Source organism: Cornus florida, unplaced genomic scaffold, assembly GCF_030987335.1.
Source record: "Cornus florida cultivar Cherokee Brave unplaced genomic scaffold, ASM3098733v1 CherokeeBrave_3.0.0_Hap2_Chr07, whole genome shotgun sequence".
Taxonomy (NCBI): domain Eukaryota; kingdom Viridiplantae; phylum Streptophyta; class Magnoliopsida; order Cornales; family Cornaceae; genus Cornus; species Cornus florida.
The window spans coordinates 20,652,042-20,724,130 of record NW_026775577.1 but is presented as its reverse complement, the minus strand read 5'-3'; the positions used below and the strand labels follow the sequence as shown (position 1 = coordinate 20,724,130).

The window sequence follows — 72,089 nt, the reverse complement described above, 5'->3', positions numbered from 1 at the left end:
TGTTAAACTTATGGAGTTTGGATTATCAAATTTTAATAATTATGATTTGAGGATTTTTATTTTACTGTCTTTCAGCTTATAATGTTTATTTCTTAAATCATTTTTGTATTCCGTGTTCGTTTTAACATATTGATTGTTTGATATTCCCTCGGGTTTGGGCCTTGGCCTGATCAACTCGCGTCTCGGATCCGAGGGGTATCACAGTTGGTATCAGAGCACTCCAGGTTCAAGTGTCTCTAGGGTGTTTCATTTTAATTCTTTCGCGTAGCGTTATCTCTTGATTAGAGCTTAAGTTTAGGATTCGTTGAATTCCTTTACTGTTCGTTTAGAAAGTACTGATGTTAATCTTATTCTGGAATTTCAGAATGTTTGGCACTAGGAGAAGGATGTGGTCCACGATGAAAGCAAAGAGGGACCAGAAGAAGAGGAAGGTTACTTCGACGATTCCCCTGTGAAGGCCGACCAAGAAGGCAAAGCTGGAGGCCAAGGACTTGTATCCAGTCAGTGTTGTCTCAGAGTATAAGGTAATGAAGTTTCTTGTGTGCGGGATTGGCCACCCTACTGTGGACCAAGCACAACTTCGGTGGTGCTTGAAGCTGAACCAAGCGGAGAGGAAGACCCCGAAGAAGATCAGGATGGAGATAATAGCGAAACGTCCAAGATGGAAGTTACCGGGGTTCAAGAATGAATGCTCTTCTAGGAGTGATATGATTTTCATTACTAGTAGGAGTGAGAGTGTTATTTAAATAGTAGTATTGTTTTGATGGCATACACAAGTATTTTAAAGAGTATTTGACAATTATTCTTTTGGAGGTTTATGATTTAAAGAAGTTTTTAATAAAGTAAACTAGTGGTTTTGGCTATCTCTGTTGTGGATTATGATGGTATTGTTGGATTTATACATCTATGGTTTATTTAAACTATAGTGAATTGTGTATGATGTGATAATAACGAAAAGTCACAGTAGAGTGATTTGTTTTTAGCAAGCACACAAAGCTTTGCTTATAGGTTCATTGTGTTAAAACAGAATGATTTCCAAGGAGTTTATAAAAGAACTTGTGTAATTAAAATGATAGGTTTGGTTTCGAAGGCAGAATTCCCAAGATGGAACAATAATCTAAAAGTGGGTCGTTTTCTGATTATTTTGTTTACTTTACATGTTTTACTTTACGGGGTATTTTGCGTACCTTCTGTGTTTTGCTCTACGGAGTTTTTAGATTTTTGGTTTGGATAGTGTGGTTGGGACACTAGATTTTTGCAGGCTCAGATTTCAAGCCAGTCTTTTGGTCCTGGACATGCACCCATATGATGTGATGCATGAGATGGATTGGTTATCGCATTACCATGCCCAATTTAATTGTTATGATAGGTCTATTGTGTTTACCATACCTGGTCAGGAGTTGTACGTTGTAGCTATGCCACGTTCTCATGGAGGCACTAGCATGTATTTGTTCCATATGGAGAAGGAAACGGAGGAGGAGGTTACTGTATCATTGGATTATATACCAATTGTACATGATTTTTTAGATGTTTTTCAGGAGATTCCAGGGTTGTCAACTAGTCGTAAAATTAATTTTGTTATTGACTTAGCTCCAGGCACTACGCCTATTGCTAGGGCACCCTATAGGATAGCACCAGTGGAGATGAGAGAGTTTTGGGATCAGATTTAGCAATTACTCAGCCAGGGTTTCATTCGTAGGAATCCTTCACCCTAGGGAGCACCGTTCTATTTATAAAGAAGAAGGATGGTTCACTTCGCTTGTGTATTGATTACAGGGAGTTGAATAAAGTTACCATTCGTAACTAGTATCCCTTACCCAGGATTGATGATTTGTTTGATCAGTTAAGGGGAGCCACATATTTCTCCAAGATTGATCTGCATTTTGGGTATCATCAGCAGAAGGTTAGGGAGTAGGATATTTCCTAAGTCAGCGTTTCCACGCGATATGGTTCTTATGAGTTTTAGGTCATGCCGTTTGGGACGACTAACGCACCAATAGTGTTCATGGATTTAATGAACAGAGTTTTCCGGGTTTATTTGGATCTGTTTGTCATTATTTTCATTGATGATATCTTGATTTATTCTCGGTCGGAGGATAATTATGCGCGACATCTTTGAATAGTGTTGCAGACGCTTCGTGCACACCAGTTATATGCTAAGTTCAAGAAGTGTGTATTTTGGCTGCGGGAAGTGAGATTTCTGGGTCACGTGGTGTCAGAAAGGGGTATAGCGGTGGATCCAGCTAAGGTTTCAGCGGTGGTTGAGTGGGGACAACCTACTTCACCTACCGAGATTCAGAGTTTTCTTGGATTGGCAGGGTATTATTGTGGGTTTATCCTGGGGTTCTCCAAGATAGCAGGACCATGCACTCATCTGACTAAAAAGAGTGTATGGTTTGTGTAGGATGAACACTGTCAGAAGGCTTTTGATGAGCTAAGTGTAAGTTGACTTCTACACTGGTTTTGTCTACCCCACAGAGTGCGATAGAGTATCGTGTCTACACAGATGCTTCTTTGTAGGATCTGGGGTGTGTTTTGATGTGATACCCCCGGATTTACGAATGCGGGTTGGCCAGGCCCACACCCGAATACCCGGGGATATCAAAAACAAATCGGCAATAAACGAACACAGAGTACAAAAGAATAAAGAAGAATAAATAAAATGCTGACAAGAAATTAAAATGATAATCTAATAATAAACCTCATAATATATTTCCATTAATTAATAAACTCTTCTGATACAACTGATCCTCCAAAATACAACTCAGGAATCCATACTGTGTGGACCTCTAGAAAATCCAAACTAAACAAATAGCAGTAATAACTGTCTAAATCAGGAAACTAAATCATAAAGGAACTCCTATGTGGCATCGGAAAAATGAAGTAGACTGATCCCCGCTCAGCACGAACAACCTCTACTCCTGACGAATCCCTGAAAAATAATGGTGGGTTAGGCCCACAAACAAGTTCTACTCTACTACAGTCCAAGCAGAAATCCGATACACGTATACATCCTAATCAATCCAACAGTAACTAGTAGTCCGTATATATATATATATATATATATATATATATATATATATATACACACACACACACACTAAAGGAACCTCACTAGACTATAGGGTTGTCTCACCTGAATAGTAGGTAACATGCAAAACGCACATATAGTGGGCATGAGTACCTAGACCTACCAGGGTACACAACTACACTATATCTAGCTATACATCCCTGGCGATATACGCACCCTAACCACTGATCCTAAGACTCAAGCTCATATCATGGCACCATACTTATATATATATAATCTAGTAACCATCCTATTCAGTATAAATTAATCCTCCATAAGTCATTCAACTTGTTCAGCTGACCTGACTTGAATATAAGTAGGATTTAACATTTTAGTTAATCCATTCCCTTATATAATAAATTAATCCTCCATAAGTCATTCAACTTGTTCAGCTGACCTGACTTGAATATAAGTAGGACTTAACATTTTAATTAATCCATTCCCTTATATAAAATAGGTAGGACTTAACTGATAAGTTAATTCGTCCCTAGAATGCCACCGTCCCATACCGGTGCATTAAACCACACAATCCAACAATTAATGTAACGATTAAGGAAGTACATCAAACGATCCAGAAATAACTATGATATTATGATATCAAGTTATCACAAAATAGGAATGACTTATTATTTATTTAAGCTTCCTATATCATATATCCTACATAAACTGAATCTTATACATATGATGATATTTTATTATACCGTCAAATAAGCATTCTCTATATCCAATTCATCCTACACATTTAATCTCAATTTCTAAAACATATTAAAAGATTAAATTCATTCATTTGTTTAAAACATTTAAATAGCAAGCATCATTATGATTGAGTCTATTTAAATTTATTTAAACCTAAACCTAGTTCCTATTTAATGTTCAGGAATCTTATGCATGTTTCTATGTTCCATCATTCCACAGATATGAAAAATACATAATTTAAACATGTAAAAATTCACACCAGAAATCAAATCAAAATCATGTATTTATCAATTCATAACACAAGAATAGATATGAACTAAATTCATAAAATCTATGTTCTAATCCAATTAAACATGCATAATTATTTAATTTTATGTGTTTAATAAATCCTGAAATATCCTAGGCATGTATAGAAACACGAATCAAAGGGAAAGAAATAGAAGAAAAACTTGCCTTAAACTTTCAGATCGAAAGTTACACTTCTTCTTCCTTAATCTTCTCTCTATATGGTTTTTCTCCTCCTTCGTTCCATAATTTTCCTCCTTCCCTCTCTAACTCTCTCTCTAGAATATATCACGCGAATATTTCTAACCCCCTTTTATAACCTATAGCTATATATTTATAGGCTAAATAAAATAACCCTAACCCTTTTCCCAATCCAAGTCAACTTAAAAAAATATATATATTAAAATATTAAAAAGGTAAGTAAAATATGTTACGTATATAATTTATATATATCTTTATTAAATAAATAAATTATACGCATTCCATTATTTATTAATGGATCATCCAATAATACTTAAGTTACCATAATATCATAAAGTAACTTAAAACATAACACGTATCAAATTTATGTATATTTTTATTATTTAAATATAAAACATATACATCACATTAAATATTACTACCTAAGTTAACATAAAAGTAATTAATAAATTACCCATTATTTATTAATGGATTATCCAATAATGCTTAAATTTACCATAATATTATAAAGTAACTTAAAACATAACACGTATCAAATCTATGTATATTTTTATTATTTAAATATAAAACATATACATCAGATTAAATATTACTACCCAAGTTACCATAAAAGTAATTAATAAATTACTTTCCCTTTTATATATGTATATATATATATATATATATATATATATATATATATATATATACATACATAACTATCCATGGGTAATAATTCATACCAATCCAACCTCCTATCCAAGTAGTCCATGAGACCTAATTGGTTGGCCCATTGCTACTAACTATAACCATAAAATAAAAATAAAATAAAATAATAAAATAAAAGAAAACATTCAATTTACAATTAATCAAAATATCATTTAAGCACACAATCTAATTAAATAATTAACACATAGACAAATACAAATAAATTAATCAAAACATCATTTAAGCACATAATCTAATTAAACAATTAACACATAGACACATAATCACATACTCAAGTAACACTTAATTCAATTAAACCCATAAATAATTAGTCAAATAATCAATTAAATAATTAAAAATACAATTAAAACAAATAAATAAATACTGAGACTATCCTTTTAAAATTAGGGGTATTACATTCTTCCCCCCTAACAAAAGGAATTCCGTCCTCGGAATTCGCCCTTACTTTCCTCCATTATGCTTGGAAATTGTGAACAAAAAACATCCTCCTATTCCTAAGTAGACGCAACCTTACTATAAGGGCTCCACTTAACTCCAATATACCAAGTGGTATACAGGGTTCTTATATTGTAAGAAACATAATAATCATACAATGCATAGGTTGTATCAAACAACAACGTAATCCTCTCATTTCGATAAGGGAATGATCTACACACTTCCAAGTACCATAGAATATATGCACAAACTCCTATGCACCCAGCGCTAATAATTTGGTAATGCTAATCCAGAGGCGACTGCCTCAATTGCGAAACACAATCCTTTAAAAGTCAATGTAATAAGTAAAATTGACCTTTCTCCAAAAATCGCATTTCTTCCTACATGGAAGATATAACGAGCAAACTACTCCCTGATAGAAAATCTAGTACGAGGTCGACTATTTACAACATCCCACTGCTGCCTCCAAATTATGCGCAGTCCATTACAAAGGGGAGTATTTCTCTCCGACGTATTTGTAAATGAAGTCAAGGTCTGATTGTACAATCCTTTCTTCCATTTCAAACCAACAAATGAGAGGTATGCACAAGGTAATATACAAAACCTCAAACGTTGTCACCCCAACCTCCTTGTGCCAACAATACCATAGACAAAAACTGAAAAGCGAAGTAAATGCTTCTAATTGTCCATGAAAACATAGGATATGTGCCTCAAACATATCCTTTATGGTCTAATTTAATCTCTTGATTAATTCATCTTCTATAGATATGAAGCAAAACTGCAGCTCCAAAATCGTTATAAAGCTTCTTCGAAATAGCACTTTACATCCACTATAATGGACATCTACATGCTATAACACCACTATCACTGAACTATAGAACTACTATGAATTTCTAAAGTAAGCATCACTAAAATTTATGTCCTCAAGCGATCTTTCTCAATCCACCACTCGGATTCCATATGAAAAATTGAAATTCCAAATCAATGCCGATCCTTTCCACTGACCGTCACTCCTGTTTAGTTCAACTTCCATATTTGTTATAGGAAGTGGCTAAAGATTCCTATGATATCCGATGATCAACTTTCCACCTTTGTAGCAGGTTTTACACTTAGGGCAATTATATACACATCCCTATCCATACATGTTCACCAAAATTGACATTTAATGTCGTGATGTACCTTCAACCATTTGGGTGTACCAAGAAAAATTATAAATTTCCATCTCAGTCGCCCGACCGTCATATCACTATTTACAGAAACTACTAACTCTCGTCCAGTACCTTAAACTCCTTCTCTAGGGTCAGCTCCAATATTTAAAATTGACCTCCTGAACTACCTTGGCAATAACAAGTGTTATTGTTACACCTGCTATACATTCAACTGATAACTTATCAACGAACCGAAAGATTTAAATATCTTATCGGTTGTTAAGAGCATCCACTTCCATAATTGCTTCCACCAGACGGAACTTGATATGAAGTGTAAATCACCACTTTTATCCATCTAAACCATCTTGTGATCTATTATATTCGTATGAACTGAAGTCCTACTAGTTCGAAATAAATAAGAACTAAGCTGACCGAACTTATCAAACAACCAATATCCCATCCAGAATCATGACCCTTGTGCGAAGTCAGCAATCCCTCAACTAAATCCGTGGAAAATGCTCTCTCATTTCCACTTCAATATAGGGAATGGCTGTAAATGATCTAATGATCTCTGATGGTCCATCTTGACTATCTAATAAATATTACACTGGGAGACAAAATCACTATATCCTCCCTCCTGCCTGTCCTCCAAGCGTCTACTTCATACCGTGAAGTATCATGTTTCCACTAGGATAAATAAAGAACTAAAAGTTGTGAAATTCAGTCCTTGCATCCTCTATCCAATTTGTCTACAGAAAGTACCGTTAATCCGGTACCACCAGCTTTCGTCTGTACCCTTTGTTTAAATTGGAGCATCTTCAAAAGTAAATTCTGCAACTAAATCTATCCATCACTGATTTATGATAAACTTACCGATATTGAAAATCAATTGGTAATTCCATTTATCAATAGTCAACTATGACTTTAACTCAACAAAAGTCAACAAACTACGACCTTTCCATACATACCATGCACCTCATCTTTATATAGGTATTTGGTCTCACCATCTTATCTTTGACACACCCTACTTCTGTAAGACAAGTTAATGACAATTCGACTTCTTTGTCTAATTTCAAAAGAATATGAAATCTTTCCATCCTCTACATAAGTCATCAATTTCCTAGCAACAACTAATTGTTGCAAATTGTGACTAAAAAATAATTCTATATTATTTATGGAAATGAAAAGACTTAGTTTCCTCCTCCATGTGCAACACCGACAAATTCCTCCTAATGACACACCCTCTTGAATAAATTCTTGATTAAGAATTTACTGATGAATATTTATTCAGTCTCCTATCCTCACTCGGTATCATTCCAATAAGTACTTAATCCAGTACTAAATCCTCCTTCCGATTTGGTAACAACTTCTGAAATTTTCAAGAAGATGTTCAGCAAATCCAGCACCTCTGATAAATCATCATGGTGTTACAGTGATCTTTATTTACCATCACCTCACGTATACTGAAACATTAACAACCACCAATATCATGGCGTTGTAATATGATACGAATCCATACTTAACGTAAAGTCTATCAAACTAATCGTTCTAGATTGTTTGACTCATAGTGATGGTTTAACTATCCCATCCCAAAACACACCATAATGACATATGTCCAGGTCCAATAGACTAACAAGATTTATGTGTATTTACCAAATCCTATGACCGTATGCTCACAAATCTAGCGTAAATAACGCTATTACTCCATGTTATTAAAACAATAGTTGGCTGATCACACACTTGTGTCCCCAACTGTACCACATACCAAATCCCGAGTAATTAACAAAAAAATAAATAAATAAAACACGTATGATAAACACAATGAAACAAAATATACTCTTACTTAGGATATTATTTTTTCTAAAAAAGAAAGTCTCCTTTGAAATCCACCTTACCAGATTGTTTCAAAATTTCCTTTTATAATTTCGTAAATAATCATCCAACCTCGAAACATATCCTTTAAAACATAGCTTAAAAACACAAATGTTTGCCTAAGCAAATACCAAGGGCTTAACCCTCATCCTTCTTATATGCGGAATGTAAACTGTCTAACTTGGCTTTATAAAGCGAATTAGAATATCACAACATAATATCAATGCCCTCTTGTATGTGATTTAAAAAATTATGTATTTCATTCTGATAAGAACACATCCGATCCCCAAACTCCTGAACAATACTTCTTATATACCTCTTTTAGAGATGATAAAAAAAACTTAATTATTTGTAGATTGATCAACCCCAATTCTACTAATAACATTCGCTATACTACTAGTAATTTAGATCACCTCGCGCGATCATCCATCTTCAAGATTTAGTACCCTCTCTATTGGATACACATAAGTCTCCTCTATTAGGATCCTATTTGCCTCCTACTCCTCGCATGTCTCCTTTTTGAGATCAACTGAAGTCGTGTTGGCCCTAATATGCGGTGACCTACCATGTACTCCTAAATCCTTCCTTGGCTTATACTTTTAAAGTAACGCCAAATGAACTAAAACCATTGATCCCTAACTCTGCCTTTGGCAATGAAATCGATAACGTACTCCTTTACTCTTTTGGGTCTTTATCGCTTTCGCCTTGAACCCATCCTTTTCCTAGTGCCAACTATTTTATGACTACAGAATATAATTAACATCAGCTCCTCCTAGCAAACCGTAAATAGAGTTCAACGAAACCTAATACGGGCTCTAAGTTTTAAGAGACGCAACGCGGAACTCACATAACGAAAGACACTCCTAAGGACACTTGAACCTGGAGTGCTCTGATACCAACTGTGATACCCCGGATTTACGAATGCGGGTTGGCCAGGCCCACGCCCGAGTACTCGGGAATATCAAAAACAAATCAGTAATAAACGAACACAGAGTACAAAAGAATAAAGAAGAATAAATAAAATGCTGACAAGAAACTAAAATGATAATTTGATAATAAACCTTATAATATATTTCCATTAATTAATAAACTCTTCTGATACAACTGATCCTCCAAAATACAACTCGGGAATCCATACTGTGTGGACCTCTAGAAAATCCAAACTAAACAAATAGCAGTAATAACTGTCTAAATCAGGAAACTGAATCATAAAGGAACTCCTATGTGGCATCGGAAAAATGAAGTAAACTGATCCCCGCTCAGCACGAACAACCTCTACTCCTGACGAACACCTGAAAAATAATGGTGGGTTAGGCCCACAAATAAGTTCTACTCTACTACAGTCCAAGTAGAGATCCGATACACGTATACATCCTAGTCAATCCAACAGTAACTAGTAGTCCGTATATATATATATATATATATACACACACACACTAAAGGAACCTCACTAGACTATAGGGTTGTCTCACCTGAATAGTAGGCAACATGCAAAACGCACATATAGTGGGCATGAGTACTTAGACCTACCAGGGTACACAACTACACTATATCTAGCTATACATCCCTGGCGATATACGCACCCTAACCACTGATCCTGAGACTTAAGCTCATATCATGGCACCATACTTATATATATATAATCTAGTAACCATCCTATTCAGTATAAATTAATCCTCCATAAGTCATTCAACTTGTTCAGCTGACCTGACTTGAATATAAGTAGGACTTAACATTTTAGTTAATCCATTCCCTTATATAATAAATTAATCCTCCATAAGTCATTCAACTTGTTCAGCTGACCTGACTTGAATATAAGTAGGACTTAACATTTTAATTAATCCATTCCCTTATATAAAATAGGTAGGACTTAACTGATAAGTTAATTCGTCCCTAGAATGCCACCGTCCCATACCGGTGCATTAAACCACACAATCCAACAATTAATGTAACGATTAAGGAAATACATCAAACAATCCAGAAATAACTATGATAATATGATATCAAGTTATCACAAAATAGGAATAACTTATTATTTATTTAAGCTTCCTATATCATATGTCCTACATAAACTGAATCTTATACATATGATGATATTTTATTATACCGTCAAATAAGTATTCTCTATATTCAATTCATCTTACACATTTAATCTCAATTTCTAAAACATATTAAAAGATTAAATTCATTCGTTTGTTTAAAACATTCAAATAGCAAGCATCATTATGATTGAGTCTATTTAAATTTATTTAAACCCAAACCTAATTCCTATTTAATATTCAGGAATCCTAGGCATGTTTCTACGTTCCATCATTCCACACATATAAAAAATACATAATTTAAACATGTAAAAATTCACCCACACCCAATGCACAGAAACGCCGAGTGCAATCTCTTTCCTTTTTAAAATTATGGGTTAATTTCACTAACACCCCCTCAGGTTTGGCCAAATATCACACTCAAACATTTTTTGAAAATAACTATCATTCACATTACACACTTTTGCTCCGTTTTTCACTCACACCCCAATCGTTACTTACAGAGTTCTGACACAATGTAAAAAGACTTAAATATCCTTTAATCTAAAGAATTATTTAAAAGACAAAACTATCCCTAAATATCTTGTAACTTTACAAATTATATATATATATATATATATATATATATATATATATATAGAAAAACTCTGTGGGTGGTGGGCTTTTCTGAAGAAAGATGACGGGGTTCTCTCATCAATTCAGTCAAAGAAATTCTTCAAAGATAGAGAAAAGTATAGTAGATGACGGGGGTTCTCTCATCAATTCAGTCAAAGAAGCTCTTCAAAGATGGAGAAAAGTATAGTATTTGTGATAGGTATTTCATTGATAGTTCCCCATCATAATTTCCAAATACTCTTGACTGGGCAGCGACCCCCGGCCCCGGTACTCCTCCTCGTCATCCACCAAGCCCGATCTCTTCAACCCCTCCAACGACCGGTGTCGAATTCACCCCCGGCTACCCCGTTCGCTGATCGCAAAAAAACAAAGATTAAAAACAGTGAAGAAGAGCGCTTCATCGTTGAGTAGATCGCGTGGTACTATGCCAGAACTAGGCGGTGATCAATGTATGGAGAGCAGAGTGAAGAAGAAGTGGGAAATTCGCAGTGCACCATTGATGGTCCCTGTGATTTTCCATGAAATTTTTTTTTTGGAAAATAGTTTTAATAAAATTTCCGATATGTTTCTGAGTATTAGCACTGCCCTTTGCATCATTGACAGTCCCTAGGATTCAGGACCCGCGAAAAGGGTGGCTGAATTGATTGGAAGTAGATCATACTTTTGCACCGAAGAAGAGATTGAGCCAACAGTTTGTCAAGCTTTGAGTTTTGCGGAAGGAGAGGTTGAAGATTGATAAGAGGAAAATGAGGTTCCTATTTTTTTATTCCCCATATCTCTCACTTTTAAAATTATAATTCTGAAATTTAGGTTCATTGACGTGCAAGCTTCTCTTTGTTATGTATAATGGGAAAGCTGTCGTCTTTATTCTCTGGATTGTTTCGATACTAATGACAATTGGGTAAGCAACCAAGCTTACTTTTGCTTTTGGCTTAATGGGATGATATTTTCTTCTGTTGTGTAGCTATAGTTGTAAAATAGATATGATATGTATAACAATGGAGATAACTTGTTTCTTTAATTGGGTTGTGAAATTTTAGTTTTATGTTGTCTTGGTCGGCAATGCAGAGCACGGATGAGGCAGAAAGCTCTGGATTGGGTGTTGGCTGGTGTGCTGGGTTGGTGGTGGTAAGCTGTGTAGTAATAAGGGTATAATGGTAATTTAAATAGCTTGATATTTTAGAATAAATAGAATTAAAAAAATTAGGGATAGAGTTGTCTTTTTTTATATATTTAATAGAGGTTATGACGGAAAAGTAAAAATGGACAATACTTATTTTCGAAAGATATTTGAGAGTGATAGGCAAAATCTCAGTCAGCGAAATTATTATACATTTATATCACAATATTGAAAAAAATATTGTGGGATATGAACCTACTAAGCAATCTCTTTCCTTTTTAAAATTTGACATTATCCGTATCAACATTATTATACATTTATACCATGTTAAGACTTTCCAATGCAAAATGCCATTTTTGAATTTAATATTTGACATTATCCGTATCAACATTATTATACATTTATACCATGTTAAGACCATTTTCAATACAAAATGTCATTTTTACATTGTCAGAATGTTACTATATTTTAGCAATTCTGCTCTAATGGTGCATTTCATCCAAAATGTTATTTTTTTACACAACTACCATTATTTTTCAACTACCAATTTTTAACAATTATTTTTTTATTTTTTATTTTTTTTTGTAAGTGTTTGTATTTTATTCCATGATCTCTCACATCCTAAATTGAGGAGGTCCAAAAAAAAATTGGAAATAATTGAAAAGAAAAGAAAGAAAGAAAATATAAGGAACAAAGTAATTTGTAATCTAATTACAAGAGCGATCAATAATTGGTAATAAAATGAAGCACTTCAACAAAAGAATATGAGAGCCATAAAAATGAGCCATTTGGAGGCAATTTTGAAAAATCGATTATGTAAATGGAATCGGAATCCGGTTGTGGGGCAAAAATCTCTCCTTCCAATTAAGACAAGATACATCAGCACATAAGGGAACCACCACAAACACTTAGATTATTCAACCTTCAAATTGGACCTCTACAAGAAGCTTAGGGCGAATTAACTAAGTATAATGAACTCATTAAGAAGGCCCAAGATGATGAGACCCCAAGCCTAATTACAATGTATAATTAAACCCATTTTTAGTAACAGTTTTATTAGAAGAAGGATTATAATCTATGGAAACCAAATAATCTTTATTATAAGGAAAGTATAATGTGATTAAGATTCTGAAGGGACAAGCAATGCGAGTCCTAAAAGGACTTGATTAGGTTTTTCCTATAAGGGCTTAGGACCCTTAATAAGGGACACACAGAAAAAAGGGCAAAGCTCTCAAAAAAGAAATCTAATTTCATGGCCAGAACTACGTTTCGACCTGATTCTTACACTCTATGAGGTGGTATACGTAGACAATCTAGCTAATCCTAACTTCAGTCATATCATCAAAATACTCTCTCATCTCTGTACAATTTCTCTAGTTGGTTGTTTTTCTCCATTATTATTTTTGGTGTAGTAATTGCAGAGATTTTGTTGACTATTCTTAGTCAGACGAATTTTTGCACCTACACCGGTAGGTTTTGAGACAATTTTGGAAGATAATTGTCCCGTCCCGAATATTATAAATTTATTAAATTACCTTTACATAGTATGATATTTTCAAAAAAAAAAAAAAAAAAAAAAAAAACAAAACAAAACAAAAACTGAGTTTTAAGAAATAATTTTCTAAGAACTATAACTAGACAAGTTTTTATAAAGCCCTTTCTAATTTTTAATTATCTAAAAATAGAAAACCGAACAAACTGACCTTATGATACCAAATCCATTCAACATTATCAGTTCATGTGAATAAGAAGAAGATTAGGGTCTCATCAAGTTTCACTTGAGTTCTTGAGGTGGAGTCCTTTTATAAATGAATAGTGATTATTCACACCGAACATTTGTAATGAAGTGTTTAATGGAATGATTTTTTATTAGTTAGTTATGTTAAATACAAGTAAGTGGAGGCTCATTTCCTTATTTGTTACATAACTGACCAATTAAAAATAATAAATTTAGCAATTCATTGTAATTATTTCATGCAAGGATCATTTTCCTTTATAAATAAATCCAATTCTAATTTTACCTAATTTTTAAAATTTAGTCTTACAAGTGCAAAGTGGTCAATACTTCCAATCTTTAATCCATATAGTATATGATTGGTTAAGTAGGTCCATTAAGATTCTGGACATACTTACCCAAAACCCAATTCAGGAGATTAGTATTGCACCATAGTTAAAAACTTATGAAAATTAGTAATAGGCTTGGTTGCATTGGGCTTAGTTGGCAAATATTTATGGCCAGGCCTTGGCCTGGTTGATTGGTAAAAATTATGGGCTAGGAGACTCAATCCACCATCTTTGTGCTAGTCCAGAAGTCCGATCAACAACCATGGGATAATTGAGTGTTCGAGTCTGGATTAAGGCATAATATACAGTTTAGGTATATATTTGTTTAGACTTAAAAAATAAAAATAAAAATAAATAAAATGTATTTTGATTTAGAGAAAAAAACAATCATGGGTTATAACTACTAATTATTGTTATGGGCAAACATAATGATCACGACCATGTTTAAACTTTCACTAGAAGAATCCTAAGATCTCGTAGAAAAGCAAATTTTGCCATTTTATAATTGGCTCACTATTTAATTTTTCTTTCTTCCAAGATCTAAATAGAAATATTTGTCAAAATTGATGTTATTTTGCCATGCACACTTTCAGTGGCAGAAAGAACTAAAATACCTCTAAAGTATCATATTCTCAAATTTTTCCAGTCGTTAGATATGGTATCCGGGTTACTGTACCCAGAGTATTATAAAAAAATTTTGTTGACAAGAACAATTGTTTACGCTTTACATTTTTGCTTTCAAATTAACATTTGTAGTATTGTGCAAAGTGGAAAAAGAAAAAGAGTATGTGAACCGATTTATTTATTTATTTATTTTTTTTTTTTTTGGGTTTTGATGGCCTAGTACTTTGTGGATATATTTGTTAAAATTAAGAATATTCATATGATTCAAGTCCTTTTTAAGTTGACAATTGTCGAAAGGCATTTGATATGGATACATTTTTTAAACTCGAGATAAAAAATATGTATAGTTGTCTACATTCATCTATATAAATTTGATTTTAGATAGAGAAATTATGGTTAGTTTCTTATACTGTTTGGATTAGACATAAAAGCAAAACTAATTCTATCCCAAAGAATTTATAAAATTTGAAATCAAATCCGATCCAATAATAAAACATCGGATTTATTTTATGATTAGATTTTTATAAACAACCTAATAGTTTTTGAGATTGTTTAGCCTAATGTGAGATTGAGATGAATTAATCTACTATAATTACATGATAAGGAGTCGTTATAATTGTCCATTCTTTAGTTTTGATAGCTGCAAATTATTTGAAATTGAAGAGCATAGTAAGATCACGATAATACATCAACACTTCTTAGGTCATTCTCAACCGCCTTTCTAAAATTTTGCTCTCTAAATTAGTCATATCAACTTGTTTTAAGAATCACGTAGGCACACTGAAGCAGCCTCTCCGAATTTTCGTTTTCTAAAAATAATACTCCCTCCGTCCTATAAAAAGTGTTACTTTTAAGAAATCGTGATTCTTATAAATTGAACTGACACGGTTCCTAAAACATGACACTATTTTTGAGACGGAGATAATAATTTTTTAATAATATATATATATATATATATATATATATATACATACATATTTTACCAATGGCTATCTTTTGACAGCTATCATGCAAGGGCTTATATTTTAACGGCTATATTTTATGTCAATGAAATAATACTCTAACAATGAACCACACAAATGTGTTGCACACGACTTATAAACAAACAATTGTACATTGTACATGACTTCAAATAAAGAAAAATAGAAAAAGGCTTCATTGCTCGCCATGCCCGGCCGAATACCACGAGGCCTCTAATGATCACGGAAGAATGGGTCCCACCGTACCACGATGCCACACAACCAAACTCTCCCTGGGGTTGGAGTCAGAAGTTAAATCAAGGAGGCCATAGCGTAAAGAAAATAATAATAATAATAATAATAATAATAATAATAATGACAATACACATAGATTTTTCAAATCAAGAGGGAGATAATAAAAATTACTCAAAAGTGGTTTAAAAAAGATAAATAGTCAACAAAAATTTTAAAAAGAAAAGTAAAATGAGAGAACTTGGAAAGGAAAAAAATTAGACTTTGATTCAAAAAGGAAAAATTGACTTTTTTTTTTTTTTTAAAAAAAAAAGAAAATTAAACGAATTTAAAAAGTAACAAAGAGAATAAATACAAAATATAAGATAAAAATTTTAGAGGTGTATTATATAAATTTTTTTTAACATATATACATATATATACATAAATTTAATATATGTATTATAATATGTGAGCCAAGTCAGAGGTATGTGTCCCCTGGGTGTACACAGCTCCACATGCTTCCCGGCAAAATAAAAAAATAAAAAATAAATAAATAAATATATATATATATATATATATATATATATATATATATGCTGCACATGATCTTAATGGTATAACAAATAAGATGAAGTTACAAAGTATGTGTAAAGGATTTTTATCTAATTAATGAAATTAAAAATTATTATATACACAACATGTTTCTATATAATATAGGTATCCAATTGGATCAGACGTAAATATGTGAACTAATATAAATTTCGTAGATTACTTATTTATGAATTTGTCATTATATCTGTGGACTAAAAAATCAATCCAATCCACACAAATTAAATTAGAGTAAATTGGATTAGATCGATTCACATTCACGACCAAATGAATACTCCCTAATTACAGTGATGCCAAACTTAATTAAAAGCAAAATGAAAATGACATGTATTGTCGCTGCACGACTAAAACGACACCGTACTTTATCATAAACATTGCCTTTTATAGACAAAAATGTACTGAGAAAAACCAGTCAATACTCGGAGAAGCTTCCATATCCTGTTTCCTCTGATGAAAAATATTCCAAACTCCAAAGGCCGGCCTCAACTGTGTTAGGTAAAATACAAGTATAAAATACTCTATATCTATAGCCTATACATATATTATATATCTATATATTTACACACATTTATATAATAATATCTGTGATAAGAAACAAGAATGACTTCTTTTTGGCCCACAAATTACCATCAAATTAGGTTTTGCTAAATTCCACTCTACGCTTCAATTTCGCAAATAATCATCACCACCATCACCATCACCACCACACCCACTCTTGTGGTGTGGTCACAATTGAATTGAATTGAATCATTGTTTGCTGTAGAATTGTTTGATTCTGATGGGGAAAGGAGGAGGCTGTGTGCCGAGCAAGAAGAAACTGCCGTCAGTCGCCGTCGACGCCGCTCCGGTTCCCGCTCCGTCGTCTGCCGTCGACAACACCAACACCAGCGCCAGTGCTGCCACAGCCGCAGACGACAATGTTGCATTGCGATCGACAATTTCAACCGAGCCGATCGCGAAGTTGAAGATATTCATAGTGTTCTACTCGATGTACGGTCACGTTGAGGGACTGGCCCGGAGGATGAAGAAAGGCGTGGATGGGGTGGACGGAGTTGAGGCGGTTCTGTTCCGAGTTCCCGAGACGCTGACGGAGGATGTTTTGCAGCAGATGAGGGCGCCGCCGAAGGATGATGAGATTCCCGAGATACTGTCTGCGGCGGAGCTGGCGGGGGCGGATGGGCTTCTGTTTGGGTTTCCGACGAGGTACGGGTGTATGGCGGCACAGATGAAGGCGTTCTTTGATTCGACGGGGCAGTTGTGGAAGGAGCAGAAGCTTGCAGGGAAGCCGGCGGGGTTTTTCGTCAGTACCGGAACGCAGGGAGGAGGGCAAGAGACCACTGCGTAAGTAGTCTGATCCCAAATTGTCCTTTTTGTATGTTCTGAATGTTGTTACCTTAACATTATTTGGTTGAGAAGTGAGTTATTGTTCTACTAGTTTTGGTATTACTACATCATTTTGACTGTTTGAAGTACTTTACTCTTTGGTGAATTTGACTGCGAAGTGAGATAAAAACAAAGAAATAAATTACACCCTTGAAGAAAATTTATTTTAATCATTGATGGTATGATTTATCAGTGATTTACTCCGAGCTCTCTTGAATTCCTATACATCAAATATAAAAGACTGTTAAGGTTGATCAATATGAATTGGAACTTCTGAAATTTACTTAGAAATTTCATTCTGCTAGCGGTGAGATGGGAACAATCCTTTTGTCCCTTTTCCTTGAATCATCAATCACAAACAAATAGGGGGAACAAAAGGAATAGCCTAAATGGCTAAAACTTAGCTGTTTGAATGCTTTAAAATGAGTGAAATACTCAAGTCAGACAAATGTTCTCAAACTTGACTTCTCTGTGATTATCTCTATTTTAGTAATTATTCACAGAGTTGTAGAACTCATCTATTTTTGTAATGATAAATTTAGTGACACGTCATTTTTGAGCATATTACCCTCTGCTTAGCATCTGTAATGTTATTTATAAATTTTTATACTATTCAACTTGATAATTTCAAATGCACGTAATTTTGTCGTACAATTTTCTTTCTCAACTCAACAATGCCTTTTCCCAACTATTTGGGGTCGGCTTGTCATAGAATTTTCTTAAAAACCGTATGATATATTCTGGACTGTGGCTTCTTCTGAGTTGCAGAGTTCAATACTCTCACCATACCAATTAAATATAGCCCGTCACCAGCATGTTATGTATGGGAAACAGGAAATATGACAGATCTGATCAATTCCATTTAACATATCTTCGTGTATATTTAATATTTTATACTTGCTGGATGCCTAGGTTTTCAAACCAGCTCATCATTAAAATCTGAAACACACATATTCTCTAAGGAAATGAGTAAATTGCTGCTGGTATTTGGTAGAAAAGGAAAATATAAATAAGTATATTGATATCACATAAGACATTTTTGGGAATACCATTGGATAATGTGATATTGTGAAGAATGTAATGTAAATAGTATGTTCTGGTTGTAGCACATAGCACGTGCTATTTACATCTGATAATGAAGCATAGAGGTCAAGTCTTGATGAAAATAAGGTTAAAATCCACTCAAGAACTCTAAGTTGAGCACCAAAAAGGCCAACAGTAGATCAGTAAGTATATATGCAATTTCGGTGAGTGCCCTTTTTTTTAGATATTCTAAAGGATGCAATGATTTTATATTTTTTGCCTCCACACACTGCGCATGTTGATTACTCAAAAGAAAGGATATGATATAGCAAGGCAGCATGACAAATAGAACCACAATTACATTAAGAATATGGAATATGTAGATTGTGCAACTAATGCTGGACACATTTGTGAATTGTGATTCCCTGAATAGATGCTCATTCAGAACATAGCAGGCAATGGTTTGTTTAATATATGCAAACCAATGCTTGCTTAATCAATGTTTATAAATTTAATGACTGCTGTGTTACGTATGGATGGAACAGAGTGCCTTTCTTAGAGGAAATATCATCGTGCATGTTGATTTCCACAGAAGCACTGGCAATTGATGGAAATTAAATACATCATGAAAAAAAACTAAGATTTCATGAATCTGGGCAAGGTTTTAATTAAGTTTGGTGGTTTCAATGTTCAAAAGCTTAATTGGCTACAAACTTTTGCCTTGCTATATAAGAGAGAGTAAAATTTTGAAAGTAGAAGTCTGGTAATGTAGAATGAGGGTCAATTTACTTGTTTTGTAGTTTGAAAATTTGAGTATCTCTTAGCTTTAATCATACTGGTTTTTGAAGATGTCACCTTGGGAATATAGATTTGTGATGTCAGTGGTCGTATGCTTCTGGCAAGTAATTTCGTGCATCCATAATAGCATATGAAATGGAATAAGTTTGAACCAGATCCATGTAAATTTGAGTCCACAAACATACTTTAATGTCATGGTCCTTCTAGGAATCTGAATACGAGACGGCCGTTATGGACATAATCCACATTTGATCCATATAGCCATGGATAAACAAAATAAGTCTCAACTTGGGAAATCAATAGTTGGATTGGATAGGATTTTGAATTAACCCGATATTGTTACTCAAGAATTGACTCTAGAGGGGGGGTGAATAGAGTCAATGGCCAATTTTGGCAAATTATAGAAATACAATTTCTAATTAATAATATAACCTATTGTGCAATAATCAACATATGAAATCAAGATATGAAAGTAAACAATTTATAGCACAATTATAAAAGAGATAAGGGAAGAGAAATTGCAAACTATAACACGGCGATTTTTGCGAGGTTCGGAAAACTCCTACTCCTCGGCTCAAGATCCCTCTTGAGACTTCCCAATCCAATATAGCTTCTCGTTACGGGTGGAGAGCAAACCTTGATTAGAAGTAACTCCTTGCTAAGAGAAAACCTCTCTTAGTCTTCCTTTGGGTCACACCAACCCTTACAATATCCTTGCTAAGAGACCACCTCTCTTAGTTTTACATAGGCCACACCAGCCCTTACAATTTCTTTGCTAAGGGAAACTCTTCCTCTTAGTCTTACAGCAGATTTGTAGATAGAATTTGTAGTACAAGAAATCCTCTCAAGAACTGATACAAATCAAACCTCACAATAAAGTATATATGAAGTCAAGTGAAGCTCAAACTCTAAGTATGAAATGTATGAGAGATGATGAGAAAAAAAAAATGCAGAACAAAAGCTCTGTATAATGGTAGAGCAAAAAGCTCTCTTGGGATGCACTTGAATGAATGTTCTTGAATGCTCTTTTAAGAAGTATAATAGAACAGAAACTCTATGAAGATTAAGACAAGAGCAAAAGCCCTTTTGATCTTTATGCTTGATTGAATCTCTCAAAAATAGAATAAGCGTGAAATGAGAGAGAAGAAGAGAAGATATGAGAACAACAGCTCTCTTTGATGCAATATAATGTCTCTCAACAATGGTAGTTTATTTAGCATGCTAGCCCTCTGTATTTATAGAATTTTGAGACTCAATATAGTTGTTACAGGTTGTTGGGAAACATTTAATGAAAATAATTCCGTTGCAGTTCAAAACCCAGAAAGAGCCTGCTCTTAAAACAAGTGAGCCGTCTCTTTGTTCATTTATTCCTTAGAAAGAGCCTGCTCTGTAAAACAAGAGAGGCGGCTCCCTAGCTTTGAGAGCCTGCTCTATATTTCTTTGGAGCCTGCTCTTTGGTTGGAAACATTAGTCCTTCGTTAAAAAGCCTACTGGAATTGAAAAGAGCCTTCTCTTTTATTTCATAGAGCTTTCTCCATCTCATTGAGCCTTCTATTTTATTTCATGGAGCCTTCTCCATCTCATTGAGCCTTCTCTTTTATTTCATGGAGCCTTCTCCATCTCATTGAGCCTTCTCTAATTTTTCATTGAGCAGGCTCTATTAGCCTTAAGAGAGCTGGCTCTATTTCTTATAGAGGTGGCTCTTGCTTCATGAAGGCTACTGCTGAATTGGTTTGGACAGAAAAAGTTCATGACTTCAGATGAACTCAGTCCATAAAACTCCAAATGAGGTGAAATTTGAGTCTAAATTTATTACCTTGAAGTAAGCTTTCTAATGCCACTAGCCTTGCTCAAAAATTCTAAACACAGAAATGGTTATGGCCATTTTAGTGCAACCTGGTCAGAATTTTCGCAGAGCAGAATCAGTCATCTTGTGATGGTTATATCTCTCTCAATTCAAATCCTTTTTAGGTGAAATTTGAGTCTAAACTCAAGGGCTCGAAGTCAGCTTTCCAATGCCACTGACCTTGTGTAAAAATTCCAACTACACAAATAGTTATAGCAGTTTTAGTGCAAGCTGGTCTGAAATTTTCTAAGCTGAAAATAGCTTCTTTTGAGATATCCATCTTTCTAGCACCTAGGACTTTGATGAATGATTCAATTAAGTTTAAGGCCTATTTCTAAGAGTCTTGGGACATATGAAGATGATAAATTTCAAGTGCATTGTGTCCAAGAGTTATTTACCAAATTTTGGCAACAAAGGCTTTAAAGATGAAAAATTAATTCAATGCCTTTTCCTTTTCTTTTTAGAGACCAAAATAAGTATTGTGATTAATGTGCATGGTCCTAGCATTTCTAGCTTAAGTTGAGTTCTTTCAAAGCTTATGCAAGCTTGAACTAACTCATTCTTAGCAAAGACTTCATATGTTAAATATATGTGTATTGAAGTTCAAAGTCTATTGTTAATGATGTAGGAGCATATGATGTATGATATGCATGGTCCTATAGAGATGAGCTTCAAATGAATTCAAAAATACTTTGACATTAAATCTTAAGCTCTCACCATCTTATCTACCCCTTTTCTTCATTCTTGACCATGATCGTTTAGGCTTGATGAAGACTTGTTTTCTTTCTTTGAAATGCTTGAATGATCTTTGAAGTTCGAGTTTTTCTTTGATTGAATATGCCTTTGATCTCTTGCAACTTTTAAGGCTTCCTTGAATCCATAGCTTGAGTATTTGTAATGCTTGGAATGGATCTTCTAGCTCAACATTGAGGATTGAATATTGATCAACTATATATCACTCAATGAAAACATTAGTACTTAAACATCATTAATGGTTTGTAATCATCAAAACATAAGATTGGCCTTTAGATAAAATCCTTAGGCCAACAGATATATTTCATGCACTCCTTATATCCGAGATAAATCTTCTAAAGTAAATCCATTTCCTATCTGGTTAGTTTCGAATTTAATATACATTTCAAACCTGGCCAAATGGATTTCAGATTGGACCGAGTCTCGAGTCAAACATAATCTGTAGGGATCCGTTTTGACCTAAAAATCATGGACCCTTCTCAGGAGGTGTCGTCTTTGTTTCGAACACTTACATTGAGATATTTCAGACATTTATTATGAACATTTTGAGCTTGTTTATAATTTAAGGGCAGTATTCTTAATAATAGACTGATAGCCAAAACTTCTAGGACTTTTGTCAATATGTGATAATGAACCTTATACATTAATTAAAACTTTTTCTTTAGTATGGAAAAAAGAATAATTGTAAGAAAAATCAAGCTAAAAAGTTTGACAAAGGTTATATAAAAAAAGGGGGCATGCGAGTAGGAGGATAGACAAGTCATCAATTAGCTTGTTCATTTACGCATACATTTTATGTGCACAACTGCACATACAAACACTTGTACACATATATGCCATTTCCTTGTTCTAACTTTCGCTTTATAACAGGGTAATTTATGATTATATAATTTATAAGTTGTGAATTTCATCTAGTCACAAAATATTGAATTTAATTTTTGGTCTGTATAATATTATTTTTATATAAGACCATATCTTGTTGTATCACCAATGTGACAGTGTCCTACTCTTTCAAGATTTATTGATCAGTCGTGTTATGTCATGTCTTGTATTCATATCCATGTCTCTTAGGTTTTGACTTGAAATAGTTTGGAACACTCCTGGCACATGCGAATCCAAAAATTTGAAAAAAAAGAGTGTATCTCTTCTTCTCAAAGGCTATGTGATTGTCTTTCATTCATTAATCTCATTGGGAATACATCTGCATTTATGGCAAGTAGAAGTTATATATATTTTTAAAATTTCCTTTTCGCTGTAATTAAGGACATTCATCTTTACTAAAAACTAGGATAGAAAATTGAAATAAATGAGGGAGAGTAATTGACATGGTTCAGTCATGTATACATTTGTTTCCTCCTCGCTTTCGCTCCTTTTTCTGTTTATATGGTTTTTTTCAATACCTTAGTAGAAATGGTGATTATATAGTGAAGGTCACAAGCAGCTGTTGTCTTTTGCAGTTGTCTTGATCAATGAATTAAAGTTTCTTACATTGCAATGAGAACAGTCAGCTTTGTTAGATATGTATTTGGAGGTTTTTATAAGATTCTTTTCCCCAAATATGCTTTCTCTAATGCAATAATTTTAATTTTCTTCATTACTACATGTTACTTAAATTGTATCATCTACCATCCCAAAGGTGATGTGCAGGGTTCAAGTCCCAAGTGGAACATGTATCCATACTAGGATTCTTTTAGCAAATTAATTTCGCTTAAAAAAACAAAGTGTCCCTTTTTGTTATTTTGCAAAGTGTCCCTTTTTGTTATTTGTAGATTTATTGGTCCACCTATGTTCTGATAAGAAATGATCAATATGATTAATAATAGGGGATTTAGCGAAGCTAGCTTGAAATTCATTGATGATCCACCTGACGCAGGATTCAAAAGCTTGATTGAGTTCTTAAGACAGAAGATAGTGCTTTGTCTGCTTTCTAAATAAAAAAGTTATTTCATAGTCCACCTCATGACAGTTAAAAGAAAATTTTGGGCTTCAGATAGAGGAGGCGGAGTGAGTCAAGTGAACCAACCCCCCCCCCCCCCCCCCCCCCAAAAAAAAAACCCAAAAAAAATCTCTCTCGTTAGGAGCACACATGGTTGTTAAAATGGCCAGGTGACTTAGGCAGTAACATTGCTTGCAGTGTGGGCTCTCAGGTGGTCGTTTTGTGTAATGTTGTACTAACATGGCATACATTGAATTACTTCTTATTTTTTCTAATTATAAAATTTATATTGATGTTGTCATGCATAATGAAGATTCTGAAGAGAACCTTAAAAGAAATGATTTCTGACACTATATCTGTAAGAAACAAGTCAACCAGGGAAAGAGAGAGAGAGCAAGTTAACTAGAAGTATAAGAATAAAAAGCATCAACTCATTAAACTAATCATGAAATTTAAAATTACAGGAGTTTCAATGTCCACCTAATTCAGAATGATAACCTGCATTGGTGAAAAAACAAAAAAAAAATGATAACCTGATCAGCTTAAGTAATGTGATTTAGAATTCAATTGCCTGAAAAGAGTCTCAACTGATCATAATGAATTGAATGGTTGAGAACATTTGGCATTGAAGAAATTAAAAATATATAATGTAGCTTATATGTTTATATATAGGTCCCTAAGAAGTACGGACACGGATATGACACGACACGGACGTGGCGACACGGCTAATCCAAAAAAATTAGGACACGGACACGGCGGGGACACGGCGAATAGTATATATATATATATGATGTAGTACTTTAAAAATTACTAAGTGTTACTATTTTTCATCAACCTCACAATGAAAAAAAAACACAAATCATAACTCATAACTAATAAAGTATAAAAGAACAATGTTGCAGAGTTATAAAACCAAATAAAAAACAAGGCATTAGAATAATAACTAGTATCATTTAATAATCATTGCAATTTTACTCCAAATACAAAAGCATAGACAAAAAGGACTATTAACATTTAGGACTTTACTGTTAGCACTTAACATTCACAAAAACCTAAAGGCTAGTCCCCAGAAAAGATACAAAAACAAGTCAGTGTACTATCATCTATTCCCATCCATCATTTGACCTAGGAGTTTTACCATTTACAATACCAAAAGGGTAGTACAAAACAAAAACAGAACATATCAACATTCAAAAAAAAAAAATGCCAGACATGCATGTCCACGGAGTGTTCATGCCGTGTCCAAAATTTTAAAAAAAAAAAATTCCAGACACGCGTGTTCACGGAGTGTCCGTGCCGTGTCCGAAAATTAAAAAAATTTAAAAAATTCCAAACACATTTTTTGGTGTGTCCGACACGTGTTGGGGTGTGTCCGACACATGTCGAACACGGATTCTTCGCCCATTTTGGCATGTCCGTGCTTACTAGATAGGTACATATATGTCTATTTTACATGTAACATGTGTATAGACAGAATGTATGTATATGTGCATATATATATATATATATTTGATAAGTATATGTATATATAAATATATAGGAGGTAACGAGGTATCTACATCAATGTGCATGTACAAACTCGTTTTGTTTATAATGATGATGATTTGGAACCTGTACCTGATTCCCAACAAGTAAAATGCTTTCTGTTAATCAATGTTAATTCTCAAAGTCTACATCAATTTTCAACAGCACTATGGAACTTTGAAAAGGTTTGAAAGGGTTTACCTAAGATTGGTTTATTGTATTTTAAGGTTTTAGTATTTGTAACTTGGGGTTTTGATTGATGGAAAAGAGGTGCTGGGTGTCAGGGACAGAAAATGGCTGAAATAAGCTTTTTTAGAACTTGATTGGTTGCTGGGATTGCAGAGTGTTGTATTCGGAATTCCAGAGAGTGAGCGTTTAGGATTTTTTTATGTTAAAGAGATAAACATGTCTGGGTTTTGGAGATGCGGATAATTTATAGTATCAAGAAAACAAAGACTGGGTTAATTTTGCGTTTTATGAAAGTAAGATACTAAAGTTGAAAAGAAGGATTATTAAGGTTACTTTTGGGTTAATACAAGCGTAGAAGACTAAAGAAAAGAAAAAGAACATAGATATCTCACCTTGAAATCTTAAAAAATCACCCACTAAAAGGAGGTTGTTTCACACATCAGACAAAACTTCAAGAGCTTCTCTCAATTCTTAAAACTCAACTAATGGATAGGAAGTTTACGTAGATATTTATGAGTTGTCGGATTTTTCTTAATACTATGACTCTGACTCCAAACTAGGTAATCAAATATTCTCGACATATTAAAGACCACATAGAAAGCGCAATATTATTTGATTTATAACAAGACTTGTATATCATTGTATACATGTCCAGCAGATACTGAAAGAAATTACCATAGCATCTGGACTTTATAAACCTAACAAAATACAAATAAAGTTTATCAAATATTCTCGTCACTAAGAGTATTCTCGACATATTAAAGGCCACGTAGAAAGCCTGGCAATATTATTTGATTTATAACTAGACTCGTATATCATTGTATACATTTCCAGCAGATACTGAATGAAATTACCATAGCATCTCGACTTTATAAACCTAACAAAATACAAATAAAGGTGATCGATGACATATTTACTTGTAATGACATAATTCATTTTAAACTTCATTATACTAGGTACAACATGCTGTACATGAAATTCCTTATTTTCCCTTTATCTTGTTGGCATGCTCTGCTTTATCTGGCTTTATTGGTGGTAGTCTTAATTCAGCTGGTTAAAGTTATTACCAACATTTGCTTTATACTTTCAAGTTGTTGTCTGAAGAGATGCAAACGGGGACTAAAACTGCATTTTACTATTATTGTATCTTTAACATAAAAGAAATGTCCCTTTTATTTAAGTATACTATTATGAACATCAAAAACCCTTAAAAATTGACCTACAATAGGGCCCATATGGGTGAATTTTTCCACTGTAATTTTTAAATTAGCGAGTACTCTAGGTTTTGAACACTAAGGTAGCTTTGGAAATACTGATACACTTTTAATTTTAAGTGATTTGAAATTCTACTGTTTTGATGCTTGACTAAACTATAATTTTTAATTTTCATTATAATACTAATTCAGATTTGTAATTGATGCCAAAAGTGGTAAGGAAAAGAGGGGAAAATACTTTAGAAAATTTAGATGCATTTTAAAAGTCTGACATTTTAATGTGTAACCTTCCCCTGAAGTTTCGTGCAGATATTTGATAACTTCTCCTAAAGTTTAGCTTAAACACATGCACTACAAGTGCACAACCTCTTTGCTTAGTAAGCTTGCTGGTATTTAAGATTCGTGACATGTTGGCTACCAGCTAGTTTGGGTCATTTCCATCTCTGATTACCTTTTTATGTAAAATGATGGAACTTTTTAGTAACCGTAGCAAAAAGATGGAGTACTCATGATAGAATATCCCATTTTAATCAAGGTAGAGCACTACACTATAAACTGGGATTTGCACTTGTGCGTCATTCTTTATTAAAGTTCATGATGGGGAATGGGCTGTGATGGCATCTGATTATGACACTAGTTTACTCAATTTTGGATGTTTCAATATTTTTGCAGGCTCACTTTCTTGTTTGTTTTACAAATAGGGTCAGATGTATGAAAATAAAATTAAAGAAAATATATAAAATAGATATATTTTTCTTTATGGTAGAAGTCTTAGTTTAGATCTCAACTATTTATAGGGGCCCATTTATTATGGATTTCCAAAATTTTGGGGGCGCTTTGGCTCCTTGGTCTCTATATAGGTCAGCCTATGGTTACAAAATTAGTTTAAATTATATATCTGCACTGATTTAAGCTGGTTTTTAATATAGTTAAAAGTGGAGGATGGCTTGAGACTATTACATACTAAAGTGGTGATGACATCAATTGTTTTCGTGGGAAAACTGAATAATCTTCATCCCACCATTCTCTTGTTCTTGTGTTGCAGTTGGACAGCAATCACCCAGTTAGCTCATCACGGAATGCTCTTTGTTCCCATTGGTTACACCTTTGGAGCTGGTATGTTCAAAATGGACTCCATTCGAGGGGGTTCACCTTACGGTGCTGGAGTCTTTGCTGGTGACGGCACAAGAGAACCAAGTGAAACCGAGCTCGCACTTGCAGAGCACCAGGGAAAATATATGGCTGCAGTTGTCAAGAGGCTATCTCACGCTTGATGCTATTCCTGATTTAGGCTTTATCAAGCCTGTTGAAATCTACCATTCATGATTCTTTTGTGTCTTATCAATTTAAATGTTTTTGTTAGTAATCGGTTTTGGTATTTCATCTATTGTCGTTGGGCAACGAAGATCGTGCACCTTGATGTCAGTTTTTTCTTTTTCTTTTTTCTTGTTTCTTTATCTTAATTTTTTGTACTCCTTTGTTTAAAAAACTGTACATGGTTTGATATTCTTCTGCCTGATTACATCAATAATAATGTGTGTGTGGGATGTGTTCTTTCTGTACTTTTATTCCTATACCATATATTCCATTTGATTTGTTTGTTTAAGTTCTCTCACAATCTCTTCTCTTGTGAATCTCAAGTGTTGTTTGGGAACAGGGATTAAATTTCTCTGTGAATGTTGGATCCTGAGATCCTCTGCAGGTTACAAGGAATAAAAATGCTCAATTTCCTTCCTTTCACTCCACTCCCATATGGATTATAATAAACAAAAATGCTCTTCTTTTTAATTCCAAATAGCTTCAAACACACTGAATTTATTCAAGGTAGCAAAACGTAAAATATATGTCATACATATACTAACTGAAAAACTAAGCCCTTGCTTTCAGTCACGGCAATTTACATGTTCATTTCATTTAATTTCATTTGGCAATTGTTGGCCACTTGAGATAGTGAATTGTAGGAGGACCCCCCTTTGCTCAAAGCTTGCACTGCACTTTTTTCAAGTTCCTTGGCTTTAGCTCTTTTAGAGTTCATTCCATTGTCCTCCATAATCAACCTCACCATCTTCTCTATCTCCTCCCTCATCACCACTCCCTTGGATGGCGATACTTTTGGCCGGTACGCCACCCCGACCTCTTCTGTCAGAAAAGCAGCATTCATACTCTGGTCTGCGAACAGTGGCCATGCAATCAGTGGAACTCCATTCACAATGCTCTCTAGAGTTGAATTCCACCCACAATGTGATACAAATCCTCCCACCGATGTATGGGCTAAGATCTCGGCCTGTTGGGCCCACATCGGGACCACCAAGCCCACATCCTTAGTTCGGGCTAAAAATCCATTGGGCAGAAAATCTAAGGACCCATCATAGCCGTTCGTTATTGCGTTAAGATAATCAAGCACACCGTGCTCCATGGGTGGGCGTACCACCCAAACAAATCTCTGGTGGCTCAGCTCCAACCCCCAAGCCAGCTCAGTCATTTGCTGGCTTGACAAGGTCCCACCACTACCAAACGAGACATAAAGAACAGATCCCCTGCTTTGCATGTCTAGCCAGCCCAATACACCACTCTTCGAATCAGAAGATTTAACCCGTCTGGTCAATGGGCCCACTGGGTAAACCGGTACCTTAATGTTTTCTCTTAAGACTTTATGATTTCTGAGGGCCCCAATTGTAGTGGCATCCAGATCCTGCCACGTGTTCACTAAAACTCCATCAGCCGTCGACATCTCAACCCCAACACGGGCATAATCATCAAAAATCTGATTGGTCCGGTCTTGAACCGCATTGACAAGGTCATCGAATCGGACCGGCCGACAACCCGGAATTGTCAACAGTTCATTTTCACTACCAAACTCACTTTCAAAATTTTTGTTCATGGTAGGAGCGTACAGTGTCAAGGCCACAAACAATGCTGCGGTGGGCATGTAGACGTACTTCAGCATCCCGAACTCATCGGCGATGGCCAGAGATGCCGTGCTGAAGAAGTCGACGACGAGGACGGCGGGACGGGACTTCATGGAGTTGATTGCGGACCGGATGTTGGGTATTGATTGGCGCATCAGGGCTAGGAGTTGGATGAAAATGTCAGCGTTGGGGTCCACTGAGCCTGAGATATCGACGGGTGGGAGCGTAACGACATTGAAGAGATTGGAAGTGAGGTGCTGGGATTGTGTTGCTGGTGATGTCCCGGTTGAGATGGTGAAGACGGTGACATCGAAGTTGTGGTGGGTGAAGAGGCGGTTGGCGAGCTCAATGACGGGGATGAGGTGGCCCATGCCGGGGCTGGCGAGTAGGGCTGCATGAGGCTTTGTGGTTGCCATGGCTGAAGAATGGAACTTCAGATATATATATATATATATATATATATATATATATATATATATATATATATATATATATATGAGGGAGAGGGATATGGAAACAATGAAAATGGAGAGAGATGTATACAAGATTACAAGGGTGTTGATGCAAGCAATGACTGGTTTTGGAATATATATAAGGCAGCATGGACTAAAGTGACATTAATTGGGAGACTTGCTAAGGTCCATGCGACCCAAGGGAGGTTGGGAGTTGGAATAAAGGGCACCTCAAGAAATTTTTCAAGAGGAAAATGTTAGATGCACATGGGAGAGAATTGTATGCATCAGTTGTGAGCACCAAGAGACTTGATACCACAATCGTCGACAATAATTATAATAATAAAGTAATTATACCGGTCATGCATGGCTCTAGAATCTTTCACTTGGTTTATTGGCTATACTTTCTTGATTTTATAATTAAAAATAATGCAAATATCTTATTGATTATTGTAAGGTAAAAATATAAAAAATTCCCTTCAACTTGTAGCATTTCTCAATAAATCTTCTCGTTTAATTTTTTTATCAAATAACTCCCCCTTAATTTATAGAATTATTCAATAAATTTCCCTTGTCTAATTTTTTATACTTTACCCATTATTATGTAAGAATCTTTGTTGAAGTAGCTAAAAACCTGATTCAGGCATTAGAAACACCAATATATAACATTATTTCACTAACTTAATAGATAAATTTTAGATCTTATTATAACCGACTCCAAACCTTTAAAAATCATTATTATATGAAAGATTAAATTTTATGTTTACAATACATTTGGAGATAATTTAGAGGGTGAATAAAATTTGTCCATAAGTATTCCATTCATATTCGGTTGTAAAAATTCCTTTCAAATTTGACGCCCAAGAAAGTCCCTATTTCACATTTAAAAAAGACCAAAAGAAAGAACAAGACGAAGAAAGTTAACATGCACTTTGCTCATTCCACGTCTTGGTCAACTAACAATTCTTTGTTGTAGCATGTTGTATATCTTCAGCTTCTTTTCAAACAATGAAAAAAACGAGTCCATCTAGAATATTTAGGTCCAAGTCTTTGCAGAAGACTTGACAGAGACTACCCAATTAACATGTTACATGACTAGGTACTTCTTTCTCTCTAGTCTCTAATGACGTGGTATTATTAACATATAGTAATTGGTTGACGACACCAATTAAATAGTATTATCAGTGTAGATAAATCTTTCTCCATTATTAATCAAGTTTTTAATTAAAGATTTGACCTAAAAGTAATTATTCTTGGAAGAGATTTAATTGAGATGGTTTTTTTGAAATTTGTAAAAAATAAAATAATTTTTTAAATAAAATTTTCGATATAACTTTTTATTTACATCAATTATGCAATAATTTTTTTATGTTTTGATTGTACTCTGATATACTAATTATATTATATTATAGGGAGGCGATAACTCAACTTTTTATAATTGCACTCCATTTTATTTATTTTTTAGAAAATGACAAGAAGATCCCTTAACTAATTAATGCACCATCTCTCATTTTATAATACCATTATTACCTTTTTCACTATAAACTTTTTTCTTTTCTTACCTTAATTACATTTTTTACAATTTGTTTTAGACAAAATAAATTTTATTTAATTGAAATTATTAGGATGATGTTCAATATTAAAATCAATCACAATTGTTAAAATTAAGAAAATTTATTCAATTAAAATTATGAATTCAATTACGGAATATTTACTCAACATTGTAAATTTTTCTTTAAATTTAGAATAATTATTTGTAGATATTTTAATATGTATAATGTCATAGTTTTATTTGTATATAATACATCTCTTTTTTATTTTTACAAAATCCATGTTCTTCACATCAGAAAAAATAAATTTCCAAACTTAAACTCAAAACTTAAAACAAAAAAGAAAAACAAAAGAAACAAATTACCATTCCCATCACCATTATTATCAAAGGAATTTAATGGTTCATGAAGTTTTAACATTCATTCAGTGATTTTTATGCTAACAGGATCAATTATTTCTTTGAACTCTGTTTTCTTTATGTTTACTTATAAAGATTAAGGAAAATGATATTATTGAAGACTTGAATACCCGACTTAAAGCCGACATAGATAAAAATATGACGTGATTATTATAAAGTTTCAACTTAAATAGTTATCATTACTATTCTTGTTTGTTTCCATAAAATACATCCCTTTTCCTTTCCTTATCTTTTTAGTTTTTCATAACCCATTTCCTTATATTTCTAATTTCCATATATGGTTGTATCAAAAAAAAAAAATTCTTCGTTTTTCACTAGTTTCATGGTACTCAAATATAAGAATTTGATTTGTATAAAATCTAGAACAAAAACTACAATGTTTTTATAATTTTTCAATGCCTTATGAATTTTTTAATTTTTATTTTAAATTCCTCGCATTGTTTTTGTTTCTGGGAGTCATATAAATCATTAGTTTTGATAATTATACCAACTACTAATTCATATGAAAGTGAGTGAAATACTTCAAAAGCTTTGATAAATCATGTTGTTGAGCTGATGTTGATTGCAATCAAATAAACATGAAAAAGAGAGAGGAGTTTCCTATGATAAACCAAATAATTCAACACCATGCATGTTAACTGTCCAATCAAATGGCTTCAATGATTCATGCATCCAAACACCAGATACAAGTCATTTGGTTTTTCCCAACACCTCTTTATTTTCTAGTCGTATTTACAAAGGTAATATGATATTGTTCAGTTTAGGTTAGAACTCACACAACTTTTTTATCCGATAATATGATAATATTGTTTCGTTTAGGTCAGAACTCACAAAATTTTATTCTTAAATTTTATTTTAAAATATCTCATACCATTTGAAGATGACACTTACACATTTAAGCATTTCACCTCCACCTCCACCTCCATCTCCGCCTTATTGTAATGAAATTCGCACAATTTCTCCCTTCCGTCCCCACATATCGCAAAAAAAAAAAAACAAAAAATTAAGTTCGACCAAAAGGCAACAAATTGTAGAAAACCGGATGTGACATATAGATAACCTTCAAACAGCAAGAAATGCCCTAGCATGAGAGAGGGAGTCCCTTTCACATCTATCTCAATTTTCCTTCACTTTTGCCAACCCTTTCATACCTGTTCTTTTCTTATTGTCCATATCACTTTTTCTTGAATATTTTTACTTTGTACCATTCAATTGATGAGACCACTCTGGTGGAGCATGGTGTTTTAAAATTTCATGAATCTAGTTATATCAACTTTGATTATCAAAACAATTCCATTGCTACCAACAAAAAAAACTGTCACAAAATTGTTGAACCTATAACAATCAATAAAACAAAAATGGTATCTAACCTGACTATCGTTTGATGTGAGTGAGAGCCGACGTCATGAAGGTATCATTATGTCGATCATTAATGGCGGGGCTGACGTCAGCCCCGCCCACATAAAAACAATCAGAGTTGTCAACTTCAACTGTCGGACTACACATCATTACTCATCAATGACCTCCCGGCACAAAGTTCAGGTCTATAATGGGCCACAGAAAGGAAAAAAAATTATTGTGCCAATTGCCAGTAAGCACAAGGAGGGAAGCTGAAAGGTAAAGGAATTCCATGGCGTAAAATAGATCCTATTAATAACCATCAACTAACTTGAGTTTGAGTTTGTGTTTCTTCACATTGTCTACAAAATCCTCAATAATATATATCACACAATCTTTACAAAAGAAGCTTAACCGCGGGCCTTTCCATTCCCAAGTGTGAGCTCCAAATCATCCTCCCCAATCTCATGCATTCTCTCACCCTCCCACTCCCATGCCTTCACCGTGCCACTCTCGAACTCAAATTCAGAGCAACGCCCCCTTTTTGCCGCAGCTCCCCAGCCCAATTCTCCTTGCCCTTCAACTGCATCCCGGATAGAACTCTGGTTTGATATTCTTCTGCCTGATTACATCAATAATAATGTGTATGTGGGATGTGTTCTTTTTGTACTTCTATTCCGACACTATGTATTCCATTTGATTTGTTTGTTTAAGTTCTCTCACAATCTCCTCTCTTGTGAACCTCAAGTGTTGTTTGGGAACAGGGATTAAATTTCTCTGTGAATATTGGATCCCCTACAGGTTACAAGGAATAAAAATGCTCAATTTCCTTCCTTTCACTCCATTCCCGTATTGATTATAGTAAACAAAAATGCTCTTTTTTTATTATTTTAATTTTTCTTTCCCAAATAGCTTCAAACACACTGAATTTATTCAAGGTAGCAAAACAAACAATATACATCATACATATACCAACTGAAAAACTAAGCCATTGCTTTCAGTCACAGCAAATTACATGCTCATTTAATTTCATTTGGCAATTCTTGGCCACTTGAGATAGTGAATTGTAGGAGGACCCCCCTTTGCTCAAAGCCTGCACTGCACTTTTTTCAAGTTCCTTGGCTTTAGCTCTTTTAGAGTTCATTCCATTGTCCTCCATAATCAACCTCACCATCTTCTCTATCTCCTCCCTCATCACCACTCCCTTGGACGGCGATACTTTTGGCCTGTACGCCACCCCGACCTCTTCCGTCAGAAAAGCAGCATTCATACTCTGCTCTGCAAACAGTGGCCATGCAATCAATGGCACTCCATTGACAATGCTTTCTAAAGTTGAATTCCATCCACAATGTGATAAAAATCCTCCCACTGATGTGTGGGCTAAGATCTCGGCTTGTTGGGCCCACATCGGGATCACCAAGCCCACGTCCTTAGTTCGGGCTAAAAACCCGTTGGGCAGGAAATCTAAGGACCCATCACAGCCATTCGTTGCGTTAAGATAATCAAGCGCACCGTTCTCCATTGGTGGGCGTACCACCCAAACAAATCTCTGACGGCTCAGCTCCAATCCCCAAGCCATCTCAGTCATTTGCTGGCTTGACAAGGTCCCACCACTCCCAAACGAAACATAAAGAACTGATCCCCTACTTTGCATGTCTAGCCAGTCCAATACACCACTCCTTGAATCTGAAGGTTGAGCCTGTCTGGTCAATGGGCCCACCGGATAAACCGGTACCTTAATGGTCTCTCTCAAGACTTTATGATTTCTAAGGGCCCCAATTGTAATGGCATCTAGATCCTGCCATGTGTTCACTAAAACTGCATCAGCCGTCGACATCTCAGCCCCAACACGCGCGTAATCATCAAACATCTGACCGGTCCGGTCCTGAACCGCATCGACAAGATCATCGAACCGGAGAGGCCGACAACCCGGAATTGTCAACAGTTCATTTTCACTGTCAAATTCACTTTCGACATTTTTGTTCATGGCGGGAGCGTACAGTGTCATGGCCGCGAACAATGCTGCGTTGGGCATGTAGACGTACTTCAACATCCCGAACTCATCAGCCATGGCCAGAGACGCCGTGCTGAAGAAGTCGACGACGAGGGCGGTGGGACGGGACTTCATGGAGTTGATTGCGGACCGGAGGCTGGGTATTGATTGGCGCATCATAGCTAGGAGTTGGATGGAAATGTCGGCGTTGGGGTCCACTGAGCCGGAGATATCGATCGGTGGGAGCGTAACGACGTTGAAGAGATTGGAAGTGAGGTGTTGGGATTGTGTTGCTGGTGATGTCCCGGTTGAGATGGTAAAGACGGTGACATCGAAGTTGTGGTGGGTGAAGAGGCGGTTGGCGAGCTCAATGACGGGGATGAGGTGGCCCATGCCGGGGCTGGCGAGTAGGGCTGCGTGAGGCTTTGTGGTTGCCATGGCTGAAGAATGGAACTTCAGATATATATATATGTGAGGGACAGGGGTATATATGGAAACAATGAAAATGGAGAGAGATGTAATAAAAGGGTGTTGATGCATGCAATGACAGGTTTTGGAATATATATAAGGCAACATGGACTAAAGTGACATTAATTGCGAGACTTCCTAAGGTCCATGCGACCCAAGGTCGTTGGGAGTTCGAATAAAGCCACCTTAAGAAATTTTAGTGCATGTGGGACGATAATTGTATGTATTATTGGTGGATTATAAGATACATTAAGAGATTGGACACCACCATTATTAATAATATCACTATCATTAACAATAATAATGATAATAAAATAATGATAACGGCTATGCATAGCTCTACAATCTTTCATTTTGTTTATTGGTTCAATTTTCTTCTTATATTTGTTGCAAATTAATGTACCATGAATGAAAATGAAGAGAGATTTTATTACGAATGGGCCACAATTTAGTGATTGGGTACGTAAATGAAGGCATGTGGCTATACCTATATGACATTAACTGGGAGACTTTAAGGCCAATATATATATATATATATATATACACACACATACATGCATGTGTATACATTGACATGATCATGTTTTCATAACTATCTATTAATCCTAATCAGCGTACTCTTTTTTTTTTTTTTTTTGAAAGCTTTCCATTGCTCTCATTTTTATTTTTATTTTTATTTTTTATGTTGATGTACACAATACGTTTAGGCTGTATTTGATGGCATGGAATTAGAGTATTGAAATTGCAATCGGTTAAATTGAAGAAAATTTTGATTTAATTTTTTGAATTGCTTTACTCTAATTCTACTTATTTTAATTCCAAGACTCTAATTCGTGCCAAATATAGTTTTAAAAACTTTTAAAATTTTGAAAAATACTAGACACAGCCGTGACTGAAACACAAAGTCCTAGAATCAATAGACTCAGCAAAATTTAAGAGCTGTAGTTGCATGTACTCGTGCTTAGCACGTACAACTCAAAAGTGAAACAAACAATCTTTTGTGTAGTCATTTTTTTGCCCTTCAATAAATTGTCAATATATGTTGATACAAACACGAGACTCGATCATAAAATATGCTACATTGTCACACGCTCTACTCCATAAGTCTTCATCTTCAGCTTTTTGTCCGCTAGGTTAGAAGCACTTCTAATTTTAAAGAATCCCTTCCAATTCTGTTTTATGACACCAATAAAATACTTTAAAATTGTACAAATTTTTGCAATAAAGTTTTATAATACCAAGAAAGTCCCTATTTCACATTTTTTTTTTAAAAAAAAAAGAAAAGAAAAAAGAAGACGGAAGAAGAAGAAAGCTAGCATGGTTCAGTCGGTGAATGATTTGGGGGCGATGCATGCCGCATGCACTTGGATTTAGAGACGAGATCCAAGCACACGTGCTTAGAAGATTTGGACTTAAAAGTAATTATTTTTATGAAGTCTCCATCTATTAGACACTAAGGCCTGTTTGGAGGCCCATATCTGTTATTGTTTTTATGTTTTGGTTTCATTTTTGGGCTAATATCATGTTTGGAGTGGGCTAATGTGATATTGAACAGTGTAAAAACATTATGAGATTTGGGCCAAAACCCATATCAAAGAATTGTTGATATTGGGTTGATATGGTCGGGTGATATGGTATACTGTAGCGGCCATATCAACCAAAACCAAAACCATATCAATCCTCATTTCACTGTAGCGGTGATATCAAGTATAAAAAATCACATATCAGAAAACCTACCATTTTTCATCGTCATTTTCTCTCTCATCTCGCGTAGCTCCTTTGGAGGCAATTTCATGGGCGACAAGTATTCGACATCCTTTTCCTTACACCTTTGTAGCTAGTCAGATCTATCAATCCTCCCGTATTTGGTTTCAATCTCAACCCTCTCTTGTTACATTATACATATCTGAATCCTCTCTCATTTTCTCTCTCTTCGCGCAGGTTCTTGGAAGCGATAAGATAACATATACGACTCTTCTTCCTTTTCCTTACAACTTCGCGCAGGTCGTTGCTAGGCTACAGATCGATCAATCCTCCCGTACTTGGTTTTCAGCTCAATCCAAATTCTTTAAAGTGATGAATAACTATAGTTCCATAATTCCATGTATATAGAAATGGGAGTGCATAATTTCATAACTCAATTTTAATTTTATAGCTAAAAAGTAAAGCCTATTTCAGCAACTTATGAAAATTTATAAAGTATCATTCAAACCAAATGTAGTACAATGCATGTATGGATACAACGCAAATGTCGTTTCTTAAATTTCAAATTATATATTTTGATAGATAAGGAATCAATGTTGAATAGATATTGTTGCATTCTCATAATTCAATTCTATGCTCCAATTGCGTTTCAAATTGTAAAAGGGACATCCTAACAACAAATAATGATGCCAAATCCATTTTTATCTTAATTTTGATACAAGTTTAAGGTTATGTAATTTTCCAAAAAAAAGTTTAGGGTTATGTCGATTTAAGTATTCATGTGTATTGCTTTTAAATTTGTTAAAAGGACATTTTAACAACCAATAATGCTGCTTCCAATGTATTTATCTTGATTTTGATAGTCTTTTTTAAGCGCCTGTGTGTGTGTATATATATGTGTACAACGTAGATTTTATTTTAAGCCACATTGAAGTTTTTGAAAGAAATTTAAGATTATGGAGATTTATTCATGTGACATCTAAATTTATAGTGTTACCTAGTAAATTTATGAGCTATAACATTTATATATATGTGTGTGTGTTTGTGTGCGTGTGTGTGTGTGTGTGTGTTATTGCATCCAATATGCCCTATTTAATATTTATGATACATTAAAGGGACAGACCAGAGGATGGTTCGTGTAATGAATTTTGAATTTGAATTTGAAGGATTCTTATCACTTATGAAATAGATAGATTATGTGATATATGAATTAATTTTGAATAATTAATTTAAAATTAAATTTTATATCTGATCAAAATTCAAATTCCTTGTAAATAGAAACTGCTCCTTCATCATCATTTGATGTAATATCTCTTAGTGCGTGATTAACATGGTTTATTACAGACTTGAACTGTCCTCTATTAAAACATGATGGTATGTATCACATGGAATGTCCAATACTAGATAAAATTTCTTTTAGCTGAATTATACCCTAACCACATACAGGGGCGGAGCCAGTGTACGCTCAGAGGGGGCACATGCCCCTCCTAGCTTGGCCCCACTTACTATAATACACATATTAAATTTATATATTTTTACATATACATATGAAAAAATTCATATAATGCCCCCCTTGAAATTTTTATTTTTTAAAATAATCTCTTAAATTTTATATTTCTTCTCTTTTTTACTCTATAATTTCCTTTAATTTCCTTTAAAAAAAAGTCAAAATTTCCTTTTTGAATCAAACTCTAATTTTTTTTCCTTTCTAAACTCTCTCATTTTTCTTTCCTTTTTAATTTTTTCATTAACTATTTATCTTTCTTAAATTAGTCATTGATTGATATATTATTTTGAGTAATTTTTTTTTTGTTTCTTAATTTATAGAATCTATATTTATTATCGTGATTATTGAAATTTATTTATTTTTACACTTTGCCCTCACTGAATTTAATTTCTGACTCCGTCCCTAACCACATATGAATATGAGGAAAGTATATATCTCTCTCTCTCTCACTCTCTCTCACACACACACACACATTTAATGTTGGACCATGTGATTGGGACAAGAGATGACTATCTAGCATAACATCATTGGCTTTCATTAAGTGTCAGCTTAGGAAAGATTAAAAGTGTTAAGAAATTCCTTACACACTTTTAGAATAGTATAGATACGGGTGAATCAATTAGATAATATTTTATTATTCATGTGATGTATGAATTGAACTAAAATGTACTATTTGTTTTTGGAATTAATTTTCATGTGCTATATGAATTATTATAGATTCATGAACTCTTTTGACGTGAAAAAAAAATTCAAAAGTGTTAAGAATTCCTTATATGCAAATGATAGCGCTGCTGAATTATATGATTTGATTTGGTCTAATTCAATTTATCACGTGTTATTAGCAGTTTTTGCTAACTTTGTTTCCTACTCTGTTTCAACTTCTTACTATGTATAGACTTTTTCAAAAACCTTATACACAAAATAAGGGTGCATAACGGGCCGGGCTGGCCGCGATCTTGGGGCAGAAAGTCAAAAATGGAACTTGGAACGAAAACTCGGAATCCAAAAATACAAAACAAGAAGAATCTGAAGCTCTAATTAGTACCATTGGAAAGCTTATTTCGACGCGATCAATTTAGACTCAAGAACGGACCAATTCGGAGTTAAAACGAATTTCGTGATCTAGGGCACAAATTGAGGGTTTTTGCTTGTCTTGAGGTAGGGGTTCCTAATTCCCAATTTTTTGTTCCCTTGTGAATTTTCTTTCAAAATTTGATGGAAATCGTCACCTTTGACTTAGGATTTATAGCCCTAAGCATGCTTTCTTTACCTTGATTTATGTATTTTTGAGGGGATTTGTGTTGTAATGCATGTTTTGACATGAAGAACTATATGGACATTCTTTGGTGGGATTGGATTTATAGAAGATGGATCTAAGAATATAGCATTGGATCAATTCCAATTTCTCGTGATTGTGAATGTTGTTCATGTGTTTAGTTTTGCATGAAGTCATTTGCACTCCAAATTTACAACTTATCCTAAAAAAAGGTTAGATATATATTCTGCTTGTTAGAGTAGTTTAGATTGAGAAAGGACAATTTTACTTGGATTTGTGGATTAATTTTGCGGGCGGTGTCCCTTATTGAATTGATTAAATGAATTTTGTGGGCGGTGCCCCTTGTTAAATTAATTTTGATTAATTTTGTGAGCGGTGTCCTTTATTGAATTGATTGAATGAATTTTGTGGGCGATGCCCCTTGTTGAATTAATTTTGTGGGCGGTGTCCCTTGTTGAATTAATTTTGTTATTTCAAGGCTTAGTAAAATGCAGTCGTTCCATGGAACAACCTAACTGTGCTTTATATTTTGCTACTATAGGTAATGTCTTGTTTTGGAGTGTAAATTCATTTTTTTCTTTTTTCTTAATGCTTCCTTATATCTTTTTTTGTAGAATCATAAACTATTGTCAACCCAGTATCATGTAATCCATATATGCTCTTCGAAGAACTGGCACTACATCGAAGGACATGGCAGTAAGTTGGGCAGTGGCACTAGTGGGATTTATAGGAATTATTCTCCAGTTTCTGCAATTCTAGGAAGCTAATCATCACTAAGTTAATCAAATGGAGGACTATGCAAGTATAAAGAAGTGTGTGTACATTTTATGGAATGAATTTTAGTGATCTTCAGTTGTGTGTACATTTTATATTAGTATAATGAAGTGTATGTGTACCCACATACTATTTTTAAGAGAATTCTTACTTCCTATGTGCAAGTATATACGTGAATAGTGCAACAACAATTTATTAAGTTAGTGATGTACAAAAAAAACTTATGGTTTGGTGTATTATTTATGATGAATTAAAACCTTACAAATTATTTTGAAGTACTTGTTTGGATGGCAAAAATTTTTCTAGCAGGTTGTTTAGTTATCAAAATAAATACTCAAGAAAAGGGGAACTGGTCTCATGAGTTAACAATAAAAATATAGCACTTTCAAGGATCTCCAGCAGAAAATTTCAAACTAATCTCAGAAGTAAACCCATTCACAAGCTTCAATGACCACCAAACCTTAACTCTGACCAATTCAAGAACATCAACGTTTTGGCTTTGCTTTTTGTTAGTTTCAACTACAAGGATCTCTCTCTCATTCATAATTAATATATTTAACAAAACAAAGTTAAATGGAGTAATGGGGTGTAAAGATATCCTTTTTGAAAGATTATTACAAAGTTAGATTTGTAATTTGGTTGTAGGTTCTCTATGTTTATGCCTCATAAACATCCCACATGATATACATATAAATTTATTTATAATTTTTTTCCTAACTCTTTTTAATGTTTTAATAATTTTTTTTTTTTTTTTAAACAAATTATCTCAAATCATAAAGAAAAATGGACTATTATACATATAAACTTTATAGTTGTATTCATATATATAATTATTCAAAACAAAAACAAAACAGCTTTTACCAAATAGGTATCATGTTATTGATCCAGAATTTTTTACAACAAAACTAAACTTCCAAACGTGTTTTGTTTTCAGATTCCTTAAAACGCATGACATTACTAAACGCGTTTCATGTTTTTGATATACAATTATCAAAAACAAAACAGTCGTTACTAAACATGGTTCCAATTTTTACTAAAAACATATCAATACCAAAACGATTATTTTTATATCATATCAAACCATAACATATATCGTTATCGCGATCCAAACAGGTCCCAAGACTTCATTTATTTCGACTTAATATATATATATATATATATATATATATTTTCCGTGTTTAGCAAGGTCAATGTTAAGGCTAAAATTTGGGTGCAAACACAAAGCACGAGAAAGTCTCAAGTATGACACAAACATACTCTTCCTCTCTGAGGATGAGTTGGAGTTGGACTACGGATTTATCAAGACTACTAAGAGAGAGTAGAACTAACTCCCAAAATTAGGTCAACTTCTCACTATAACTTTAAAGATGACTTATTATTTAAGTCATCTTTAAATTAATTTTAAAAGAATTTTTTTAATTTTAAACTTTATAAAATTTTGGAAAGAAACACTTTCACATACTTACATATCTTTATAACAATTTGAACTCTCAATTTTTTATTTTAAAGGGAAAATTACATATAAATGGAGTTAAAGTTCCATATTTACTTAGAGGCTGAGTCAAAGTTCCATATTTCTCTAAAATGGATTGCTGAGGTGGCACATGGTTTTTTACTGTTTAGAAATTATAATGCCTAAAATACCCTTCCGCGAAGGTACTACTTTTTCTTCGAAGGTACTACTTTTTTGAACTGAAGGTACTACTTTTTGGCGTCCAGGTACCATGTTTTTTAAACACTCGCGAAGGTACTACTTTTTCTCCGAAGGTACTACTTTTTTGAACTGAAGGTACTACTTTTTTGAACTGAAGGTACTACTTTTTTATTAGGGAAGGGCATTTTAGGCACCACAATTTTTTAAACAGTAAAAAACCATGTGCCACCTCAGCAATCCATTTTAGAGAAATATGGAACTTTGACTCAGTCTCTAAGTAAATATGAAACTTTGACTCCATTTATATGTAATTTTCCCTATTTTAAAAGCCGAAAAAGTATGAATGTTTTTTTTCTAAATAATTTTTTTATCCCGAAGGCATCACATAATAGATTCAAGACTTCAAATTCACAAATGTTAGGGCAACAACAAGGAATAGACCCATGGGACCCGCCACAAGATCCCTGTACGGCCCTGATACTTCTTCCAAACCTTCAATTACGTTGGAAGATTATCTCAATATTGTACTTTGGTGTCACAAACTACAGTCTTCATGGTCTTTCTCTCTTTACATGGGATTCGGGGAGAATCAACAGTGTTGTAACACGATGACTAACATGAGTTGAACGAGACCCAAAACAAAATACATATTGAGTTTCGTGTAAAGAACCCTCTGCATGGAAGGGGATCCTCTTGGACCTCTTCCCTTTCATTGAGCCTGCTAGTCAAGTGTCACTTCTCAACTCTTAGATATAGTGAATTTGTTTGATTCCATCACATAAAAGACTGAAAATTGATGCTTCCATTGAATTTCATTTTATCTCACCATTTTAAAGTTGATTAAACATGAATGATGATGCTCGATGATATAATAAAGAAAAAAATTATCAACAAATCATATTTTTTTTCTTCTAATGACCAATAAGTTCTATTATTTTTCAAGAAGACCATCAATTCTTTTTTTATAAATATTTTCATATAGTTATAAATCTAATCAACAAAACCCAAGTCCAACTAGATTTAGATTGACACATTATATGAATTTGGATCAGGTCGGACTTGGGAAGCAAAAATACTTCTTGGGCTGAAAATTACCAAATCAAGCCCACTAGCCCAAAAGATCGAACCCATGTGTAAAATTTTTATCATGAACCCATTTTTTTTTATTCCTATGGCATGTACCTCATTTGGGTTCTGGTATTAGAAAAATCCTTTTATTCTTTAAATATTTTTCAGGTCACTTGATTTATTTGTCTTTAGTTCTCTCTCAACCTATTTTACTAGTGACAGAAAGGATTACCTGCAATTAGTTGCTCCATCGTAGATACATAGGGTTTGAAGAGTTCTACTCATACAAACGACTATTTAAGAGTTGGATCACTAGCGAACAAATAACATTTGTTGGTGGGGACATCACTTTGTCTTGGCTTCATAACTACCACTCACTTGATCATACTTTCGAAACGTACAAACTACAAACACTCACTTGTCTATCGCTACAAAGTTTAATTAATGAGGTCAGAAATAGAGAATACATATTATTTTTTCTAAATTTTGAGAGAAAGTTTGATTTTAGGTTCGTATTTCTTTTATATTTTTAATTTTAGGTTTTTCTATTTATTTATTTATATATTTTTAGATTTCCTAATATTTTTAATTTTTTTTAATTATAAATACATGTATTATAGAACTGATTAATAATATATTAAAATTCTCTATCATCTATTTTCAACTTTATGAATTCGAAGTTAACCCTTATTCTTATCTTTCATAAATTCCGTTTCGTTAGCTCGTTAAGATAAATTACCTAGGCCTCCTGCTCTGCACAGTTTTTGTTAGGAATGGGTAAGTTTGGATTTAACCAAAAAAAAAAAAAAAAAAAAAAACTGTTAAGTTTGGAGGCTATTGAACATGATAAAAAAAATTAAAAAATTAACTAATATGTTGACTGACAATTTTGCAAGACAGCAACTTGAAAATAGAAGTGTCGGATCAAAAGGCAATAAGCCTATAATATAGTAATATTTTCTCACATTTTAAAGTAAAAGTAAAGTTCAAGGTTAAAAAAAAAAAAATGTTAAATGAGTACAAGTATTAAATTTCGCTGTGAATGTTACTGAATATAATAAATAAAAGGGATTATTACATATAAGTGGGATTAGTGCACCATATTTACTTAGAGGCTGAGTCAAAGTCCCATAGTTTCCTTAAAATGAATTTGACCCAAAAGCTGAGGTGGCACATGGAAAAATACTGTTTAAAAATTATGTTACCTAAAATGCCCTTTCCCCTTTTTTCTGTGTTGCCTAAAATATCCTTTCCCCAAATAAATCACTCTTCTTCTCCCTTCGAATTTTTCATCTGTCCTCATCGATTCTTCTCTTTCCCCGCAACTCTCTAAACCCAACCTCCACTCCTAATTCCTTCGTCCATCCCTCATGGTTCGTTTTTATCTTCCACGGTGTCGCGGCTGTGATTTCCTGCGCCATGGTTCTGGGTTGCTTTTCTTTGTCGAGTTTGGGTCGCCGAGTTTGTGAATCGCCGTGTTCTCCAGCGATTTCGGCTGGTTCTTCTCCGGCGATCGCTGTTGGGTTGCGGGTTCCTTCTGGCGAGCTTTTGAATCACCGGTTTCTCCAGCGATTTCGGCTGGGTTCCTTCCGGCGAGTTTCTAAATCGCCGTTCTTTCCGACGATTTGGGTTCTTTGCGTCGGTGTTCTCCAACGATTTCGCTGCGTCGTTCTTCTTCGGCGACCTTGTGAGTCGCAGCTGGGTTCTTCTCTGATCGCGGCAGGGTCTTTCCGGCGAGCTTGTGGTCGCCATTCTCCGGCAATTTTTGACCATTTTCTTCTAGTGAGCTTGTCAGCCGGCTGTTCTTTGCTTCGTTGTCTCACCGGCGATTTCGGTTGGCTCTTCTTCGACGAGTTGTGATTAAGTGCTGATTTTGATAATAAACAAATAATAATAATAATAATAAATAAATAAATTAAAAATAAATAAATAAATAATAATTGAAGCAATTAAAGAATTTTTTTTTTTTTTTGGTTAAGTACTGATTTTGCAGCAAATAAAAAAAATTTGAAGCAATTAAATTTTTTTCGGGTAAGTGTTAAGTGTATGGTGGTTGTTGGCAGTGGTCTGAATGGTTGAATTGTTGATTGGGTACTCTTTTGCATGTGAATTGCGTAGTTGATTGGGTTCCCTTTGCAATATACATTGATGATTAAAAAAAAAAAAAAAAAAGTTGAATTGATAAAAAAAAAAAACATGAAAACATTTCACAGTGGCTGAATTGGTGTTGGGTTAGGTTGTTGTTGGATTTGGATTGTGCATAGGGTGCTTGATTCGGGTAATTGTTTAGAGTTGAATTGGTGATTGGGATAGTTGGTTGTTGAATTTTGTGGATTTATTGATACGGATTTTGGTTTGTCATTGCAGTAGAATTGATGCACTTGGTTGAATCTGCAGTTCATTACAAAGTGGGTGTTGCCAGTCTCAGTCTCAAAACTTTTTACTAGAAAGCCTGAACTCTACAAAAATGACTCGTGTTTCTTCTTCCAAACGTTTCAAACCCTCTAAAGAGACTCCCAAAGCCCCGTGGCGTACCAAACGTCTGGATTTTGAGACTACCTTCGACATTGAAGGTACGTTTCGCCACAATGACACGACTGAATGGGCAGTGTTAGAATTTGAAAGGAGGCATTTGCTAAGCCTTTTTAGACCAGCCGGAATCGCTGTAACTTGATTTTTGAACATTTTACTTGACCGACTTGTTGACCTCCAAAAAATCCAAAAAATTCCTGATTTATAATTCAATAAGTTTAATTTCAAAATAAATTATGTTTTCTCAATTCGGATGTCAAACGAATGTTCTAAAAAATATTGAGATATCCGCTGCCCAGATTTTCTTCGAACAGGGGGCAGTTGTCCCATTTTACATTCTAGCACCACTTTGGGTATTCGGTGTCATCTATTTATTGTGATCCTAAATTAGTAAATTATTGGTCCCATTGACTCTTTTAAATGGAGTAGCATATTCTATTGGATCATTTAAATGGATGATTTTTTATCACTCATTGTTGTAGGGCAAGCTTAATAAGAATATGTTTTTGTAGTGAACATGATTGATAGCTTAGTGAGTGCAAGAGATTTGGTGGCATTAAAATTTTAAAAGGATAGAATGGATAGGCCTTTTAATGTTGAAAATTCCTAAAAATTGAAATGAACAATTTTTGTTCGTAGCATTTGTTTTAACCCTAGACTCGGGTATTTTTAACACTCTTTACCACCCATGGATAATATGGTCTCATTCATACTTAAGCTATCTTCCTAGTCTTACCCTTAATGTTTCTTACAAACCTCATTTCAGTTATAGTGAAACTATGAACAAGTTTATTATTTGCTTAGTAAAAAATGTTTCATTCTATATTTTGCTGGTCTTATTGTTGGCTTACAAATATTTCTTAATTATCATATACTACATCTAAATAGTTGGTATGGTAGATTTTTTTTTTCGCACCATTTTAATCAGCAAGGCTGTTTGGGACTTTTGAATAATAATTTCAATAATACAATTGTTAAAGTTTGTCCACGTTTTCAGTTTGGTACCTTCACCTTTTCCGTTTCTCCTACTTTTTTAAGGTTGGTTAATTTTTTCGTTAATGTGATACAATTAAATGTAGTAACCCTTTTTTTTTTTTTTTGACAGTGTGATTGGAGAATCGATTCTTGCCATCAAGACTTTGTATAAATAAGTGGGGGCTAATATTGCAATCAAGACTTCGTATGGACGAGTGGGGGCTAATAAATGTTCAAACTTAATAATTGTGTTATTATTAAACCCCACACCGCTAATTAGGTTGCACATTATATCTATAAACAGCTCCATTAGGGCTATGAATAACACAAAATATTCTCCAAGCTACCTAAGCGAGTGTTTAGAAAACATTGTACCTAAACGCCGAAAAGTTGTACCTTTGGAAAGTAAGTGGTACCTTCGCAAAAGGAACTTATTTTTGCAATTGAAAATGGTATTACACCCCACATCACTAATTAAGGAGCACGTTAGATCAATAAACAGCTCCATTAGGGCCATGAATAACACAAAATATTCTCCAAGCTAGCTAAGCGAGTGTTTAGAAAACATGGTACCTGGACGCCGAAAAGTGGTACCTTTAGTTCAAAAACGTGGTACCTTTGGAAAATAAGTGGTACCTTCGCAAAAGACACTTATTTTTACAATTGAAAATGGATTACACCCTACATCGCTAATTAAGGAGCACATTAGATCAATAAATAGCTCTATTAGGGTTATGAATAACACAAAATATTCTCCAAACTAGCTAAGCGAGTGTTTAGAAAACATAGTACCTGGACACCGAAAAGTGGTACCTTTAGTTCAAAAACGTGGTACCTTTGGAAAATAAGTGGTACCTTCGAAAAATTACAAAATAAGTGCCTTTTGCGAAGGTACCACTTATTTTCCAAAGGTACCACATTTTTGAACTAAAGGTACCACTTTTCAGCGTTCAGGTATCATGTTTTCTAAACACTCTCTTAGCTAGCTTGGAGAATATTTTGTGTTATTCATGGCCCTAATGAAGCTATTTATTGATCTAATGTGCTTCTTAATTAGCGATGTGAGGTGTAATACCATTTTCAATTGCAAAAATAAGTGTCTTTTGCAAAGGTACCACTTATTTTCCAAAGGTTCCACGGTTTTGAATTAAAGGTACCACTTTTCGGCGTCCAGGTACAATGTTTTCTAAACACTCGCTTAGGTAGCTTGGAGAATATTTTGTGTTATTCATGGCCCTAATGGAGCTGTTTATAGATGTAATGTGCAACCTAATTAGCGGTGTGGGGTTTAATACCATTTTTAATTGGAAAAATAAGTCCCTTTGGAAAGGCGTCCAGGTACCATGTTTTTTAAACACTCGCTTTTTGCAATTGAAAATGGTATTACACTAGGGCCTCTACAGCTGCCTAATCCTTTTCCGTTCCAAAAGAAAACTCTGCATTGGATTTTCATGAATTAGTATTGTATGGCTTATTATACTAGGGCTCACTGAATTTTCTTCGACTATTACATGGTACCTGGAGGCCAAAAAGTGGCACCTTCAGTTAAAAAACGTGGTACCTTGGCAAAAAGGACTTATCAATTTTCTACTCCAATTGACCATTCATCAATGTTCCAAAATAGGAACTAAATCCATTTGTCAAGAAAATCATCAATTTCCTAGCACTGCTGTTGAAAAATTTATAAATTTTCTTATTAAATAGAAGAGCCTAACATGTCTTTATTAAACAGAACAACCAAAATCCATTACTTTTCATTAAATCAAAACCATCAAGTCAAATACCATGTCTACAAAATACTTTAAGTCACCACGAATAATGTCAAAAAAGTTATCATCCATCCAATCTAATAAAGTCAACAAGAAATAAAAAAACTAAATCACTAAATTTAAAGGAAGCAATCATCTTTTGCAAAATAAGAATACAATTATTAAGTTTGAACATTTATTAGCCCCCACTCGTCCATACGAAGTCTTGATTGCAATATTAGCCCCCACTTATTTATACAAAGTCTTGATGGCAAGAATCGATTCTCCAATCACACTGTCAAAAAAAAAAAAAAAAAAAAAAGAAAAGGGTTACTACATTTAATTGTATCACATTAACGAAAACATTGTACCTGGACGCCGAAAAGTGGTACCTTTAATTCAAAAACGTGGAACCTTTGGAAAATAAGTGGTACCTTTGCAAAAGACACTTATTTTTGCAATTGAAAATGGTATTACACCTCGCATCGCTAATTAAGGAGCACATTAGATCAATAAATAGCTTCATTAGGGCCATGAATAACACAAAATATTCTCCAAGCTAGCTAAGAGAGTGTTTAGAAAACATGATACCTGAACGCTGAAAAGTGGTACCTTTAGTTCAAAAATGTGGTACCTTTGGAAAATAAGTGGTACCTTCGCAAAAGGCACTTATTTTGTAATTTTTCGAAGGTACCACTTATTTTCCAAAGGTACCACGTTTTTGAACTAAAGGTACCACTTTTCGGTGTCCAGGTACTATGTTTTCTAAACACTCGCTTAGCTAGTTTGGAGAATATTTTGTGTTATTCATAACCCTAATAGAGCTATTTATTGATCTAATGTGCTCCTTAATTAGCGATGTAGGGTGTAATCCATTTTCAATTGTAAAAATAAGTGTCTTTTGCGAAGGTACCACTTATTTTCCAAAGGTCCCACGTTTTTGAACTAAAGGTACCACTTTTCGGCGTCCAGGTACCATGTTTTCTAAACACTCGCTTAGCTAGCTTGGAGAATATTTTGTGTTATTCATGGCCCTAATGGAGCTGTTTATTGATCTAACGTGCTCCTTAATTAGCAATGTGGGGTGTAATACCATTTTCAATTGCAAAAATAAGTTCCTTTTGCAAAGGTACCACTTACTTTCCAAAGGTACAACTTTTCGGCGTTTAGGTACAATGTTTTCTAAACACTCGCTTAGGTAGCTTGGAGAATATTTTGTGTTATTCATAGCCTTAATTGAGCTGTTTATAGATATAATGTGCAACCTAATTAGCGGTGTGGGGTTTAATAATAACACAATTATTAAGTTTGAACATTTATTAGCCCCCACTCGTCCATACGAAGTCTTGATTGCAATATTAGCCCCCACTTATTTATACAAAGTCTTGATGGCAAGAATCGATTCTCCAATCACACTGTCAAAAAAAAAAAAAAAGGGTTACTACATTTAATTGTATCACATTAACGAAAAAATTAACCAACCTTAAAAAAGTAGGAGAAACGGAAAAGGTGAAGGTACCAAACTGAAAACGTGGACAAACTTTAACAATTGTATTATTGAAATAATTATTCAAAAGTCCCAAACAGCCTTGCTGATTAAAATGGTGCGAAAAAAAAAAATCTACCATACCAACTATTTAGATGTAGTATATGATAATTAAGAAATATTTGTAAGCCAACAATAAGACCAGCAAAATATAGAATGAAACATTTTTTACTAAGCAAATAATAAACTTGTTCATAGTTTCACTATAACTGAAATGAGGTTTGTAAGAAACATTAAGGGTAAGACTAGGAAGATAGCTTAAGTATGAATGAGACCATATTATCCATGGGTGGTAAAGAGTGTTAAAAATACCTGAGTCTAGGGTTAAAACAAATGCTACCAACAAAAATTGTTCATTTCAATTTTTAGGAATTTTCAACATTAAAAGGCCTATCCATTCTATCCTTTTAAAATTTTAATGCCACCAAATCTCTTGCACTCACTAAGCTATCAATCATGTTCACTACAAAAACATATTCTTACTAAGCTTGCCCTACAACAATGAGTGATAAAAAATCATCCATTTAAATGATCCAATAGAATATGCTACTCCATTTAAAAGAGTCAATGGGACCAATAATTTACTGATTTAGGATCACAATAAATAGATGACACCGAATACCCAAAGTGGTGCTAGAATGTAAAATGGGACAACTGCCCCCTGTTCGAAGAAAATCTGGGCAGCGGATATCTCAATATTTTTTAGAACATTCGTTTGACATCCGAATTGAGAAAACATAATTTATTTTGAAATTAAACTTATTGAATTATAAATCAGGAATTTTTTGGATTTTTTGGAGGTCAACAAGTCGGTCAAGTAAAATTTTCAAAAATCAAGTTACAGCGATTCCGGCTGGTCTAAAAAGGCTTAGCAAATGCCTCCTTTCAAATTCTAACACTGCCCATTCAGTCGTGTCATTGTAGCGAAACGTACCTTCAATGTCGAAGGTAGTCTCAAAATCCAGACGTTTGGTACGCCACGGGGCTTTGGGAGTCTCTTTAGAGGGTTTGAAACGTTTGGAAGAAGAAACACGAGTCATTTTTGTAGAGTTCAGGCTTTCTAGTAAAAAGTTTTGAGACTGAGACTGGCAACACCCACTTTGTAATGAACTGCAGATTCAACCAAGTGCATCAATTCTACTGCAATGACAAACCAAAATCCGTATCAATAAATCCACAAAATTCAACAACCAACTATCCCAATCACCAATTCAACTCTAAACAATTACCCGAATCACCCTATGCACAATCCAAATCCAACAACAACCTAACCCAACACCAATTCAGCCACTGTGAAATGTTTTCATGTTTTTTTTTTTTTTATCAATTCAACTTTTTTTTTTTTTTTTTAATCATCAATGTATATTGCAAAGGGAACCCAATCAACTACGCAATTCACATGCAAAAGAGTACCCAATCAACAATTCAACCATTCAGACCACTGCCAACAACCACCATACACTTAACACTTACCCGAAAAAAATTTAATTGCTTCAAATTTTTTTTATTTGCTGCAAAATCAGTACTTAACCAAAAAAAAAAAAAATTCTTTAATTGCTTCAATTATTATTTATTTATTTATTTTTAATTTATTTATTTATTATTATTATTATTATTTGTTTATTATCAAAATCAGCACTTAATCACAACTCGTCGAAGAAGAGCCAACCGAAATCGCCGGTGAGACAACGAAGCAAAGAACAGCCGGCTGACAAGCTCACTAGAAGAAAATGGTCAAAAATTGCCGGAGAATGGCGACCACAAGCTCGCCGGAAAGACCCTGCCGCGATCAGAGAAGAACCCAGCTGCGACTCACAAGGTCGCCGAAGAAGAACGACGCAGCGAAATCGTTGGAGAACACCGACGCAAAGAACCCAAATCGTCGGAAAGAACGGCGATTTAGAAACTCGCCGGAAGGAACCCAGCCGAAATCGCTGGAGAAACCGGTGATTCAAAAGCTCGCCAGAAGGAACCCGCAACCCAACAGCGATCGCCGGAGAAGAACCAGCCGAAATCGCTGGAGAACACGGCGATTCACAAACTCGGCGACCCAAACTCGACAAAGAAAAGCAACCCAGAACCATGGCGCAGGAAATCACAGCCGCGACACCGTGGAAGATAAAAACGAACCATGAGGGATGGACGAAGGAATTAGGAGTGGAGGTTGGGTTTAGAGAGTTGCGGGGAAAGAGAAGAATCGATGAGGACAGATGAAAAATTCGAAGGGAGAAGAAGAGTGATTTATTTGGGGAAAGGATATTTTAGGCAACACAGAAAAAAGGGGAAAGGGCATTTTAGGTAACATAATTTTTAAACAGTATTTTTCCATGTGCCACCTCAGCTTTTGGGTCAAATTCATTTTAGGGAAACTATGGGACTTTGACTCAGCCTCTAAGTAAATATGGTGCACTAATCCCACTTATATGTAATAATCCCTAAATAAAATGCACATTTTTTTTTTGGTTCAAATACCTTAGAATGCGGCCTTTTGACTCACGAGAAGTGTGATGGAGGAAATATATCGGAATTTATTCAAGATTATTACAGGGTAGCAAAAGATACATAGATTAGTAACTTAAAAAATAAGCCCTTGCTTTCAGTCACAGCAAATTACTTGCTTATTTAATTTCGTATGGCAATTGTTGGTCACTTGAGATAGTGAATAGTAAGAGGACCCCCCTTTGCTCAAAATATTCACTGCACTATTTTTGAGTTCCTTGACTTTAGCTCTTTTAGAGTTCATTCCATTTTCCTACACTATAATCAACCTCACCATCTTCTCTATCTCCCCTCTCATCACCACTCCCTTGGACGGCGACACCTTTGGCTGGTACGCCACCCCAACCTTCTCCGTCAGCAAAGTAGCATTCATATTCTGCTCTGCAAATAGTGGCAATGCTATCAGTGGCACTCCGTCAGGCACGGACCTGGTTAAGGACATGCCCCCACTGAATTTTTTCCTATTTACATTATTATCTATATTTTTTGTTAAAATTTTGAAAATACCTCCTCTTAATTTGTAATTTTATAAAAAATACCCTTTATCAATTGATAAAAATACTACACTTCACATTCTTGCCCCCACTAATTTTTTAGATCTTTTTTATCTAAAAGTTAATCTCTTTTTCACTATCTACCATTCAATTTTTTTATTCTTTTCCCACCCTCTCCAGCTCAAAAAAATTCGTAGATCCGCCACTACACTCCATTGACAATGCTCTCTAGAGCTAAATTCCACCCACAATGTGATAAAAATCCTCCAACTGTTGGGTGGGCCAATATCTCAGCCTGTTGGGCCCACATCCTTAGTCCAGGCCAAAAACCCATCACGCAAGAAATCTAAAGACCCATCACAACCGTTTGTTGTCGCGGAAAGATAATCAAGTGCACCGTGCCCCATGGGTGGGCATACCACCCAAACAAATCTCTGGCGGCTCAGCTCGGTCATTTACTGGCTTGACAAAGTCCCACCACTCCCAAACGAGACATAGAGAACTGATTCCCTACTTTGCATGTCTAACCAATCCAATACACTACTCCTCGAATCGGACGGTTGAATTGGTCTAATCAATGGGCGAACGGGGTAAACCGACACCTCCTTAATAGTCTCTCTTAAGACCTAATGATTCCTGAGGGGCCCAGTTGTTATGTTTTCCAGATCCTGTTACATGTTTACTAAAACTTCATCTGCGATCAACATCTGAGACCCAATACGCACATAATCATCAAACATCTAACCGGTCCAGTCTTGAACAGCTACAAGAAGGTCAGCCTCCAAACGGGAATTCTCAACGGTTTGTTTTCACTACCAAACTCATCACTTTCAACATTTTTGGTCATGGCAAGAACATAGAGTGCCAAGGCTACGAACCATGTAGAAGTGGGCAAGTAGACATACTTCCCGGGGCGGAGCCAAGATCTTGAGGTTGGGGGGCCAAAATTATGAGTAACATTACATAGCTAGAACTTTTAGAAATATATATATATATATATATATATATATATATATATATATATATATATTACGTAGGCAAAAATATTTTATTATTCATTATATTTATACAAAAATATATTTATGTAAACTTTTGCCAATTTATTTAAATAAAAAAACTAGTTATTTAAAGAATCTTTTTATCAAACTTTCTGAATAAACACAAATAAGATTTATGCCAAAATTATAAAAACTTTCAATTAAACAATTAAATTTTAATTTATAAAAAAAATAAGAAATTCATGTAATACTTGCACAAATTAATAATCATTGCACAATATATCAATAATAAAAAAAAAACAATAATAAATCAATTTTGACTAACTTAAATCAAAGAATATTGGTAAGTAAAAGGAAAAAACAAAAGTGATAAATAAACATTGTTACTTTTTTTAAAAACTTATTTAAGATTCAAAATAAAATATATTATAGTATTAATATTGAAAAATGTAGATATTGGATCGAGAAAGAATGCTATGTATTCTTATAAACTAAAAATCAAAGGAGATGATATTCGCACTCCACCTTTATCCAATTGCACTACATTTATCATTTTCTTTTAAAAGAAATTGGTGGGTGCCGTCGTCAAGCACCCAAAAGCTTGCAAAGATGTTCCAAGATGAGTGTGGCCAAGTTTTACATTTATAATTTGCCACTACTACCTTTCACTAAAAATATAGTTAGGGCGAATAGGGATCGTTCCAAGGGATTGGTGGGTCGTATTAGGTTGTGGAATCGAGATTAGGGTTAGTAGGTCGAGTGATCAAAAGATTGGTTGGTAATTGAATTATACTGAGATGCAATTTAAACTAAAGTAAATAATTAAATGCAATAGAGAGAAAATAAGAGAGAGAGATCTTGGGATTTAGAGATCACCACTTAGCATAGCTTTTCTACACCCATAATGAATGATTAATGAGGGGGAAAACATGTATTGCAACAATAGTATGTGTGTGTGTGGTTGTTTCAACAAGCATGGATGACTAATTAAGTATATATTGTCTAAGCAACATAGTGGATAGCACAATATATCAAACTAAGCCATTAATCATTTCTCTAAGCTCACAATCCAAACACATCACAAGGTTAGAAACATATGCTACTTGTTTTCATAAGTATAGAACATCAAACAACAAGCATGGATTGTCCTCCCATTTAACATCTAAACTACAACTACAACTACACTACAATTAAGCTAATGACATGAAATTAAACTAATTAAACTAAGGACGAGGTACTATCCATCAAGAAATGAGTATGAACCATCAAATAAACTACAAGAGCATTCTATTAAGCATTATGTCTTGACAATCTCTAGATCTATAGCATCAATACACATAGACATGCATCAATAACACAAAATATAGAGACAAACACATGAACATCTATTCTAGCATACATAGACATATGGATAGAATGAAATGATCAATTGGAAGTATTAAACCACACAAATCATTGAATAAACAAGATCTGTGTATATAAAAATGTCAAAACATATATCACAATACAAATCCCCTCAAAAATACATAAATCAAGATGTAGAAAGCATGCTTAGGGCTAACTCTAGCCCCAAGAGGATGTCTAGCCACTCATGGATGGTGTCCTCCAACCCTTAAGGGCTAACTCCATGGTAGAAATTACTCCTCTTCTTGGTTGATGGAAGAACTCCAAGCTTGTGTCTCTAGCCTCCTCTCTCCTTTCCTTCCTCACTAAGAATATGATATATCATTTGTGTCTAAAGTCTCTCTAGTATGTGTATCTATATGTATGCTCTCAAGAATGACTCATATTCCTTATATAGGTAGGTTAAAATGTCACCCCCAATGACTTGGGCTCGTACACCAATATTCCTCCCAATGATTGGATATGAGACAACTTTTAATGAGCTAGAAATTAAATTTTCTCGCACTTGGGGAAGTTCGATCGATCGAACATCCTCTGAGATCGATCGAACATGGCTGAGATCTATCGAACTTAAGCTAGATTGATCCTCTATGGCGGCGCCTTTTTGGATAAAGACAAATTTGAGATATTTTGGTATTTTTGGGAAAGAGACAAAAGTGGTAGGTGTGGTAGTACAACTGGATAAGATGGATTCTTTTCGATCGATCGGAAGAAAATTGGATCGATCGAACTTTGTAGGATCTTTGGATAAGGACAAAAGAGCTTGGATCCATCTTGAAATGTCTAGATCGATGAAAGTTGGATCGATCGAATATTTTCTGAGATCGATCGAACTTGCTGTATTTCCACCACTCGCTTCCTTTTGCTCCCACTTTGCTCCTTTATTTGATTCATCTCAAGATTGCTTCAATTAAGCTCTTATTTAGCTGAATTAGCTTATTTTGGGGATAAGCACCTGAAAATGAAAATAATACAAAATCAATCTAAAGTGGGAAAATAAGATAAATAAAGGTTCTAGAATACCTAAACTTAAGGGGCTTAAATGCGCACTTTTTAGTGCTCATCACACCCTCAAACTTAAATATTGCTAGTCCTTAGCAATGAATTAGAAAGTAAAGGAATAAAATGAATAACTATACAACTATGAGCTAGAAAGCAATAAATGGATAACGCCACTTTCGTAGGGAATACGATTACATTTAGCATATGCAACAAGCCTTTTGAACTCCTAGGTTACCCCTAGTGGACGAGTGAAGTCTCGTGAGGGTTTCCAAAAATGATACCCACAAATACTAAGCTCATTCTCACAAAAAAGGCACCAATATTGCAAATAAGTATTGGGAGAAAATTATCTCAAGTATGCAATTTTTCAACCGTTTCCAAGCAATCTCCCAAAATTTCAATATCAAGCAAACAAGTACGGTCCTCCACACATCAAGAAAATGATTATGCAAATCAAAACAACTCTAGAATCCTTTTTGAGTGGACCGACATCAAATATGTTGCTATCTAAGCCAACTAAAGAAATGATCACATCCTTATCCTCAAACTAGCACACAAATCTAGTACTGATCATCAAGACAAAAAGTGGATATTTTATTAAGTTTTATTTATCTAGGTGCGCTTATTCTTTTCACTCGATTTTTTTTTTTTTTTTTTTCCTATCCTTAAGGATCAAAGATGGAAGCATAGTGCAATGTGTTGATCTATTAAGCTTTCTAGCGATCCACGAGGTCAAGCGTTAGGTTAATGACTCCTAAACCGGATGGCTTTAGGGCATTAGGTGTTCAAACACCCCTTAAGACTTACAAGCTCAAATCAACTAGGTTACAAATCAAGACAATCTCCATCTAATCATTTCCTACTTCTCACCTTTTGGGAGAAATCCTCACTTTTTTATTGCTTTTGCAATTTTTTTTTTTTTTTTTTTCTATTCAATTATTAACCTAGAGTTTGGGCCCTCTACCTTCGGTGCGAGAAATTCAGTGCTTGATGAGGCTAGAATCCCGGCTACTCAATGAAAATGGTTTGTTATCCACCTTTATCAAGAATGAAAGCTTTCAATGCATTACTAGCCCAATTGGGATATAACCAATTCAATAATTAACAAAGCATGTATCCCACAAATGAATGCTAGTGTGCGCCTGTGTTAGTGTAGAATCCTAGAGTGAATCTCAAAACAATCACAAAATCAGAATGATGTGGACCACAAGTGCAAGCAAGGCATACAAGGAGTATTGAACTCTCAATTCAAGTAATTTTTAAATTTTAAGCAATATAGTCCTCAAAAGATCAAAATCATAGCTAGTTATGGACCAATCATAAACAATCCCTCAAATACACAAGTCATGCTCAAAATGTTGAAGTTAAAGCAAATACTGCAATTAACACCATTACCCCCCTCCCCCCCCAAAAATTAAATAACACAGTGTCCTTAATGTGCAAAGAGAACAAAAGAAAGAGTATACAAGTGCAGCTAAGCAAAGAATGGCTGGGACACAAGTATCCAAAGTAGGTTGCATAGCCCCCCTAAACTTGGGATTGACTGTGGTCCTAAAAAGATGGTACTAGGATAAAACTCATTAGATAACAAAAGGGATAATAACAGTGCACAGTGGACATACAAGTGTAAATAGGATAAGAAATTGAAGTAAGGAAAGAGGAAAAAGGATGGTCCTGAAAATTTTGTAACACTCTCTCACTGAAATCACTGGAATGCACCTAATGGAGTCAATCACAAACAGATATATCAATATAAAATCCAGACATCCAAAAATATCATGCATAATATAGAAAATGGAAACAGTATATATAGTACATCATAGGAATAGGATCGACAAACTAACCTCAAAAATATAATAATATTAGAAATATAATAGTCAAATCACAGATATAAAATGAGAAGGAAATATAAAAATCATGAAGAGGAGGTAGGACGGGAAGGGCGTGCTCTGCGGATGTCTCTGGATAGATCTCGCAATGTGGCTATGACATCTATACGGAGTGAAGCAATATCAGCCTGGATGGAAACCATGCCATCCTCTAGAGTCTGAAGACGCTCTCTGAAGCTGGGTATCTGAACTGGAGCCTCAGGTGCTGCTAGATCGGGAGAATAATGATCCTGAGCCTACTCCTCATCATGAACGCGCGACCCAATTGGAGAGTGATGCTCTGGGTCCTCTGCAGGCTACTCTAAATCAATGTCTATATGCATGGTACCCGGATCGAGTGGTACATCGTCCGCCGCCTGCTCTGCTGCTACTGCAGCTGTTGCCTGTTCCATCTCATCTATCTCAAGCTCCTCAGCTGCCTCTGCAGCGTCCTCCTATAGACTCTTGATAAGAGCCTTGTAGCTCTTATCCCAATCCTTCTTCTTAAACGAACAGGCCCCAGCCTTAGTACGCTCCCGGTACTGGAAGGGATAGCGTTGGTCATGCAATATCTGTGTAATGAGATGGCCAAATGGGAGATACTTAGCCCGCTTGGGCTTGGCCTTGCTGATGTGATCAACATATAACTTCATTATAATGCTCGATAAGTACAGGAATGGATAGCCAATGCCCTGTATAGAAGGCGTACAGAGCTGTCAGATAGTCGCCATGCCACTGTACCTTGTGGCCGGCCATGAAAACATATCTGAATAGCACCAAATCAAAGAACCACAGGTCATCTGGTAGATAAGTGCACGTAGAAAAAGTCTCGCCAGCTGCATAGTGACCTGTGAGTGCCACTGCCATATCGACATAGGAAGGCCTCCATAGAGTAGGATATGTAGCCTCGAAATCAAGAGGGCAGATATGTGGACATCGGCAAGAACTGGATAGAGTGTCCATAGTGATACTGATGGGGTGGCCGTCAATGGTAGTCCACAGCTCCCTCAGGTTACTCGGGGCAGGTCGGAGGTTCTGGAAGAACATCCGGACCAACCTCGGGTACACTGGATATGTAACAGGGGCTAATATGGCTGAAACCCCCCTCCAGTCTATGTCATCATATGCTTCTCTAGTAAGAATAGACTGGGAGAAGAAGTCTATATTGAAGACCGATTCATGCGCCACCTGAAGGCGTGAGTATCTCGGCAATGGTTGGTCTAAGTCCTGGGCTGGCTGAGTTGGTGGTGGTGATGGAGATCGTATGTGTTCAGCCTCAGCATCAGCCTGTAAAGAAGATGCCTCGGTCGAAGACTGTAGTCTAGAGTCAGCGGATGGGAATTGAGCTATATCTGCCTCTAGCTGGTCCTGTATCTACTCTGGCTCTGGCTCAGGAATGAGGTCCTGGACGTGAATGGACCTACCTGGTCGTCTAATCTCCGCTGACTCTGTGATGATAATGTCCACGGGCAACAATCTTGACCCTAGCCATGGCCTGCAAAATAAAAAGAAACTTAAAAAGGAAGTAAGTGCCGGTATAAAGAATTAAAGCACAGTTTATAGAATCATGTATGTCAAATAAGATAGACAAAACAGATAAGAAACATGAATCTATGCAAGTGATAAGGAATAAGTGACATGTTGTGAAGCATGCTAGACAGTATAAGTATGGAATGCATCCAATGTGGAAAACACAGACATTGGGCATGTATGAGATAGCACGAAACACAAGAGATGGTGTGTGAAGTGTGTGATGTAAATCTGTGAAGTTCGATTGATCACAAAAATGTGAGATCGATGCAAGTTCAATCGATCTTGAATAAGTGAGATCGATCTATTACAGATCGATTTGAGAAAAACTTCAATTGATCGAACTGTGAGGTAAAATTCGAAAAGTCACAGATCTGTGACGTGGATGGCACGGGGGCCTCACAAGCAACTTCGTGGGCCCCTCTACACAACAAATCAACAAATTTGGTCACTTTCCTTCGCCCGTGACCCCCAAAATCAAAAATTAAAACCAAAAATATAAAACGATATATATATATACATATATATACACATATATACATAGCTTCAAAGCTTAAAAAATGGTAAGAACATCATCATAACATCTTAGATCTAACATAGAAAGTATTGATTCATGAACCTGAAGCTTGAAATCAAAAGATGGAGTTCAAATCTTACCTAAACCGAGAGAGAAGTGGATCGAAAGAGAGAGAGAGAGAGATGAAATCTGAGATCCGAGATGAAGGAGAGAGATTCAGGCACGATGGAGTTGCCGGAGCACTCGCTAGAGATAGAAGGGAAAGTTGCAGCGGCGAGGGGAAGCTAAGGTTTTTTAGATCGATCTTTGAATCGATCTGAAATAACCCTTGGCCTCTATTTTTAAAAACATTCCCTCTTCAGTTTGATCGATCGAATTAAAATCTTAGATCGATCGAACTAGTATTGATCTCTCCTCACTAAAAGACAAAATTGTTTTTGAAGCTTTTGAATTTTTGAAAATTAAAAATGAAAATTTTTTTTGGATTTTTGAAAAATAAAACTAAATAAAATAAAAATAAACTAAGTAAAATAAAAGAAAATAAAAGAATCATTTTTTTTAGAATTTTTAAAATATAAAATAAAATAAAATAAAATAAAATATTTTTGGGATTTTTGAAAAATAATAGACAAAAATAAAAAAATAAAATAAAAATATTTTTGAAAACTTTGAAAACCTCTTTTTTTTTTTTAAATTAAATTTAAAATTCAAAACAAAAGTCAAACTTAAAGTCAAAATAGTAAAAAGATCGATCTTAGAGTCAGATCGATCAAACATGCAAAAACCTGCAGACATGTTTGAACGATGGGACAGAGAGGCCTTTTGCAGAGGGTTGATGCAGGTTCAAAATTTTTCTAAGTGTTGAGACTGCAGATCGATCCAAGATGAAGTTAAATCGATCAAAGAACTAAAGATCGATCTAGGAACAAGTTCGAACGATGGGACAGAGAGCTAAAATATGCAGGTTTTCCTTGAACGATTGGACAAAGAGGTGATTTGATGCAGGTTGGATACAGGTATGGAGTTCGATCGATCGAACCTCTTTTGAAATCGATCGAACAGGAACAAAATGCCATTTTCAACATGAAAGTGCGCGCAATCTTAATCACAGTTCCTAGCAATGCATATGAACCTAAAGCAAATATCTAGACTTCGCAAGAAATCAAATTTAAAATAGTGAGGGAGGAATAAGGTTGTGACACCCTATGAAATGTACTAGTCTTTAACGTCTCTAGTAAGACGTTGGGCTCTTTTAGCCCGAATCAAACATTTTGTAGTGCATCCCCTCCTTAATGGGGTGATAAGTACTTTGAACTCTACCCAACAAATGGTTCCCTAGAGAACTTGTTGGATTAGGCTCAAAAGAAATTTTTGGTCCTTGGTCAACATGATCTTTGGGCTTCCATGCCTTTTCAAAACAAGATTTTGAAACAACTTTCTTGGAATTCAGGGTTGAAGATAAACTTTTTGAAATTTTGGTTTCACACACAGACTCTATTCCTTCATATTCATGGTCATTATATTTCTCTACAACATTTACTTCTTCATGTTTGTCAAATGAATTAGGGATTGGATTGAAGATATTCAATTTCACCTTCATGTGGCCAAATGAGATCTTCATTATCCCCGTCCTACAATTAATGTTGGCATTCGCGGTTACCAAGAAATGATGGCCAAGGACAACAAGAATTTGGCTTTTAGGATTCGGGACTAGTTCCGTGTCAATGACAACAAAATCAACGGGGAAGAAAAAGTTATCAATCTTAATCAATACATCCTCAATGATACCCCTAGGCTTTTTGATGGATCAGTTGGTAAGTTGCAAAACCATCGATGTGATACCCCTCGATTTTAGAGCCACGGGTGATCAAGTCCGAGCACAGATCCGAGGGATACCAAACAATTAATACGTAAACAAGCAAGAGTACAAAAGAATTTAAAATAAAATAATACGTAGAACAGAAATCTAAATGTAAAACCTTTAATGATAAACTTTAATAATATTTAAACTTTCCAATCCGTACAACTCGGGAATCCAACTAGTGGACCCCTAATAATCCCAAATGATAAAACTTTACAGAATCCAAAATCCAAAAACTAAAATAAGAAAGACATCCTATGTAGTCGGAAGAGTGAATGACTGTATCTGCATCACCACGATCAAACTCTAAGCCTAGTACTGACGATCACCTAAAAATAAGGTGGGTCAGGCCCACAAGCAAGTTCCATACTACTACAATCCATACATAAACTCGATACGTAGATACATCCTAGATAGCTCAACAATAGCTAAGGTAGTCCATATAGATATAGATACACACAATAGGATGCCCACTAACCTATAGTCAGCACACCTGAGTAGCAGGTAACATGCAAAACGCACGTAGCGTAGTCAATGCACCTAGACCTACCAAGGAACGTCATTAGGTCCAGTTCTCCATCCAATGCGATATACGCACCCTAACCGTGATCAGGAGACTCAAGCTCGTATCACAACACCATAAATATATATTTAAATCCTTCCGAATACAGAAAAGTAAAGCAACAATCCGTTATGTCGTTCAACTGTTTAAATTGACAAGACATGCATCCATGTAGGGATTAACTATTTTAGTTAATCCATTCTGTATATATGAAGGGGTAGGACTTAGCTTTTTGAGATAATCCATTCCTGATATGTCACCGTCCCATACCGGTACATACAATGCAACCAATCCACAAGTGATGCATATTCATTAGAAACATCAAGTATATCCAGAGTCCGACATAATAGAAATCAGATATAAGTAAGATTCTATTATGCATACAATACATGATTAAAATCACGAAACATCCGTTTAAATTGCTAATGTAATGATAAATAATTTAAACTATCCATTCCCTATATAATTGAACAGAACATGAATTATATTAGTTCAACAATTAATATCCATAACATGATATAATGATTTTCAGAATTTTAAACTGATCACACTATATTAGAATTCCTAACCAATACATCCATACTAGTTCATTTATATTGTTAAAACAAAGACTAGCATTTAAATTCTCCTCAATCCTTGTCGACATGCAAATTAGTATTTAAATCTCATGGCGTCTATTTAATCCCCAATTATAATCCGGAGTATGATATAATGATATACAGATATATAAATTGAGCACCTACACTCAGATTCCATAACCACACTCCTATTAGTCCGTTTACTTTGCTAAAACAACCACTAGCATTAAATATTCCATATTCCGAGACAACATGCAAATTATTACTTAAAATTTCATGAAGTCTAATAATACAGTAAAAACCAACTTCCTGGGCTTTAAATATAATATATATCAGTGAAATAAAACCCCACCAAACAACTTCCATTCCAGTCCAGTTATGAGTTTATGTTTTCCTATTGTTTTTTTACAGGTCTGTGAACATCATGTACATTACTTAAAATAGTTTAACTGAAGTACAAAGCTCTATACAGTTCAAACACAGCCTAAAAACCAACCATACGCAAAACTGGGCATTTAAAATTAAAATATAGGTCGCAGTCCAACTGAGCCGGCTGAATTGCCAACTCAGTAGGCTGAGTTACCTACTTAGTCGGCTGAGTTCCTAACTCAGTCGGCTGAGTTCGTGCTGACACCGTCTTCTCCGTCTGTTCAGCCTCTGTAAACCTTAAAACTCCATTATTAAGGCCTCTAAGCTTCAACCTAAGCCCCATACGTATATTCTAAGTTATTTTAAGTGTTTTAACATGCAAGAATTAAACCTAAACTTCAATTATGCATCAACACTTCCACAATTATTCAAAATAAGAATATGAAACTTAAAACATATACCCTCTGTTTTAAACCAGTGAAGCATGCATGATTAATCAATTTTAGCATGTATTTAAACTCTAGAGTCTAGCTAGGCATGCACAGAACACAGGTTTACAGGAAAGAGATAGAACGAAACTTACCTTTAGGTTTCGGTTTTGAAACCTAAACCACCGTCTCTAAGTTCTGGCAAAGCCCATGATAGTTCTCCTCCTTTGCTCACTATTCTCCTCCTCTGTTGTCTCTTGGCTCAACCCACAAGCAACTCCTTTAAATAATCTCTCAAGACCCTCTCTGTTTATTTCTCAAAACTATTCCAGAGCCTCTGTTTCTCCCCTCTCCAGACTATTGTGTGAGTTGGGTTTTTCAACCCTAGCAGACTATCAGAAAATATATATAGGCATCCCAATCTTAAGTTTGATATAACCGTATATCTATAAGCTTTAATTAAACCCTAATATAAGTCGGCGACCTACTTATGCAAAACTATAAAACCCTACGACACAAATAAATTACAAAAGCTACCAAATATAATATACCAAAGACACGTCAATTAAAACATCACTAATCAAATATTTAAATTAAATAAAAATAATTAAACAAGTAATTTAAAATAAATAAAAATAAATAAACAATTACAACTAAACACACGGCCAGATAATCACATTTAAATGCAAATAAAACAAATAATCAATTAAGTAATTAAAATGCACCAAAAATAATTAATTAAATCCCAATTATATCCTTTTAGAAATTAGGGGTATCACAACCGACGTCAGTTTCAAGTCTCCTAAGCCTAATTTGACATATACCAAGTATAGAAGAAGTTTAATACTTGCTCCTAAATCAAGGAGAGCCCGATTAATGACATGGTCACCAATGATGCAAGATGTAGTAGGTGAACCGGGGTCCTTGAACTTTGGAAGAGTGTTATGTTGCAAAATAGAGCTCGCTTGCTCGGTCAAGACCATTTTTTTAGTTGCTTGGCTTTTGTTCTTCTTCTTTTGGGTGCAAAGATCTTTTAAAAACTTGGCATAAGCCAGAATTTGCTTGATTACATCCAAAAGCGGAAGGTTAACCTTCACTTGCCTAAACATATCCATAATTTCATTTGTTTTGGCCTTTTGCTTGTCATTTGAAATGGATCATTTTAAGGCATCCAGAAATGGAGCTCTTGACTCAAAAACTTTTTTCGAATTTTTCCTTGAAGTCTCTTCAATACAAGAAGTTTTAAAATCATTTTGCAAATTTTTCTTTTCAAAATCACTTTTCAAATCACTTTTCAACATATTCTCATTTGAATGATCATGCATATGCAATGAATGAGGAATATGATATGAAACGGGACGAGTGTCAACTTTGGGTTGCATCGGTTCACTCTCTTCATTAAACACACTTACTTGATTGTCAATGATTCTCCCACTTCTCAAGGTTGTCACCTCATTGACATGCTCTATTATAGGACTTTCCGATGAGGAATGAGTCTCCACAACACATTGTTACTTTGGTAGGGCATTCAAAGGCATTTTCCCTTTCTCTCTAGCATTTAAAGTACTAATTATTTGCCCTACTTGGGTTTCTAGCTTAGCAATGGATTGAGAATGAGAATGAAACAATTGAGTGTTCGCCTCTAGGGTGCCTAGAGCGGTCAAAACTTTCTCTTCAAAAGCGAGACTTCTAGAATTTCCTTGAGAATATGATAGTTGATTAGGAAAATGAGAATTAGAAAATTGATTTCCTTATTATTGATATGGTCTATATCCTTGTGATCCTTGGCCTTGCATTGGAGGTGGAACATACTTCCCTTGAAAACCACCATGGGGAGGGTTTGAGCCTTCCCCTTGGTTTCTCCAAGAGAAGTTTGGGTGATTCCTCCAACTAGAATTATAGTGATTGCCATAAGGATTGTTCCCTTGATTAACAAAAACTGCATTGACTTGTTCATGATGCTCACTTTGCTCCATGAGGACAATTGGAAGTAGAATGTAAAACACTTGAACAAGTCATACATGATTCATTAGATGCATGATGGGAATAGTTAGAGATGGAAGATACTTGATTTGCCGAGTTTTGGTTGATCAAGAATTGATCAAACCTTTGAGATAATGATTTCATCTCGGCGGCTATTTCATTAGAATGGTCAACTTGATGTAAGCCAACACTCTTCCTTTCACTTGAATTCCTACCATTCTTAGAAGATAAAGTTCGATGCAAAGAATTTTCACTCATGTTCTTATAAAGACGCCACACGTCATCCTCATACCTATCAATGTAAGAGCCACCCATGAAAGTATCAACCATGCCCTTATAATTATCGGATAAATTCTTTAAGAAATATTGAACTAATTGCCATTTGGGCATGTCATGATGTGGACACTTCCTAAGCAATTCATTGAATCTTTCTTATGCGTCATGGAACGTTTCCCTATCCCCGTGTGAAAACTCTCGAATTGAGGTTCTCATGGCATTGGTCTTAGAAACTGGATAGTACTTCTTTAAGAACTCTTGTTGCATTTCTGCCCAAGAAGTTATTGAAAAAGGCCTAAGATTGTTAAACCAATATTTTGCCTTGTCTTTAAGGGTAAATGGAAAAATTTTAAGCCTTAAGACCTCTTCCGACATGTCCGTGTATCTCACGGTGGAACATACTTTAAGAAACTCATCCAAATGCTTGTAAGGTTCTTCACTTGGAAGTCCATGATAGTTAGGGAGCATTTGAATGGTTTGTGGTTTGATTTCATAGTAGTGTGCTCTAAATGGTGGCAATTGAATGCATGTGGGTTTATATTCATTAGGCACATAGTGATCTCTTAAAGCAAATGGAGGATTAATAATTGGAGGTGCAACATGGGCACCTTGATTGCCTTAAACTATGGGAGGTTGTGGAGCAAACATTGGCCTAGGCATTCCTAATGGAACTTGGCCTTGTTGTTATAGTGGGTGAATGAATGGCATCGGCATGCCTAATGGTACTTGCATGTTATCATGATGCACATTGGGGTGGAGGATACCTTGTTAGTCTATGTGACCAAGGTCCTCCACATGGACCTCATTATGTCTTTCTATTAATAGAATGGATTGACTAGAACTATCTCTTACCCTAAGGTTTCGAATAACGGATTCAAGATGAAAATTAAGAGGAACAAGAGTAGGTTTCAATGATCTACGACCATGCATGCACAACAAGACATAAACAAGCAACAAACAATCAACAATCACTTCACCTTCGCAACAAATCAATTAACAACAAACTTCCTCCACATATAATAATCCCATACTCCCATGCTATCAACAATATGCAAAGAATAATAAAATTACCTCCACGTGGGCTCACGATTTATATAAGAATTGAAATACAAGCCTCCACTCGGGCCAACAATTTAACTAGAGATTGAGTTAAGAAAGAGTTCACAAAGGGTCCTTTAGCACTTTAATTTAATTTTCAATTTTAGCCTTGCAAATTTTTTAGATTTTAGCTTTTTCCTTACTTTTGCTTAGTTCCTTACTTAAAATGCTCCTTTACTCACCTTCTAGCTCAATGCACCTAGTCAAACAAGAACTAACACAATAAGTAACCAAAATGAAAATGAAAATAAAGTAAAGACGCGATCAAAAGAGTACTAATTTCTAATTGATTCCACAAATACAACGTTGCCTTCAATCAATCCCAGGGAACGACGCCAAAAACTTGGTGGTGGGCCGCCGCGAGCACACCGAAAGCTTGCAAAAATGTTCCAAGATGAGTATGGCCAAGTTGTACCTTTATAATTTGCCACTACTACATTTCACTAAAAATATAGTTAGGGCGAGTAGGGATCGTCCCAAGGGATTGGTGGGTCGTATTAGGTTGCGGAATCGAGATTAGGGTTAGTAGGTCGAATGATCAAAAGATTGGTTGGTAATTGAATTATACTAAGATACAATTTAAACTAAAGTAAACAATTAAATGCAATAGAGAGAAAATAAGAGAGAAAGATCTTGGGATTTAGAGATCACCACTAAGCATAGCTTTTCTACACCCTTAATGAATGATTAATGAGGGGGAAAACATGTATTGCAACAATAGTGTGTGTGTGTGATTGTTTCAATAAGTATGGATGACTAATTAAGTATATATTGTTTAAGCAATATAGTAGATAGCATAATATATCAAACTAAGCCATTAATCATTTCTTTAAGCTCACAATCCAAACACATCACAAGGTTAGAGACATATGCTACTTGTTTTCATAAGTATGGAACATCAAACAACAAGCATGAATTGTCTTCCCATTTAACATCTAAACTACAACTACAATTAGACTACAATTAAGCTAATGACATGAAATTAAACTAATTAAACTAAGGGAGAGGTACAATCCATCAAGAAATCACTATGAACCATCAAATAAACCACAAGAGCATTCTATTAAGCACCATGTCTTGACAATCTTTAGATCTATAGTATCAATACACATAGACATGCATCAATAACACAAAATCTAGAGATAAACACATGAACATCTATTCTAGCATACATATACATATAGATAGAATGAAATGATCAATTGAAAGTATTAAACCACACAAATCATTGAATAAACAAGATCTGTGTATATAAAAATGTCAAAACATATATCACAATACAAATCCCCTAAAAAAGTAAAAAGCATGCTTAAGGCTAACTCTAGCCCCAAGAGGATGTTTAGCCACTCATGGATGGTGTCCTCCAACCTTTAAGGGCCAACTCCATGATAGAAATTGCTCATCTTCTTGGTTGATGAAAGAACTCCAAGCTTGTGTTTCTAGCCCCCTTTCTCCTTTTCTTCCTCACTAAGAATATGATATATCAATTGTGTCCAAAGTCTCTCTAGTATGTGTATCTATATGTATGCTCTCAAGAATGACTCATATTCCTTATATAGGTAGGTTAAAATGTCACCCCCCAATGACCTGGGCTCGAACGCCAATATTCCTCCCAATAATTGGATATGAGACAACTTTTAATGAGCTGGAAATTGAATTTTCTCCCACTTAGGAAAGTTCGATCGATCGAACATTCTCTAAGATCAATCGAATATGGCTGAGATCTATCGAACTTAAGCTAGATCGATCCTCTATGGCGGCGCCTTTTTGGATAAAGACAAATCTGATATATTTTGGTATTTTTGGGAAAGAGACAAAAGTGGTAGGTGTGGTGGTACAACTGGATAAGATGGAATCTTTTCGATCAATCGGAAGAAAGTTGGATTGATCGAACTTTGTGGGATCTTTGGATAAGGACAAAAGAGCTTGGATCCATCTTGAAATGTCTAGATTGATGAAAGTTGGATCAATCGAATATTTCCTGAGATCAATCGAACTTGCTGAATTTCTACCACTTGCTTCTTTTTGCTCCCACTTTGCTCTTTTCTTTGATTCATCTCAAGATTGCTTCAATTATGCTCTTATTCAGCTGAGTTAGCTTATTTTGGGAATAAGCACCTGAAAATGGAAATAATACAAAATCAATCAAAAGCGGGAAAATAAGATAGATAAAGGTTCTAGAATACCTAAGCTTAAGGGGTTTAAATGCACACTTTTCAGCGCTCATCACACCCCGAACTTAAATATTGCTAGTCCCTAGCAATGAACTAGAAAGTAAAGGAATAAAATGAACAACCATACAACTATGAGCTAGAAAGCAATAAATGGATAACGCCACTGTCATAGGGAACACGATTATATTTAGCATATGCAACAAGCCTTTTAAACCTCTAGATTACCCCTAGTGGACGAGTGAAGTCTCATGAGGGTTTCCAGAAATGATACCCACAAACATTAAGCTCATTGTCATAAAAGAGACACCAATATTGCAAACAAGTATTGGGAGAAAACTACCTCAAGTATGCAATTTTTCAACCGTTTCCAAGCAATCTACAAAAATTTCAACATCAAGCAAGTAAGTATGGTCCTCCACACATCAAGAAAATGATCATCAAAACAACTCTAGAATCCTTTTTGAGTAGACCGACATCAAATATGTTGCTATCTAAGCCAACTAAAGAAATAATCACATCATTACCCTCAAACTAGCACACAAATCTAGTACCGATCATCAAGACAAAAAGTGAACCTTTTATTAAAGTTTTATTCATCTAAGTGCGTTTATTCTTTTCACTCGATTTTTTTTTTTTTTTAATCCCTAAGGATCAAAGATGGAAGCATAGTGCAATGTGTTGATCTATTAAGCTTTCTAGCGATTCATGAGGTCGAGCGTTAAGTCAATGACTCCCAAACCGGATGGCTTTAGGGCATTAGGTGTTCAAATATCCCTAAGAAAGAATTTATACATACAAAATTTATATAGAGAGAAGAATAAAAAAAAAACTTTGAGATTAACCTGGATTGCAGTGTGCATAAAAATCATCTAAATCGATGAGAAAGAAGTGAATCTTTAAGTAAAATCAATACATGTGTGCAATGAAGTAAGGGATTTTTTTTTTTTTTTTTTTTCTTTTTGGAGGTTACATTGAAATAAGCTAGGGATTTTAAGGATATAATATTTCTTTGTGTGTGAAACTTGTCTCTCTACACTCTCTCTTTTTAATGTGAAAAAGGGCAAACAAATTCAAGTAGGAAGACAAAATAAAAAGGTCAAAAGTGTGGATGAAAAGCATTAAATGGAAGTGTAAAAATAGGTAATTTGAAACCAAAATATAAAATGCCTTTCAAAACAAAAACTCTCTAA

General features: G+C 34.8%; 3 protein-coding genes across 4 annotated transcripts; 1 reads left to right on the top strand and 2 right to left on the bottom strand.

The window, feature by feature from the left end:
* Positions 1–17,094: 17,094 nt before the first annotated feature.
* On the top strand, positions 17,095–28,907 carry LOC132266746 (probable NAD(P)H dehydrogenase (quinone) FQR1-like 2). 2 transcript variants are annotated; one of them, XM_059767732.1, is made up of 3 exons: positions 17,095–17,174; positions 17,443–18,020; positions 28,391–28,907. In XM_059767732.1, the coding sequence occupies exons 2-3, from the start codon at positions 17,458–17,460 to the stop codon at positions 28,617–28,619; spliced, it is 792 nt and encodes a 263-aa protein (XP_059623715.1). In that variant the 5' UTR covers positions 17,095–17,174; positions 17,443–17,457; the 3' UTR covers positions 28,620–28,907. The 2 variants fall into 2 exon arrangements, with proteins under 2 accessions (XP_059623715.1, XP_059623714.1); XM_059767731.1 differs by lacking the exon at positions 17,095–17,174 and having other exon boundaries at positions 17,265–18,020.
* A 219-nt stretch (positions 28,908–29,126) lies between these two features.
* Positions 29,127–30,794, bottom strand: LOC132266745 (anthocyanidin 3-O-glucosyltransferase 5-like). The gene has a single exon (XM_059767730.1). The coding sequence runs from the start codon at positions 30,668–30,670 to the stop codon at positions 29,243–29,245; it is 1,428 nt and encodes a 475-aa protein (XP_059623713.1). The 5' UTR covers positions 30,671–30,794; the 3' UTR covers positions 29,127–29,242.
* A 4,134-nt stretch (positions 30,795–34,928) lies between these two features.
* On the bottom strand, positions 34,929–36,485 carry LOC132267549 (anthocyanidin 3-O-glucosyltransferase 5-like). Its single transcript, XM_059768699.1, has one exon. It carries the CDS (start codon positions 36,442–36,444, stop codon positions 35,011–35,013), a length of 1,434 nt encoding a protein of 477 aa, XP_059624682.1. The 5' UTR covers positions 36,445–36,485; the 3' UTR covers positions 34,929–35,010.
* Positions 36,486–72,089: the final 35,604 nt, after the last annotated feature.

What these genes read in the sequence shown, in the direction of transcription:
- LOC132266746 (XM_059767732.1), top strand. Translation starts at nt 17,458, where the DNA reads ATGGGGAAAGGAGGAGGCTGTGTGCCGAGCAAGAAGAAACTGCCGTCA. An exon ending in GGAGGGCAAGAGACCACTGC is followed by an intron (nt 18,021 to 28,390) that starts GTAAGTAGTCTG and finishes CTTGTGTTGCAG; the next exon opens with TTGGACAGCAATCACCCAGT.
- LOC132266745 (XM_059767730.1), bottom strand. Translation starts at nt 30,670, where the DNA reads ATGGCAACCACAAAGCCTCATGCAGCCCTACTCGCCAGCCCCGGCATG.
- LOC132267549 (XM_059768699.1), bottom strand. Translation starts at nt 36,444, where the DNA reads ATGGCAACCACAAAGCCTCACGCAGCCCTACTCGCCAGCCCCGGCATG.